Genomic DNA, 64,987 nt, shown 5'->3' on the forward strand with positions numbered 1-64,987 from the left:
CCCATCATCCCTGGTCATTGGCCATGCTGGCTGGGACTGATGGTAGTTGATGTCTAGCAACATCCGGAGGAACACAGGTCCCCCAACCCTGATGTAATGCCATGCTGTGCTCTTTGGAAGAAGGATAAAATAAGAGGAAAGAAAAAGGGCATTTTCATGCTATTGACTTAAACTGCATTAACAGTTGTGGGGCACATCCACACTGTACATTTAAAGCAGAAATAGACCATTTTACACAGGTATGATTTTCCCAAAGAATGCTAGGAACTGTCATTAGTTAAGGGTGCTGAGAGTTGTTAGGAGGCTCCTAAATCCTGCAGTTATCAGTCTGTCTTCTGAACGAGAGACTGATTGTTAAACCACCCTGTGAATTGCAGAGCTACAATTCCCAGGGTGGTTTAACAATCACTTCCTGTTCCGGGGGGAACTGTATAACTGGAGCTCTGTGAGGGCAATGGGAGTCTCCTAGCAACACTCAGAACCCTTAAAAACAACAGCTCCCAGAATTCTTTTGGGGGAAGCCATGACTGTTTAAAGTGATATCATAGTACTCCAGATTAAACTTCCCCAATATAATCTTCAGAATCATAGAAACATAGAATTGTAGAGTTGGAAGGGACCACAAGAGTAATTTAGTGTAACCCCCTGCAATGTCCCCAACCTGGGGCTTGACCTTAAGAGTCTCAGGCTCTGCAGACTGATCTGTCCCAGCCATAAAAGGATAGGGGTGGGAATATGAGTTGGCATTTCCATGTTGTGTGGAATAGATGCTGCAAAAAGCTTGCATGCATGGGAAGCACCAGTTCCACAGTAAGCACCCATCAAGTACCCTTCACCCCCTATATCATGTATGGGAAACCTGTGGCCCTGAAGATGTTGCTGCACTATAGCACCCATCCATCCTAAGAAGCATGGCCAATGACTAGGAATGGTGGGAATTGTAGCTCAGCAACCTCTGAAGTTTCAAAACACTTGCCCTGAAGAAACCTATGCCTCATCATCAGATCTCAAGCTATGGGGTATGAGAGAAGGTGTCCCTCTCTGGATCCAGGTCGATTGGTAAACATCCCTGATGAACTGGAGGCTGCCAAGCTCAGTCTGCTCTCAACCAGCCCCAACCTGATTGCCTTCTTACTAGCAACCAGCCTAGGACATGGCCACAGCTGGCTTCCTCATCCTTTGTCTCAGCCTTCCCCTTTTAGTTCTTGGCAGGGAGGAGGATGGGGACAAAACAAGCAATTGTTGGGTCTGCTTGTCATTGGTTCTGGCTCCACCTGCCTTTGATTTATTCTGTCTTCTGCCACACCAGTTCCAAAGGGCACCAGTCACCATCGCCTTGATGAGTCAAGGAAGGAACATTTCTCAGTATCTAGGACCTGTCAGAAATATAAGCTGGTGTTGCTGGTAAATTCTAATTACCCTTTTGGCTCTATTCTTTATTTCTAAACTCATTCCTGGCTTGGTATGATCCCTCATCAAATGTTATAAAAGATGGAAGGTTGAAAATTGCACAGAAATAGTTGATTGCCATGGGGGGAGGGGGGAAGTAACGTGCAATCTCTATTACTTCCCATCTTCACTCCCCCGTAATTGCTGGATGTTGAATCTCAATAATTACCCCCATTGCTTTAGGGTTCTTTAAAGGTATAAGAAATAAATACTTGTTCTCCAAAATAATCATTAGTCGCGTAGGACACAAAGTCAGTGCATTAGTCTGTCTTCAGCTTGTTTTCTTAATGATGTAGGAGTTGAACTCCTGCACTCAGGAGTACAAATAATATTTATCTACTTTGCAAGTTCTGCTATTTTAGATCTAGCAGGTTTATTTATTTATTGCCCCTCCCTTCTCTCCTATATATAAAGTGGGGGAATAGTGATTTCGCTTCTTAGTTCAGTTTATAATGTATAAATAAATAAATAAAATGGCATGATGATGAATTAAATGCCTCCTAATTGCTTCTCTTGCGGCTTCTTCCCACCTACCTGTCTATCAAGAATGTCATTAGGACTTGTTTGTAGTTTAGGTTACTCTGGAGCAGGGGTGAGGAATCTTTCTCAGAAGAAGTCCATATTACTTCATAGACAACCATCCAGGGGCCACATTCTAATGAAGGGCAGGGAAAGAACACTGGATGTGATTCTTAGCCTTTGCAGAGTAAGCTATATTCCAGTCAGTGGATTCGACACACACAGTCACCTCTCCATTCTCTATCCAGTTAAGCAAGAGGCATTATACTAATTCGAGGACACATCCTAGCTAGACATACTTGTGGAGGGTGCAAAGCAGTGGTGTGACCTGGGGGCAGTGGATAGGCTTGTTTCTAAGCTAAATCTAGAGGGCTGGAATACCACATTCAGCCTCCAGCACTGAGGTCCCCACCAATGCCATTGTGATTCTGAGGAGTTTTAGGCAGTATGTTTTTGACATGCCTGGAGATTTGGATTCTGGGGCCTTTAAGTGGTTAATTCTGTTTCTATCCTCCCCTGCCCCTTAAAATATGATTCTCCCACAGTTAGTTATACGCCAGGGTGGTACTATGTGGGAATTTATATCTCTAGAAATGCTTTAGCAGTGTCCTATGGTGGCACCTGTTATAGGAAGTATCTGCTGTGTTGTCTACCTGCCATTTAAACACCCTTGTTTGTCAGCTCCTCGAAGCAGGCTAGGTCTGGAAAGGGCTGGATCACAGCCAAGTTCCAGAGGTCATGTCGTTTGCTGAAAGGGTTCCCATCATCTAAAGTGAGGGATGTAAGATTATTGTAATGCTTTGTAGTTTTTATAAATAAAATTGATAGCCTTCAGCTCAGCTGCACGTTACATTCCAAATCCAAAAATAACCTCTGCCCCCTGACAGAGCCAGTTTGCCAGGAAACAGGGCCTTGTGGTCATGAGGGCTCCACTGAATGACCTGAACTGCCCTTTGGTTGGGTTTTGGATACAGTTCAAAATGCTAGTTTTGCTCAAGGCCTAAATAGACTCCTGGGTTAAACCACAGAGCCTAGGACTTGCTGATCAGAGGGTCGGCAGTTCGAATCCCCGCGACGGGGTGAGGTCCCGTTGCTCGGTCCCTGCTCCTGCCCACCTAGCAGTTCGAAAGCATGTCAAAGTGCAAGTAGATAAATAGGTACCACTCTGGCGGGAAGATAAACGGCATTTCCATGCGCTGCTCTGGTTCGCCAGAAGCGGCTTAGTCATGCTGGCCACATGACCCGGAAGCTGTACGCCGGCTCCCTCGGCCAGTAAAGCGAGATGAGCGCCGCAACCCCAGAGTTGGCCACGATTGGACCTAATGGTCAGGTTACCTTTTACCAGGGTGCCTTTCTCCCCATGAACCTGCCTGTCCATGCAAGCTCTAGGTTTAAGAGGACACAAGAGCAAGATGATTGTGTCTACTTCCTGCTCGTCACTGTCGCCACATTGCCCACTCACCTGACCTGTCCTTTCCCCTGGGTTCAATGTGTATTTCTGCCAAGGAAGAGTTCGGCAGACAAACCAAGGCTGCTGCCACTTCTCCTTGCTTCTTCTTCTGCTGATGCTTGTTTGCTTGCATACTTAGATCATGCAAAGAGGCAATGGCTGTGAGGAAGAGGAGCTCCAAATAGGTCTCAACAGGTGCGCAAGGATGCTGGCACTGCTGTCTGTTCAAGATCAAAGCCAGCTAGCCTGCCCCCCACCCTGCCCAATGTTGCACCACTAGTCTATCAACCTTGACAACTGAGCATGCTGGCTGGGGCTGATGGGAGTTGGAGTCCAGCAACATCTGGAGAGTCCACAGGATCCCCACCCCTGACTTAGGTCTTCATCAGACCAGTGGCGTAGCATGGGTTGTCAGCACCCGGGGCAAGGCAAGTAATTTGCGCCCCCTAACCCGTGGATTTGCGCCCCCTAACCCGTGGATTTGCGCCCCCTAACCCATGGATTTGCGCCCCCTAACCCTAACCCCCAGATGTTGCGCCCGTTGCGGCTGGCCCCCCCCTGCACCCCCCACGCTATGCCACTGCATCAGACGTTCTCTTGGAAGGATTCTCACCCTCAGGGGGTAGGCAAGCAGCTATAGGTGGATAGGGCCATTTTTGTGGTGCCCCCCTGCATCCTTGGAACACCCACTACAGAAATATATTCTTGGCTATTAATGCCATCATCAGTTAGGTACTAGGCAAAGACCATTTTATTTTCCTGGGACCTTTGCTTAAATGATTTTTGGCATCTTGCTTCTTGGAATGTTCTTTCTGAAATGGTGATTATCTGTTTTTAAATTTTGCTTCATAAATTGCCTTTATCACAAACTGCAGAAAGGTGGGCTATAGAGAAATAAAATAATAAATCATTGCCATCATCCTTACAGCAGCTTCTTGAAAAATGGATCGCACTAAGGCCGGGTCTTTTTTCTGCCATTATTACAAGCTGAGGAGTAAGGGCCTCAAAATCGCAATGCTTCATATAATTCTGAGGAAGATTATAGTGAACTGTACTACTTTGACCTTTTCAGGATTTTTTAAATATATATATCCTCTCTCTCTCTTTCTTTTGGCCTTTTGATTTGTTCAGCACTTTCAACTTTCCTGTTTATTAGTCTTGATAACCTGTAGGGAAGAAGACAGCCACATAGCCAATCAAAATGTAGAATACTTAAAAGGTTAAAATCTATGTTTATGGGTCCATTAAATGTTTATAGTCCTTTATGGTCTATGCTGGGCATTAAAATTACAGTCCCTTCTTCTCACAGAAAACACAGTAACCAAAGCAGAAGATGGCAAGATATTAATCCCACCCCCCACCCCCACCCGAAAGCTGCATTTGAAATTAAGAGTGCCCCAATTAGACAATATTAATTCATGTCTTTGATGCTATTAAAAAAGGAGATGATGGTGTAGAACTGAACCACTCACAGATGTACAAATTGCCAAGGAACTGCTGTGTTAAACATGGCAGTACAGTAGACTGTCTCTCGCACTATCAGTTTTGTGACAGTAAGAAACTGGAGATGTCTCAAAAGATACAGAACATATCCTCATTTATCAATGGCTGCTGTAGCTGGACTTGTAGTGGAGTTGGCTCTTTTATTAAGTTCTGAGTGACTGATTTTTATTTTATTTTGCAAAATGTATCTACTACTTTTTTTATAAAGCTGCTTATATAAAACAGAACAATATATTAATTCAAAAGATCAATAAAAGCAGATTTTTTAAAAATGGTAGACATGGGGGAATTATCAAAAGATAGATATTGAAATCCACACTTCTAAAAACAAAAGTACACAGCAGGGTTATGTGTCCGGGAAGGCTTAGCTAAACAGAAACACATTTAGCAGGCATCTAAAACAGTACAGTGAAGGCACCTGCCTAATATAAATAGGCTGTTTGGTTCTGGGAGTAGCTGCTGCCATTCTAAAAAGACTGATTTCTCAGAAGAGAGAAAGAATCATCACGTGGCACTTTTGAAAGTGAGAGGTGTCAGGCAAGGGGCATTCCCAGCCCCACTTGGAGATCTCAGGAACTGAACCTGGGATATTCCACATGGCAAGTGGATGTTGCACCACTGAACTGCAGCCCTTCCTCTGCTAGTGGTTCTCCAACATCTCAGAGAGCGGCATTTACCATTCTGCCTGGAAATGCCAGGGACTGAGCCTGGAACTATTTGCATGTGGTCTATCACTGACCTATGGTCCTTGTGATCTGAAACTCTTGGCTTACTATGAGTTGAACAGGCAAGTGAAAGAAAAGAATCACAAGAAGCCTGCAGTTTGGCCTTAGCAATCCCAGTCTAGCTGATTTCCACTTTGCATATTTCTGTATCTCCATCTTACATTACCATCCAGCAAATCTGCATCTCTCTACTTGTGCTGGCTGCTGATCTATTGATTTGGAGAAGCTCTGATTCCCTCAGCTCATTGACTGCAGATAGAGAAGATATGAAGCAACTGGGAAATCAGGGAAGCAGCAAGCCGAGCAAGACAAATTGGCAAAAATTATTTAACACTGGGAAACCGATCTCCCTACCCTTGATAATACCAGCTATTAAATGGATGGAATTAATATTAATTACCAATAACGAATTGTTTGTGGGTTCAGTAATGAATGTAGAAATATCAGGAAAGACATAGCCTGCATTTTATAGTACATGTAGCTCATTTTCCTAGAGCACCGAAAAGAAAAATGGTGTGCAGTTTCCAATAGCTATTTCTGATTTCTTCTTACAGGTCACAGGCATCTGTGCACTACATGCTCAGACATCCAAGACTGTTACAGCAGGCTTTTGCACTTTCCAAAAATGGGGAAACAAACATTCTTGTTTGTCTGTCCCAGTAGCCCTAAATTAATTTTGCATAGCATTTAAGATAAATTATATTCACACAATACTGTTGTACTCAGGTCCTGCTTGTGGGCTTCCCATAGGCCACTGGGTTGACCACTGTGAGAACAGGATGCTGGACTAGATGGGTCATTGGCCTGACGCAACAGGCTCTTCTTATATTCTTATGTTCTCAAGAACAAAGGAAGAGCCCTAGTCTAGCATCCTGTTCTCACAGTGAAAATAAAAAAATTCCTTCCAGTAGCACCTTAAAGACCAACTAAGTTAGTTCTTGGTATGAGCTTTTGTGTGCATGCACACTTCTTCAGATACACTTCAGATACACAGATACTGTTCTCACAGTGGTTAGCCAGATGCCTTTGGGAAGCCTCAAAACAGGACATGAGCACAACAGCACTTTTCCCACTTGTGATTCACAGCAACTGGTATTCAAAGGTATACTGTCTCCAGTACTTTGCTCCTCTGCAGTCTTTTTAAAAATTTCTGCAACATGCTGCTTTGCAGGTCATCTAGACCTGGGCTCAGGTTAAGCTAACTATGAGCTGTAGCCAACGTTTGTTCTGTAAGAGAGTGGATAAGATACTAGCCAGGAAGTATAAGGTTCAGATATCATCTCTGCCACGAGCACAGCATGTGGCAAACAGCAAAGCCTGGGCAAAGCTGTAAGTTTCAGTTTCTCTCAGCTTCTCATTTTTCCAATCTTAAATTCAGTTTTCTACATTTCCAAATCTCTCTCTCTCTCTCTCTCTCTCTCTCTCTCTCTCTCTCACACACACACACACACACACACACACACACACACACACACAGTGGTACCTTGGTTTTTGAACAGCTTAGTTCTCAAACAACTTGGAACCCAAATTCTGCAAACCCAGAAGTAAGTGTTCCGGTTTGCAAACATTTTTTTCCGAAGCCGAACATGCTCTTTTTGAATGTTTCAAATGCGCCAGATTGATGGGATAATGAGGACTGACAAAACCCGGGACCAGGAGGAAGGGACGCTGGATGAAGATTGGATTTGTTTTTATTTCCTTTTTGCACTACTAGGACTGTTTTACAAAATTGATGAATGTTAGAGAAATGTTGGAATGAAATTACTTGGCTTTAGTAAAAATGTTTAAAGAATTATGCAAGAATATTATGGTTATGAGAAGTTGGTAAAAATAAGATTTAAGTTTTAAGTTTCAAGGTTTTTATAGTAAGATAAGATTAAAATAGTTTAAGGTAATGTAATGACAGAATATTATGAAATATGGAAAGGATTTGCTGTGATAATTAACAACCAGGATACAAGGAAGGGGAGGAGGAGGAGGTCAAGGAAAGAGGGTAATGATAGTTGAGGAGTTGAGAATAATGGATTTGTTTTTAAATGTTTGTGCTTTATTTTGTGTGTTTTTTGTTTTTTGGGTTTTTTTTGAATTTGTATATGTATGGTTGGAAGTGGCTTGTTTTTTTTCTTTTTCTACTTTGTTTTTCTTTTGTAACTTAAAAAAAAAATTCTCAATAAATATCATTTAAAAAAAAAAGAATGTTTCACTTCAGATTAGAGTGTTTCACTTTGGATTTGAGTGTTGCACTTCCATTCTGAGTGCCACGCTTCTGTTTTGAGTGTTTTGCTTCGGATTTGAGTGTTACGCTTCTGTCGTGAGTGCCACACTTCGAATTTGAGTGTTCCGCTTCGGATTTGAGTGCCACGCTTCCGTTCTGAGTGCTACACTGAGGTCTGTCGGCTGTTGAGTCCTGAGCACACATGCAACACAGAGGTAATATTTGGAACTTATATTTGGTGCTTTTGTTTTTGCAATTTTTTGCATTTTTCTTTTTGCAGCTTTTTGGTTTATTTCTTTTGTGACTGTGTGGAACCCAGTTCAGCTACTGATTGATTGATTGATTGTGTGACTGCGGAAATGGATAAAAGCTGCAAAGCCAAGAGAACCATTAATAGAACTGCAATAGAGGTAAAGAAGCAAATTATTTCCAAGCATGAAAGTGGGGTCTGTGTAAGTGATCTGGCAATGCAGTTTGGTACGGCCAAATCCACAATTTGTACCATCTTAAGAAATAAGGATGCCATTAAAGGAGTCAGTGTTGCAAAAGGTGTTAAAACACTCACAAAGTAGCGAACACAGACAATTGAAGAAGTGGAAAAATAGCTTTTAATATGGATAACTGAAAAACAGTTGGCAGGTAACAGCATTTCTGAGAGCATAATTTGTGAAAAAGCTTTGCATTTGCATGCCGACCTCATCAGAAATACCCCTGGAGCAAGTGCTAAGGGTGAGAGTTTCAGGGCAAGTAGAGGGTGGTTTGATAATTTTAAGAGGAAAAGTGGCATACACAGTGTGGTGAGAAATGGTGAAGCTGCCAGTGCCAACAGATTAGACGCTGACCGATTCGTTTTGGAATTTAAAGATTATGTTGAGTCGCAGGGCTTCGTTCCCCAACAAGTTTTCAACTGTGGTAAGACAGGCCTCTATTGGAAGAAAAATGCCATGGAGGATCTACATAACAAAGGAGGAGAAAGCATTGCCATGAAAGAAAGGCTGACACTTTTATTTTGTGCGAATGCAAGTGGAGATTTTAAGTTGAAGCTTTTGCTAGTCTACCATTCTGAGAACCCCAGGGTATTTAAGAAAAACAATGTCATAAAAAGCAAATTGCATGTGATGTGGAGAGCAAACAGCAGAGCTTGGGTAACAAGGCAATTTTTTATTCAGTGGGTTCATGAAGTGTTCGGGCCAAGTATGATAAAATACCCCCAAGACAAAAATCTCCCAATGAAGTACCTGCTTCTTATGGATAATGCTCCAGGTCACCCTCCAGGATTGGAGGATGAGTTGTTGGAAGAGTCTGGCTTCATCAGTGTAAAGTTCTTTCCCCCAACACGACTTCTCTCATCCAGCCCATGGACCAGCAGGCCATATCTAATTTTAAGAAGCTTTACACTAAAGCATTGTTCCAAAGGTGCTTTGAGGTGACCTCAGACATAGAGCTAACCCTCAGAGAGTTCTGGAAGAATCATTTCAATATCCTACATTGCTTACATATCATAGACAAAGCATGGAGGGATGTGACTCAGAGAACACTGAAGTCAGCATGGAAGACACTGTGGCCAGAAGCTGTCCCAGAACGTGTATGTGAGGTTGTTGAAGAAGAGTCACCTATTGTTGGTGATATTATGCCTATGGGAAAGTCCATGGGCTTGGAAGTGAGTAGTGATGATGCGGAGTTAGTGGAGGACCACAAAACTGAGCTCACCACAGAAGAACTTCGAAACAATCTGAAGGAGCAGCAACAGGTGGCAACTGAGGAAATATCTTTGGAGGAGCAGAGCAGAGAAAGTGTATCTACTGCAATGATCAAAGAAATGTTTGCAAAATGGACTGAAGTGCAAACTTTTGTTGAAAAATATCACCCTGATAAAGCTGCTGTAAGTCATGCCACTAACACTTTCAATGATAATGATATGTCTCACTTTAGGCAAATTTTAAAACATTGGCAAAAGCAAGTCTCAATTGAAAGTTTTTGGGTGAGGAAAAGAATCAGCGGGTCTGAACCAGGTGTCAGTGGTGTAAAAAAAGCAAGGGAAGGAATGGCAGGAGAGGACTCACCAGTTGTGATTCTGGGAGGGAACCCTGACCCCCCCACCCCCCATCTAAACAATGACTATCATCAGTGCAGGTAAGAAAAAATTACATTTTCATTTTTATCATCTACAATACTGTTTTATTGATTTTACAGTACAGTATATTGTTTATTGCTTTCATTTTATGGATCAATGGCCTCATTAGATAGTAAAATTCATCTTAAATGTCTGTTTTAGGGGTTGTTTTTAAAAGTCTGTAATGGATTAATTCATTTTGCATTGCTTTCTATGAGAAAGTGTGCCTTGGTTTTGGAACGCTTTGGTTTTGGAACGTACTTCCGGAACGGATTAAGTTTGAGAACCAAAGTACCACGGTATGATGTCTCCTATTCAGCAAGGATTTCGTAGAATCTTAGAGTTGGAAGGGACCATGAGGGCCATCTAGCCCAACCGCCTGCTATCTTTTGCCCAACGTGGGGTTTGAACCCCAGACCCTGAGTAAGAGTCTCATGTCTCATGTTCTACTGACTGAGCTATTCCCCTTCTGTACAATATTGGGGGGCATCTTAGTGCAAATTTCTCCTAATATATATTTGTTTGTATGTAATTCCCCCTAACATAATCATGTCTGCAGTGGCATTAACCCTAAAATAATGGTATATTGTTTTCACCAATATGTTCATTCTGAAAGACGCTTTAACCAATGTATACTGATCACTTGACTGGAGAAGTGCATTGCACAATTCATGAATGTGTAAATTTTGAAGGATGGCTGTGTTTTGATTCACAAATTGTTTTGGAAACATAAAACCAGTTAGGTTTGCCATGAAATATGAAGTGAAATGAAATTCTCCCCCATCCCTATGTTTATTCAAAGACAGACTGAAAGTACTCAGTGGAGCTTATTACCTTGAAAGTGTGTTTAGGGTGCAGCCTCAGATTAGCTCCTTATTTCACCTGGAGTATTGTGTCCAGTTCTGGGCACCACAATTTAAGACAGATATTGTCAAGTTGGAAAATGTTCAGAGGATGACCAGGATGATCATGGGTATGGAAACCAAGCCTTATGAGGAATAGTTGAGGGATTTGGGTATGTTTAGCCTGGTACAGAGGAGACTGAGAGGAGGTGTGATTGCCAGCTTCATATATCTGAAGGGTTGTCACATGGAAAATTGAGCAAGCTTGTTTTCACCTACTCCAGAGGGTAGGACCTAGACAAATGACTTCAAAAATGGAGATTCCAACTAAACATCAGGAAGAACTTCATAAAAGTAAGAGCTGTTAGACAGTAGAATGGACTCCCTCAGGAGGCTATGGACTCTCCTTCACTGGAGGTTTTAAAGCAGAGGATGGATGACCATTTTTTAATTACATGCCATTGAAGTGAATGGGAAAAGCCTGAAAACATAGGAGCTCCACAAATGCACTGAAATAGACATGAAGATTTGAATCAGAATTGAGGCTTGATTGTGCCTGATTGTTTTTTACCAACAGTCAGGTTATTTCCCCCTCCCTCCTCCAGGAATTTTAAAAGTACACAAGCTGTGGCCCATTCTAAATTGCACTCATTCCATGTATAGTGAGCGAGCGTTATAGCTTCTTGCCTCTCCATAATCCTCCTTCGTTGACTGGCCATACAAGTATCAGCGCATCAAAAAGCTGGACATTTCAGGCCTCTGCATAGTTTGGAAAGCAATCAAGTTTAAGGGGAGAAATTCTAACTGGCATTAAATTAGCCGCCACCATCGCCATAGCAGCGCTGGTGTTTTATTAAAAAGTTGCATAAGCACCTTGCTGTGCCATGCACACAGGAAAACAATTTAATTTCCTCTGCCTTATCACAAGCTGCAGAGACAGCACTTCTACATGTAAGGAAGGATTAACGCAAAACTCGGCACTCCAGTGTTGTGATTTATGGGAGGCACGTCTCAAGTGCATTGCATGCCATGACCCCTCCCCAAGACCCAACTGGTCTCATACTCAAAAAGGGCAACTCCATTTCCCAACACATTCAGTTCCAGTTGCTCAATTTTCAAAAGCAACATGCTACATAATTAATTGGTTCCTTCACACTGAAGTGCAAGAATACCATTCTGCATATATATATATATATATATATATATATATATATATGTTTTGGTGTCTTCGGGTGTCTTCCCGTGTAAGAGTTGGGGTGTCTAGGCGACGTTTCGACGAGGTCTCACTCGTCATCTTCAGGCTGGTGCTTTCGGCTTCTTGTTACTAGAACAGAGCAGGATCTCAGTGTTTGAGTTCCTATAAATACTGTTGAGGGGGTGTGGTGTATAGCCTCCAACGTTCTGGGCAGATAGGAAGTTCCTAGGTTAATGTGCCTTTTCTTCTTTTGTTCATTAATTACTTGAGGGATATCTTGAGAGAAGAAAAGGCACATTAAAGAAGAAAAGGCACATTAACCTAGGAACTTCCTATCTGCCCAGAACGTTGGAGGCTATACACCACACCCCCTCAACAGTATTTATAGGAACTCAAACACTGAGATCCTGCTCTGTTCTAGTAACAAGAAGCCGAAAGCACCAGCCTGAAGATGACGAGTGAGACCTCGTCGAAACGTCGCCTAGACACCCCAACTCTTACACGGGAAGACACCCGAAGACACCAAAACCTACATTCCTGTACCCGTGAAAATCTACGAAAGCATATATATATATATATATATATATATATATATATATAGGCCACAGTTGTTCTTGCATATATAGATCTTTGTGTCTGAGACCATAGAGAAGTAATGCCAAGCACAGTAGAGAATGCTGGGCTGGGTGGGCATTCCTTCATGAGGAAGGGCAGAACACCTTCTTTGCATGCAAAGGGTTCTAGATTCCTGGGCATCTTCAAGTAGGACCTGCCTGAAACCCCAGAGAGGCGGTGCCAGTCAATGTAGACAATACTGATGATGGGCCATTGGTCTGCCTAAAAACAAGGCTTCTTTCTATGTTCAGAGGAATGAGCATAGCTCTGTCGTAGAGCACATAGGATCTCCAAGTACGGCTTGAAAAAACTGCTGTTTCTAAGCCTGGAGAACCAATGCCAGTCAGCATAGACATTGCTGAGCTGCAGGGGCCCTTAGTCTGACTCAGAATAAGGCAACTTCATGTGTTCATCACAATTCCATTAGAAAGGGGATATAGCTCTTTGGTAGAGCATCTGCTTTGCATGCAGAAGATCTGAGGTTCAATCTCTGGCATATCCAGGTAGGGCTGGAAAAGACTCCTTTCTAAAGCCCTACAGAACCACTGTCCACCAGTGCAGACCAGACATAAGGACCTTATTGCCTTCTGGATATGGTTGGGTTATAACTCCCCTCATACCTGACCAGTGGCCATGCTGGCTGAGGCTGCTGGAAGTTGGAGTCCAGCAACATCTGTTGGACAATGGTGAGCTTGATGGACCACAGTTGAAATTGGGGCAATGCTATAGCTCATGCTTTGCATTCAGGAAGTCCCAGGATCAGATCCTGACATCTTCAGTTGAGTTTCCCAGGTGGCAGGTAATTGAAAACACCTCTCTCTCGCTGAAACCCTGTGGAGTCACAACCACTCATAGAGAATTTGGGGCTAAAATCTATCTACCCACTTAGGTGAACAAATAGGCTGAGTCAATGTAAGGTAGATCCCTACACCCACACACAGAGAAGTGGCTTTATTTTAGAGCCTGACCACTCTGGAAGAGATGTGGTTCTGCAGCAAAATACACAACCAGTTCCTGCAGCATTAGCTACTAGATCACTGGCCTCCAAGAATACAATAGCTGACCACCTCTTAAGAGTAAGATGGGGAATCAAAGAACTTAAGAGAGAAACAAAATATCCTTCCTGTACCTACTGGCCTACAAGCATGTTCCAGAATAAAATTAATAACACTAGAAGCTGTCAACATGTGACAGTGGCCACGTACCCTGGGAGCGGTTTTGAGTAGCTAGCTAAACCAGGTGTGGGTAGTCAATGGGTCTCAAATCCTCAGTGAGTTAGCAACTTCCCCTGCATGCGACGACAGGCTCTGGTGGATTGAGGAGATGAGACCAATAGTGGGTCCAATGGTCAAGAAGGTGGTTTCTGTACTGTAAAATCTTAGCATGACTAAGCCACTTCTGGCAAACCAGAGCAGTGCACATAAACGCCGTTTACCTTCCCGCCGGAGTGGTACCTATTTATCTACTTGCACTCTTGACGTGCTTTCAAACTGCTAGGTTGGCAGGAGCAGGGACTGAGCAACGGGAACTCACTCCATCACAGGGATTTGAACTGCTGACCTTCTGATCGGCAAGTCCTAGGCTCTGTCCAGACAGCGCCACCCGCGTCTGGAGTGGAGTCCCTAAGACTGTTGGGTGGCACCTTGTACGTCTCCTTCTGGCAACTCGTGCAGCCAAGCTGGTGCCAAACATATAGCTCTGCTTTTCTTTGGACCATATTAGTGAGGCCAGGCCAGGGTGTGTTTGTCTTGTCTGGGCAGCCCAGGACTTCCATACATACTCCCTAGGCTTGCAAGCCAGAGAGGTCACTTTGGTGCTGCTAATGGAGCACAAGCAACATGGGAGGCAGCAATTATGAGTGTGCTGGTCCCGGGGGTAAGGTACCGTGAGTGTAGCAGAGTCCACACGAAGCGGGGCGAGGTCCGATGCAGAGAGACGGGCGGGGAACAGGAGCGCTGGAACAGAAGGCTGAGCAGGTAACAGGAACACCGGATGGTCGGGAACAGGAGGCCGAGCAGGGAACAGGAGTACTGGATAGTCAGGAACAGGAAGCCGAGCAGGGAACAGGATCACAGGAAGGTCCGAAGCCAACAACGACGTTGCTCCCGCAACCTGGGGCCGGGATGAGTGGGCTTTTATCCTCTTCTAAGGTCAGGGGCGGTCCCGACCCCCAGGAGCCCCGCCTACTCTGGCCTTAAGGCGAGCACTCCTCCTAGGGGCAACCAGTTCCCTTCGCCTCTCTGCCCTAAGCCTCTGCAGATCAGGAGAGGCCGAAGGGTTACTGGGCCCTGGAGGAGGCTCACCTGTGGCCACTGAGTCTTCCAGCACCTCTGGGGCCAGAATGGCTTCACCTGGTGCCTGCTCTTGAGTTTCCTCAGCATCTAGGCCTTGCCCCAGTTCAGCCGGCCCTGGAGGCGGGGACTCCTGTGCCGGCTGGGATTCCTCCGGATCGCTCTCAGACTCGGAATCCCAGGCCATCACACCATCCCCCCTCCCAGGCCCCCCCCTCACTTGAGGGTCCGGACCCGGCTTGCTGGGGTACGCCGCATGAAACTCTCGGATGCAGGCAGGCGCGTGGACATTGGCCGCTGGTTCCCAGGAACGGTCCTCTGGCCCATATCCCTTCCAGTCAATGAGATACTGCAGCCTTCCCCTGCGGTATCGGGAGTCCAGAATGCGTTCCACCTCGTACTCAGGCTCTCCCTGCACCAAAACTGGCTGCGGTCGGGGACGGTTCGGGTGGAACTCGTCGGGTGGGGCCACCGGACTCAGAAGGGACCTGTGGAATACCGGGTGAACCTTCAGGTGTGCTGGCAACCGGAGACGGAATGCCACAGGCGAGACCTGGTTCACGATAGGGAACGGGCCGGTGAACCGGGCGTCCAGCTTCCGCGAAGGTCGAGAAGGGTGGAGATGGCGAGTGGAGAGCCAAACCAGGTCACCGACGCGAAGTTCCGGCCCCACCTGGCGGTGGCGGTCGGCCTGGGCTTTGTACGCTTCCTTGGCCTGGTGCAGTTGCTCCACCAAAAGCTGTTGCTGGGACTGGAGCTCTTGAAGCCACTCCGTCACTGCCGGGACCGCGGATGCCGGCAGCACCTCTGGAAACAGCCGTGGATGATAACCATAGCTGGCCTGGAACGGGGTCTGCTGGGTGGATGCATTCACCGCGTTGTTATAGGTGAACTCCGCCAATGCCAGGTGGTCGACCCAGTCATCCTGCTGGTAGCTGCAGTAACACCGGAGGTACTGCTCTAGCACCGCGTTCGCCCGTTCCGTCTGGCCATCGGTCTGTGGGTGGTAGGCTGACGAGAGGCAGACCTCTGTCCCGAGGGTCTGGTGTAATGCTCGCCAGAACCGGGATGTGAACTGAACGCCCCGGTCGGACACCACGCGCTCAGGTAGTCCATGCAGGCGGAAGACATGCTGAAGGTACAGCTGCGCAGTTTCCTTGGCTGTGGGTACAGATGGACAGGGAGCGCAGTGTACCATCTTGGTGAAATGGTCGGAGAAAACCAGAAGGCAGGTACAGCCACGAGACGAGGGTAAGTCCACTACAAAGTCCAACGAAACCGTGTGCCAAGGGCGCGGTGGAACTGGCAATGGCTGAAGTAGGCCGGGGGGTCGCCCGGTAGGACCCTTGGCGCGACGGCAGACATCACAACCAGCAACGTAGCGAGCCACGTCAGCCTTCAGGCGGGGCCACCAAAACTCCCGACTGACCAAATGGGTGGTCCGATACCGTCCAAAGTGCCCCGCTGCTGGGGCATCATGGGCCATCCGGAGAACCTCCAGCCGTAGAGGCCCTGGCGGGACGTACAGACGACCGTGGTGCAGCAGCAGGCCCTGATGCAGGACCAACCCCGGATATTGTGGACTGGACCCTTCAGCCAGCTCCCGGAGACGATCCTGGGCCCAAGCGTCGACCCGCTGCTGTTCCCGCACCCGAACCTGCAGTGGCTGCGCCTCCTGGGTGGCCAGGAATGCAGCCGGAGGTAGGATCGTGGTGGGTTCTGCTTGCTGTACCATGTCTGCGTTGTCTTCAGGTTTCCGGGACAGGGCATCCGCCTTCTGATTCTGAGAGCTAGGGATGTAGCGGATCCGAAACTGGAACCGGGAAAAGAACAACGCCCACCGGATCTGTCTTTGGTTCAGCTTGCGGGTGGTCTGGAGGTATTCCAGGTTCCGGTGGTCGGTTCTCACCTCCACCGGGTGTCGTGCTCCTTCAAGATGATGGCGCCAAACCTCAAAGGCCACCTTAATGGCCAGTAGTTCCCGCTCCCACACGGTATAGTTACGCTCCGCTGGGAGGAGCTGGCGGGAATAGAAGGCGCAGGGTAAAAGTGGCGCTTCCGGTCCGTGCTGGATCTCAGTGTTTGAGTTCCTATAAATACTGTTGAGGGGGTGTGGTGTATAGCCTCCAACGTTCTGGGCAGATAGGAAGTTCCTAGGTTAATGTGCCTTTTCTTCTTTTGTTCATTAATTACTTGAGGGATATCTTGAGAGAAGAAAAGGCACATTAAAGAAGAAAAGGCACATTAACCTAGGAACTTCCTATCTGCCCAGAACGTTGGAGGCTATACACCACACCCCCTCAACAGTATTTATAGGAACTCAAACACTGAGATCCTGCTCTGTTCTAGTAACAAGAAGCCGAAAGCACCAGCCTGAAGATGACGAGTGAGACCTCGTCGAAACGTCGCCTAGACACCCCAACTCTTACACGGGAAGACACCCGAAGACACCAAAACCTACATTCCTGTACCCGTGAAAATCTACGAAAGCATATATATATATATATATATATATATATATATATATATATATAGGCCACAGTTGTTCTTGCATATATAGATCTTTGTGTCTGAGACCATAGAGAAGTAATGCCAAGCACAGTAGAGAATGCTGGGCTGGGTGGGCATTCCTTCATGAGGAAGGGCAGAACACCTTCTTTGCATGCAAAGGGTTCTAGATTCCTGGGCATCTTCAAGTAGGACCTGCCTGAAACCCCAGAGAGGCGGTGCCAGTCAATGTAGACAATACTGATGATGGGCCATTGGTCTGCCTAAAAACAAGGCTTCTTTCTATGTTCAGAGGAATGAGCATAGCTCTGTCGTAGAGCACATAGGATCTCCAAGTACGGCTTGAAAAAACTGCTGTTTCTAAGCCTGGAGAACCAATGCCAGTCAGCATAGACATTGCTGAGCTGCAGGGGCCCTTAGTCTGACTCAGAATAAGGCAACTTCATGTGTTCATCACAATTCCATTAGAAAGGGGATATAGCTCTTTGGTAGAGCATCTGCTTTGCATGCAGAAGATCTGAGGTTCAATCTCTGGCATATCCAGGTAGGGCTGGAAAAGACTCCTTTCTAAAGCCCTACAGAACCACTGTCCACCAGTGCAGACCAGACATAAGGACCTTATTGCCTTCTGGATATGGTTGGGTTATAACTCCCCTCATACCTGACCAGTGGCCATGCTGGCTGAGGCTGCTGGAAGTTGGAGTCCAGCAACATCTGTTGGACAATGGTGAGCTTGATGGACCACAGTTGAAATTGGGGCAATGCTATAGCTCATGCTTTGCATTCAGGAAGTCCCAGGATCAGATCCTGACATCTTCAGTTGAGTTTCCCAGGTGGCAGGTAATTGAAAACACCTCTCTCTCGCTGAAACCCTGTGGAGTCACAACCACTCATAGAGAATTTGGGGCTAAAATCTATCTACCCACTTAGGTGAACAAATAGGCTGAGTCAATGTAAGGTAGATCCCTACACCCACACACAGAGAAGTGGCTTTATTTTAGAGCCTGACCACTCTGGAAGAGATGTGGTTCTGCAGCAAAATACACAACCAGTTCCTGCAGCATTAGCTACTAGATCACTGGCCTCCAAGAATACAATAGCTGACCACCTCTTAAGAGTAAGATGGGGAATCAAAGAACTTAAGAGAGAAACAAAATATCCTTCCTGTACCTACTGGCCTACAAGCATGTTCCAGAATAAAATTAATAACACTAGAAGCTGTCAACATGTGACAGTGGCCACGTACCCTGGGAGCGGTTTTGAGTAGCTAGCTAAACCAGGTGTGGGTAGTCAATGGGTCTCAAATCCTCAGTGAGTTAGCAACTTCCCCTGCATGCGACGACAGGCTCTGGTGGATTGAGGAGATGAGACCAATAGTGGGTCCAATGGTCAAGAAGGTGGTTTCTGTACTGTAAAATCTTAGCATGACTAAGCCACTTCTGGCAAACCAGAGCAGTGCACATAAACGCCGTTTACCTTCCCGCCGGAGTGGTACCTATTTATCTACTTGCACTCTTGACGTGCTTTCAAACTGCTAGGTTGGCAGGAGCAGGGACTGAGCAACGGGAACTCACTCCATCACAGGGATTTGAACTGCTGACCTTCTGATCGGCAAGTCCTAGGCTCTGTCCAGACAGCGCCACCCGCGTCTGGAGTGGAGTCCCTAAGACTGTTGGGTGGCACCTTGTACGTCTCCTTCTGGCAACTCGTGCAGCCAAGCTGGTGCCAAACATATAGCTCTGCTTTTCTTTGGACCATATTAGTGAGGCCAGGCCAGGGTGTGTTTGTCTTGTCTGGGCAGCCCAGGACTTCCATACATACTCCCTAGGCTTGCAAGCCAGAGAGGTCACTTTGGTGCTGCTAATGGAGCACAAGCAACATGGGAGGCAGCAATTATGAGTGTGCTGGTCCCGGGGGTAAGGTACCGTGAGTGTAGCAGAGTCCACACGAAGCGGGGCGAGGTCCGATGCAGAGAGACGGGCGGGGAACAGGAGCGCTGGAACAGAAGGCTGAGCAGGTAACAGGAACACCGGATGGTCGGGAACAGGAGGCCGAGCAGGGAACAGGAGTACTGGATAGTCAGGAACAGGAAGCCGAGCAGGGAACAGGATCACAGGAAGGTCCGAAGCCAACAACGACGTTGCTCCCGCAACCTGGGGCCGGGATGAGTGGGCTTTTATCCTCTTCTAAGGTCAGGGGCGGTCCCGACCCCCAGGAGCCCCGCCTACTCTGGCCTTAAGGCGAGCACTCCTCCTAGGGGCAACCAGTTCCCTTCGCCTCTCTGCCCTAAGCCTCTGCAGATCAGGAGAGGCCGAAGGGTTACTGGGCCCTGGAGGAGGCTCACCTGTGGCCACTGAGTCTTCCAGCACCTCTGGGGCCAGAATGGCTTCACCTGGTGCCTGCTCTTGAGTTTCCTCAGCATCTAGGCCTTGCCCCAGTTCAGCCGGCCCTGGAGGCGGGGACTCCTGTGCCGGCTGGGATTCCTCCGGATCGCTCTCAGACTCGGAATCCCAGGCCATCACACCATCCCCCCTCCCAGGCCCCCCCCTCACTTGAGGGTCCGGACCCGGCTTGCTGGGGTACGCCGCATGAAACTCTCGGATGCAGGCAGGCGCGTGGACATTGGCCGCTGGTTCCCAGGAACGGTCCTCTGGCCCATATCCCTTCCAGTCAATGAGATACTGCAGCCTTCCCCTGCGGTATCGGGAGTCCAGAATGCGTTCCACCTCGTACTCAGGCTCTCCCTGCACCAAAACTGGCTGCGGTCGGGGACGGTTCGGGTGGAACTCGTCGGGTGGGGCCACCGGACTCAGAAGGGACCTGTGGAATACCGGGTGAACCTTCAGGTGTGCTGGCAACCGGAGACGGAATGCCACAGGCGAGACCTGGTTCACGATAGGGAACGGGCCGGTGAACCGGGCGTCCAGCTTCCGCGAAGGTCGAGAAGGGTGGAGATGGCGAGTGGAGAGCCAAACCAGGTCACCGACGCGAAGTTCCGGCCCCACCTGGCGGTGGCGGTCGGCCTGGGCTTTGTACGCTTCCTTGGCCTGGTGCAGTTGCTCCACCAAAAGCTGTTGCTGGGACTGGAGCTCTTGAAGCCACTCCGTCACTGCCGGGACCGCGGATGCCGGCAGCACCTCTGGAAACAGCCGTGGATGATAACCATAGCTGGCCTGGAACGGGGTCTGCTGGGTGGATGCATTCACCGCGTTGTTATAGGTGAACTCCGCCAATGCCAGGTGGTCGACCCAGTCATCCTGCTGGTAGCTGCAGTAACACCGGAGGTACTGCTCTAGCACCGCGTTCGCCCGTTCCGTCTGGCCATCGGTCTGTGGGTGGTAGGCTGACGAGAGGCAGACCTCTGTCCCGAGGGTCTGGTGTAATGCTCGCCAGAACCGGGATGTGAACTGAACGCCCCGGTCGGACACCACGCGCTCAGGTAGTCCATGCAGGCGGAAGACATGCTGAAGGTACAGCTGCGCAGTTTCCTTGGCTGTGGGTACAGATGGACAGGGAGCGCAGTGTACCATCTTGGTGAAATGGTCGGAGAAAACCAGAAGGCAGGTACAGCCACGAGACGAGGGTAAGTCCACTACAAAGTCCAACGAAACCGTGTGCCAAGGGCGCGGTGGAACTGGCAATGGCTGAAGTAGGCCGGGGGGTCGCCCGGTAGGACCCTTGGCGCGACGGCAGACATCACAACCAGCAACGTAGCGAGCCACGTCAGCCTTCAGGCGGGGCCACCAAAACTCCCGACTGACCAAATGGGTGGTCCGATACCGTCCAAAGTGCCCCGCTGCTGGGGCATCATGGGCCATCCGGAGAACCTCCAGCCGTAGAGGCCCTGGCGGGACGTACAGACGACCGTGGTGCAGCAGCAGGCCCTGATGCAGGACCAACCCCGGATATTGTGGACTGGACCCTTCAGCCAGCTCCCGGAGACGATCCTGGGCCCAAGCGTCGACCCGCTGCTGTTCCCGCACCCGAACCTGCAGTGGCTGCGCCTCCTGGGTGGCCAGGAATGCAGCCGGAGGTAGGATCGTGGTGGGTTCTGCTTGCTGTACCATGTCTGCGTTGTCTTCAGGTTTCCGGGACAGGGCATCCGCCTTCTGATTCTGAGAGCTAGGGATGTAGCGGATCCGAAACTGGAACCGGGAAAAGAACAACGCCCACCGGATCTGTCTTTGGTTCAGCTTGCGGGTGGTCTGGAGGTATTCCAGGTTCCGGTGGTCGGTTCTCACCTCCACCGGGTGTCGTGCTCCTTCAAGATGATGGCGCCAAACCTCAAAGGCCACCTTAATGGCCAGTAGTTCCCGCTCCCACACGGTATAGTTACGCTCCGCTGGGAGGAGCTGGCGGGAATAGAAGGCGCAGGGTAAAAGTGGCGCTTCCGGTCCGTGCTGCTGAGACAAGACGGCACCGAGAGCCGTACTGGAGGCGTCAGTCTCTACCACAAAGGGTCGAGAAGGATCCGGATGTTGCAAGATTGGCGCTCTCTGGAAACAGGCCTTCAACCCTTGAAACGCCTCCTCTGCCTCCTTGTCCCAGGAAAACGCCGTCTTGGGGCGCAGTAGTCGGGTCAATGGGGTGGTGCGGTGAGCATAGTCCGCAATGAAGGTCCGGTAATAGTTGGCGAACCCCAGGAAACGCTGTAGGTCCTTGCGGTTCCGAGGTGCCGCCCATTCTCGAACCGCTGCCACCTTCCCAGGATCCATCTGCACCCCACCTGGTGAGAGTCGGTGACCCAGGAAGTCCACTGACCGCTGATGAAACTCGCACTTGCTGAGCTTTGCGTACAGACGATGCTCGCGCAAGCGCTGCAGCACGGTCCGGACATGGCCTTCGTGGCACGCCGGGTCACGGGAGTAAACCAGAATGTCATCCAAGTACACCACCACGTACTTGTCTAGCAAGTCCTGGAACACGTGGTTGATGTACCGTTGGAACACAGCAGGCGCGTTGCACAAACCAAAGGGCATAACCAGGTATTCGAACTGTCCGTACCGGGTCCCAAATGCGGTCTTCCACTCGTCCCCGGCGCGGATCCGAATCAAATTGTAGGCACCCTGGAGGTCTAGCTTGGTGAACACCTGCGCCCCTTGCACCCGCTCCAGTAACTCCGAAATAAGGGGCAAAGGGTACCGGTCCGGGATGGTAATTTTGTTCAGGGCCCGGTAATCATGGCAAAGGCGGAGCTCCCCACATTTCTTTTTAACAAAGAGCACTGGCGCAGCAGTGGGCGAGGTAGAAGGCCTAATGAACCCACGCTCCAGGTTCTTGCGCAAGAAGTCCTGTAAAGCCTCGCGCTCTGGCTCTGTTAACGAGTATAAGCGACTCACCGGTAGAGGCGCTCCGGGCTGGAGGTCTATGCCACAGTCAAAGGACCGATGCGGCGGCAGCTGGTCTACCCCCCGTTCCTCAAACACGTCGTGATAGTCCCGGTATTCAGCGGGGAGCGTTGCCGCAACCTCCTCAGTGGGCGCAGCTGCTAGCATCTCAGTCTCAGCAGGAGAACTGGGGTCTGGGAAGTGTACAGTCCGTTTGACCCAGTCAATCCGCACATTGTGAGCCTCCAGCCAGTCCATCCCAAGCACCGGGGGAACCGGGGCATGGAGGCAATATCCAGAGTTCGCATCTCACGGTGCTGCTGGAGGCACAGGACCAGGGGCTGGGTCTCCTGAGTGACGGCACCCGAACGCAGGGGCCGTCCGTCGATTGCCTCCACCTGCACCGGTTCTGGCTTGTTCCGAAGTGGCACCCGATGCTGGGCAGCAAAAGCAGCGTCCATATAAGAGCGGGTTGCGCCCGAATCCACCAGCGCATGGGTAAGAATCCATGGCCCTCCTGGAGGGTATAGATGTACCGGAACCATAAGGTGTTGTAATTCAATTGGTGCGGCCCCATTCTGTGCGGTTTGGGACCCCCGGTAGCTAGGGCCATCAGCTACTGGGGTTGGCGGTTTCCCTGCGGCTGGCGTTTCTCAGGGCAAGACCGAGCGAAGTGTCCACTGGGGTTGGCGGTTTCCCTGCGGCTGGCGTTTCTCAGGGCAAGACCGAGCGAAGTGTCCGAGCGAAGTGGCCACAGTAAAGACAGAGATTTCCCTCCCGACGCCACGCCTTCTCTGCGGGGGAAAGGCGTGGCCGCACTGCCCCGAGCTGCATAGGTTCCTCTGTTAAATCAGTTGTGACCGTGGGGCTGCCAGAAAAAGCTGGTGCCGTGAACTGGAAGTGTCGGCGACCCCGGGCCTGACGACGATCCTCCAACCGGTCGTCTATTTGTAGACTCCGTTGAATGAGAGTGTCTAGCGTGGTGGGGCGTTCCATTGTGGCCAACTGGTCCAGTACCTCGTCCGAAAGCCCTTCGAGATACTGGTCCCGCAGTGCCGAATCATTCCAGGTCAAGTCCTGTGCCAACAGCCGAAACTCCGTGGTATATGCGGCCACCGTGGACTTGCCCTGTTTCAAACGCCGAATCGCCCGGTTGGCTTGACTCCCTTTCTGGGGGTTGCCGAACGCGGCCTCCAAACGATTGCAAAATCCCGTATAGTCTGCTAGCAAGGGGGAGTCTTGCCTGAGTAGCAGCAACGCCCACTTGGCCGCCTGGTCCTTTAACAAACTAATCAAAAAGTGCACCTTGGTGCGGTCGTCAGGAAAGTTCCGGGCTCGCCCCTGGATATACAACTTGGCCTGGGCCAGGAACATAGGAAAGCTGGCCGGGGCTCCATCAAATTTCTCAGGCAAAGCCACTGGGTACTTGCCAGGAGCCGGGGCGTCGGCCCCAGGAGCCGGTAGGGCTTCTAAGCGTTGCTGAAGTGCCACGACCGCGTCACTGAGCTGCTGCACGGTGTGGGTCAAGGCCTGGTTCTCCTGGGCCAAAGTCACCAGTGCAGCCGCCTGGTCCTCCATGGCCTCTGGCTCTTCCCGAACGCACCCCTACGAAGGGGGAGTGCGGGTGGGGCGGGAGCAAACTGTGCTGGTCCCGGGGGTAAGGTACCGTGAGTGTAGCAGAGTCCACACGAAGCGGGGCGAGGTCCGATGCAGAGAGACGGGCGGGGAACAGGAGCGCTGGAACAGAAGGCTGAGCAGGTAACAGGAACACCGGATGGTCGGGAACAGGAGGCCGAGCAGGGAACAGGAGTACTGGATAGTCAGGAACAGGAAGCCGAGCAGGGAACAGGAGTACCGGTTAGTCAGGAACAGGAGGCCCAGCAGGGATCAGGATCACAGGAAGGTCCGAAGCCAACAACGACGTTGCTCCCGCAACCTGGGGCCGGGATGAGTGGGCTTTTATCCTCTTCTAAGGTCAGGGGCGGTCCCGACCCCCAGGAGCCCCGCCTACTCTGGCCTTAAGGCGAGCACTCCTCCTAGGGGCAACCAGTTCCCTTCGCCTCTCTGCCCTAAGCCTCTGCAGATCAGGAGAGGCCGAAGGGTTACTGGGCCCTGGAGGAGGCTCACCTGTGGCCACTGAGTCTTCCAGCACCTCTGGGGCCAGAATGGCTTCACCTGGTGCCTGCTCTTGAGTTTCCTCAGCATCTAGGCCTTGCCCCAGTTCAGCTGGCCCTGGAGGCGGGGACTCCTGTGCCGGCTGGGATTCCTCCGGATCGCTCTCAGACTCGGAATCCCAGGCCATCACAATGAGTTACTGGTCTCTGCAGCCACAGCAGGTGCTGTGATTCTCCAGTAGTTTGACTTCTCCCCCCAAGACACATTCCATTGTCTCTCAAGACATGCCAACAACTAATACTAATAGAACATAAATTATCTTTCATAAACTCAAAACTTTGAATCATTTATTACTGCTTATTAAAAAAAAATAGCAGGCAAACACCATAAATTCACATTTGCAATGCAGCTGTCGCCATCCCCTTCTCAAGTCACAAAATTTAATTGTGAGTATAAAAATTACAAGGTAACTTAAAAAGAAAAGGAACTGACTTAGCAGAAAATCCAGGCACATGGCATTCCAATAGCACCCCCTCCTGGCCTCTGAAGTGAAGCTGGAGATAACTGGAAAACAACAAAAAAGAAAGCTGCAAAATATGTGTTACATGAAAATGCATGTAATTGTAACCCAATGGCCCTTTTGAAAGAGGAAGAAAACACATTTTGAGGGGGGTTATGAGGAGCAAAAGTGGTGGGCAAGGAAGAGATGCTTAAGCCATTCTGCCATCGTCTTCCTGTTTTGTCCTCTGTCTTCCTGTTTTGAATCATCCCAGTAGCCTTTTCTCTTTCTTTCGCATTTGCCCTCAGAAACACATATTTTGAGCCTTATAGGGAAGGTGTGATTTGGAGCAAGAAAATGGCAGGTGAGGAACGGTTGAGTATTTTCGTCCTTTGTGCATCTGCGCTCCAAATCACCCAGATTCAGAAGCCAGTTTTTCCTTCCCTTAAGAAACAAAAATGAACCAGTAGCAGCAAGCAATGGCTGAACCTCAGTTTCAGCAGTACATTGTGGATAGTGGACTAGGCCTAGTCCCTTAGTTAGTGGCTAGTTCCCTAAATGTTCCCCTGTCACCTCCTTTCCATAGCCCAGGAAGCTTAGGGAGAGAGGTGCAAAGCTCATGCATGACCCCAATCGCCCTCACAAACCTATGAAAATTTTCACTGCACGCCACTGAGTTTCAGTTTTGTTCAGCTTTTCATTTTCCCAATCTTGACTTCAACTGATACGTAGAAATGACTTTATGATCTGAAAATAGAGAGGTTGTATGTACTTTTGTCTGGGACGCGGGTGGCACTGTGGTCTAAACCACACAGCCTAAGGCTTGCCGATCAGAAGGTCAGCAGTTTAAATCCCTGCGATGGGGTGAGCTCCCGTTGCTCGGTCCCTGCTCCTGCCAACCTAGCAGTTCGAAAGCACATCAAAGTGCAAGTAGATAAATAGGTACTGCTCCAGCGGGAAGGTAAACGGGCGCTGCTCTGGTTCTCCAGAAGCGGCTTAGTCATGCTGGCCACATGACCCAGAAGCTGTATGCCGGCTCCCTCGGCCAATAAAGCGAGATGAGCCCAGAGTCATCTGCGACTTGACCTAATAGTCAGGAGTCCCTTTACCTACTGTATGTATTTTTGTAACCCAAGAAAATCTATAATAAACATTTTTTTAAAAAAAGCTTACCACAATTGTCATTTAAAATGGCAGGGACTTACAAGAAAATCAATAGTTATCTCAGTGCACATTTTTCACTTATAGAAATTTTTGCACGCTTAATTTTGTTGGAAAACTACAGTGCAGAATTTGAAGTGTAAATTTCAAGTATTACCTGTACTTCCATCCATGTATTGTTTTGGGAACTGCAAATTTAGGTCACTATGCATAAAAAAAGTGAACTGGACTAAATTTCGCTCATATCACTAGAGGAAACCAGAGACACCTCTGCCCGCTCCATCCCTCTGTAAGAGTAGAGAAACTCATCCAATTGCTTCTAATGTCTTCACCACTGAAATCCTTTGCACATTCTCAGTATAGATAATTATTTATCTCATAGCCAACTTTTGACTTACAGCTGGCAATCCAATGAATGGAAAAGGAAGTGAGGGATAACAAAGAAGCAGAGTTCTTTATTATTTGTGGGGAAATTCTGAATCTTGAGAAGAGTTGTTGAGGGAGAAGAGGGGATCATTACTGTTCCATAGGTGAGAATAGGAATTTCTTTTTTAGATTTGAATTCAGTAGAAAGCGCGTTTTCTCAAAGATGAGGATGAAATAATAATAAATAATAATAAATTTTTATTTGTACTCTGCCTTCCCCAGCCAGAGCCGGGCTCAGGGCGGCTAACATCATAAAACCAACACAGTATACAAGAACATAAGAACATAAAAACAGGCAATCAATTAATTAAAATACATCTTAAAATTAGTTCAGAGCAAATTAAAATCTGGACAGATGGCAGTCCACAGGTAAAATAAAAGAGATCCCAGCACCGAAAATCTCCTCCCTGGAATGGCGACTCTTACACTTTTTTGCTCTCTAATTCAACACCAGATTGGTGTGATGATGACTGCATTGTTTTAATTCTTTAATTTATGAGATGTAATGACACTCGTTGATTTTGGAAAATGTGAAAACAGGATTTCTTTTTTATTTTGTCTTTTAAAAATCCTTTAAAAAAATATTCCTCTTGTGAATCTACGACTTTGGAAGGAGACAAAGCTTCATTATGTTGGAATGCCCATTATTTTCATAGCAGAGAGCCCCAGAAACCTAAGTGAAAGCAGGATATCTTCAGGAGAAAAAGGCTACAGACTAAACCCTACACAAATCTGGAGTGGAGTCCTTAGGATGCTTGGATGGCATCTTGTATGCCTCCTTCCAGCAACTCCTACAGCCAAGCTGATGCCAGACATATTGTTCTGCTTTCCTTTGGATCACAATAGTGAGGCTGAGAAGGAGGTATTGTCTTCTGGGCAGCCCAGGATCTCCATACACGCTGCCCAGGCTTGTGCCCCAGAGAGGTCACTTTGGTGCTGTTATTGCAGCAAAAACAACACAGAAGGCATCAGCTGCGAGTTACTAGTCTCTGTAGCCACAGTGGGTGCTGTGATTCTCCAGCAGCTTGACTTCACCCCCAGAGGTATACTCCATTGTCTCTCAAGACAAACGGATGCCAACAATTCCCTTCACATCAGCTCTCAGGAGGTCCAGCTCATGACCAGCACCATGTACACCATGTCTTGGGCTGATTGCATACACTCATAGGTGCCTGCAGCCAATGGCACTGAGAGTCAAATCTACACCAGGGAGATCAGGGAAGGAAATGTGGCTCAGTGGTAGAGCATCTGTTTTGCATGCAGAAGGCTGCAGGTTCAAACCCCAGCATCTCCAGGCAGGTCTGGGAAAAACTCCCTGCAATCATGATATAAGGGTCAAAAGGAGGAAATATACTTACTATGCTTTGTACCATTGCAAAGACAATAATATCCTCTTGAATGTGTGTGAGTAGTATTGTTCAATTCCCACACACTCCCTTGGTTTTTGGTGTTGTTGAGTTTTGCTTTTGTTTTTTTAAGAATACTGTAGCTACTTCTCTGACATCTTTATTTTGAGAATCCCATTGATCAGTCCCCTCGTCTATACTGTATGTTCCACATTAAGTCATTATCTCTGCTGTTCACTCCATTAATTCTGCTAGTTTTATTAGCAAAGTTCTGCCGCCTAGTCCTGTAACGGTGACAAGCATTTCGGAAAGCTAATCTGACAGATAATGACTCCATTAAGGGTTGAATACTAATTGGTTTACATCAGGGGCCTGGAATTAATTGATGCAAATAAATTAGCACCTGAGCATGCATCACCCCAGCTTTGGATTTTCCTAAATACCAAGGTGTTTGGGGGGTTTTTTAAAAAGAAAACTTTACATCTTCAGAAAAATGTAACTGAATATAAACAAACAGGACAGGTAATTAAAATGTGGCAAGAAAATCTTCCAGGAAAGGTTTAATATTGCCTCCCAACCGATCTGAGGAGGAAAGGGTGCTTTGCTTGCACATTTTTCTTAGGTATTTATGGCTTATATAAAAAATGCTTTTTTTCTTCACTTCCAAGACCCACAATTATCATTATTTTTGGTATTAAGGCAAATTATTGCTGCTAATAACAGCTGTTAATCTAATCTATCAAAATGGCACTTTATTGCAATTTTAAATGGAGAGTGCAATTTGTGAGGTTTGGGGGCTGTGCACATGCGCACACGTTGATGCGACCTCAGTTCACCCAGTAGCAAACCATATGCAAAAACTCTATCCTCCAATTTGGGAAAGCCTGTTTGTAACCATCACACCAAATTGGGCAAAGTCTTACCAAAGTCATATTTTGATTCAACATCTTAATTCAAAATGGCGTCTGGTGTCCAAAATATAGATGAAGACCATCTTTGGAACGCTAGTGCTGAGCTGGGAAGCAATACCTTAAGACTCACCCAAATCAGTGGGTGCAGTTTGGATCTGTGACACCAAATAAAGCAAAATCACACAAAACTGGAAGATGGTGTCTATGCAGATGTATTCACATCAGACCCTCCAGGTGTCCCTATTTTCCAGGGACGTCCCTGATTTAGAGAAGCCATCCCTGTTTCTGATTTGATCCCAGAATGTCCCGCTTTTCCTTAGGATGTCCGTATTTTCATTGGAGAAATGTTGGAGGGGATGGAGTTATCCCACTCCCGAGCTGTCTCAAGGCAATAATAATAATAATAATAATAATAATAATAATAATAATAATAATAATAATAATAAATTATTTATACCCCGCCCATCTGGCTGAGTTTCCCCAGCCACTCTGGGCAGCTCCCAATCAAGTGATTAAAAACAGTACAGCGTTAAATATTAAAAACTTCCCTGAACAGGGCTGCCTGTATAATGCAAGGCAATCCTGTATAATGAAGGTTTTTTATGTTTAATGTTTAATTGTGTTTTTATGTATGATGGAAGTTGTTTAGAGTGCTGGCGCAACCCAATAAGATGTGTGAGGTATAAATAGTAAAATCATTATGGAATGGGACATCCCTTTTTTCATTGTTGGAGGGGTGTGTCACACCAGTGCAATTTGCAATATTTTCAAATGTTGGAGGGTGTGTCACACCAGTGCAATTTGTTTGTTTGTTTGTTTGTTTGTTTATACACATCTTTATTTATTGCATTAGCCGTGTGGCCATAGCATAATATACATTGAGATAACAACATAAAATAGGAGTGGGGAGGTAGAGGTAGATATCGTCCTGGGCGATTACTTAAACAAACAAACAAAAAAACTGTTGAGGCTGGAGGAGGACCGTTAAAGGGTCCTTCAGCTCCTCAGATATGTCCTAGTTCGATTGTCCTTGTACAATAAGGCTACTTGGGACTTCGTTCGGTTGTGCGGCGTATCGACTGCAGCTGTGGTGTTAAAGAAGACGTTGGTGCCGCTTTCCTCTTCATCACACTAAGCAGGAAGTTTGCTGTCATCTCGGTAATCCAACAATCGGAATCCTGCAGAAAGAGGGACACTATCCAAGGCTGGATTGGGAGATGAAGCTTATTCACTAGGGGGGTTAAAAACCGAGATCTTTCATCTGTCCAGTTGGGACAGAAGAGCATTACATGGTCCATAGTCTCCAGGGCCGTGTCATTACAAGAGCATGTTCTATTTGCAATGGGAACTCTGGAATAACGACCCGACAGAACTGCTGTAGGAAAACAGTTGAGACGGGCACAGGTAAAGGCCCTACGCTTAGCCTCCGAAGAAATTGTGAAGCAGTATAGAGGGATCCCTTCAGGGGGTGGAATAGCTAAGGCTAGGCCTGAACACGGTCCTCTTGCATAGGAAGCTGTGTTAGAAAAATCAAGTTGCTGTAGTTTCTTTTTAATTAGAGGTAGGGCCGCCGGGCTGATACACTCTAAGTTAAGGACAGTTTTACAGTTCAAATTGAGAAGAGAGCGGAATTTGAGGTTAATTGTAGTTTTCCAAGGAGAATTATGAATATCTCTTAGGATCAGATTGGAAAAACCACCTCTAATTCGAGCATCCGATGTTAGTAGGTGGAAGCTGTAGGAAATGGCTCGGCTCCATGCTCGTTTAACAACTGAGGACTGGGCGAACTCGAGTCATAAGGCTGCACCTGAGACACATCTCGGGACGCCAGAAAGAGATCTCAGAAACATATGAAGTGGGCGATCCAAGTTACCTGATATTGCTGTAGTCCATACTTCGCATCCATATAATAATTTTGGGACAACTTTGGCATTAAATATTTGAATTGCTGCTGGAAGATGTTTGCCGCCCTTCTGGTGGTAAAATCGGACAATGGCGTTAGAGGTCGTGGTTGCAGCAAGAAAAGCAGATTGTAGATGGGTGGTCCAGGAGAGATTATAAGTGAATATTACGCCTAGATATTTAAAGGCTTTTACCTTTTCTAAGTAGCCACCTGTGATCTTAAGCGGCTCCAATTTGAGTTTGCGGGAACGAGTGAAGTGGAGGACTTTTGATTTTTTATAATTAATATTAAGAGCTTCCGCCTTACAATAGGCGATAAATGCGTTAACTGCGTTTGCTAGATCCGCAGCTGTTCTGGATAAGATGACAGCATCATCAGCATAGAAAAGGGAAGCAACGGGGTGGCCTGCTAAGTGAGGAGGGTACTTCGATGCTAGCTTCAAAGTGGAAATTGCATCGTGAAGATAGAGATTAAACAATAAAGGGGCCAAGAGACAACCTTGTCGGACGCCCTTGGCCGTTGGAAATGGAGTAGTGAGGGAGCCGTTTGGACCACTTCGGACGCGAGCTGTGGTGTTTGAATAAAGGGAAATAATTAGGGAGAGGAGGTGCGAATCAATTCCCAGATGGGCAAGTTTGGACCATAATCTCTGCCTAGGAATGGAATCAAAGGCGGCCTCCAGGTCCATGAAAGCGGCAAATAGGTGGCCTTGCCTTGGAGCAGTGTATTTACTGGCAAGGTGATAGAGAGTTAGACAGTGGTCCATGGTTGACGCTGACTTTCGGAAACCAATCTGTTCCAGCGGTAAAATGTTCCTCTCCTGGACCCATGAGAGAAGTTCCTCCAATAAAACAGCGGCAAATATTTTCCCCGGGATGGATAATAAACTCATGGGGCGATAGTTCCTAGGGATGTTTGGCTGGCCGCCTTTGAAGATCGGATGTTTGTTTGTTTGTTGTGTGCGTGTGTCTGTATCCAAACAATAAAATCATAAAAAGTAATAAAAAATGTTAAAAGCAAAAAAGAAACTAAAAACAAACCTCCATAGGCCTGGCAAAATAGAAAAGGTTTCCACATGCTTTTAAAAGTTGGCACAAAAAATGGCCACTGAATCTCCATTGGTAGGGTGTTCCACAGGACTGGGCCAATGGCACTGCAGCCTCGAGTTCTTATTGTCAAACAAGCCCCAGCTACTCAGGGAATGACCAAAAACATTCCTGCAAATGATCTCAGTGAATGAGCTGGGAAATAAGGCTTCAGGCAATCCTTGGGGTACCCTGGGCCCACGTTCTCCAGGGCTTGAAAATAAACACAAGGAGAAAGCTTGATGGGGGATATCAGGCACAAGCATCTATCACCACCCGATTTTCAATCTGTTGCACCAAAAAATAGGCAAAGTCACACCAATGTCATATTTTAGTCTGCCACCTTGATTCAAAATGGTGCCCAGCATCCAAACATAGGTGTAGACTGCCGCCTGCATCTGATCTGACATGAGGCAGATTCCCATGTACATATCCTGCACTCCTGCAACACTCCAGGTGAGATTGGCCACACACACCAGGCCAAAGCTCTGCCAAACCTCCTTCTTTTGAGGAGATGTGTGTGGTGCTTGGAGGAGTTTAATAACAATGGCTGGCAGGCCATAGAGCTCTTTGGTCCTCATGCATACTGTTGCTACTGTACGGAAAGAGCTCTCCTAGCTTTGGGGGAAGCTGTTGTTCCTTGCAGTGACAATGACACTGCCTCTTCAATGAGGCTGTTTCTTTTCCAAGGTGCTAATCAAGTGAGATCAAGGCATTCTTTGCCACAGCTCTGTTGCTAAGTGATGATCACACTTTTGGGGCTCACCTTGCAAGACTTTGGAATTCAAACTATCATATTCTAACAACTGTGCCCAGGAAGAGGTACTCTGCACACAGTGTAAATTCCTTTGCAAATTTATCACATATGTTAACATTTCTCTTAATTTTTGCATCCTTGCTTCCTCTTCTTTTTCCTTTCCTTTCTAATGTTTCCACTCTGTGGATTTTGGGGGAGGTGGGGTGGGGGTGATTAAGCCATAATGCATTTAAAGAATGGTATAAATTAACTGAGGAGCTCTATTCAGGGTTGGCTCCAGGTTTGAATGGATCCACACTCAGCAAAGTGCCTACTGATAAGGCCCTTACTTCACGGTTTCCTCCTCCCCGCACCAGTATATTTGGCACAGTGTTCCATAATGAGGGATGCGGGCAGCGCTGTGGTCTAAACAACTGAGCCTTTTGGGCTTGCCAATTGCAAAGTCAGCAAATCCTCATGCGCTCCTGTTGCTCTTTCCCAGCTCCTGCCAACCTAGCAGTTCAAAAGCACACCAACGCAAGTACATAAATAGGTACCGCTGTGACGGGAAGCTAAATGGCATTTCTGTGCTCTCTGGTTTCCATCACAGTCCTCCATGTGCCAGAAACGGTTTAGTCATGTTGGCCACATGACCTGGAAAGCTGTCTGTGGACAAACACTGGCTCCCTTGGCTTGAAAGTAGAGATGAGCGCCACACCTCATAGTCCTTTACCTTTACCCACAATGAGGGTTTCTACATCTAGTGAATTGTGGAGAATTCATATAGATTATCCTGACTAATATCATACATATAATTAACTAGTGCATAATCTGACTGTCACAAGTTTATGAGTCTTCAAGGGCAGCCCCACACAGACCACACTGCAACAATCCAGCCGGGAAATTACCAGAGCATGGAGTACCATGGCCAAGTCATCTTTGTCCCAGAGGGGTCTCCAAACACTTGTCTAGCCAGTTTGAGAGAGATTCAAGTGATAGGCTGAAAAGAAACACTGAAATCATTGCATCATAATGTCCTATCAGCTGATGTGACAATATAATGTACCAGATAAACTGATGACTTGTACTTTGCAACTTCCTGACCAAAACATCCAGCTGAAGGGGGAAAATATCAATGGAGCATCTAGATTGGCAAGTACTCACCAAGAACTCTTCATACCCAAGTAGCTCCCATAAACATTCCGAACAAGACTATTAGATTTATTTATTTGATTTATTTACCGCCCTTCACCATAAGATCTCGCAGCAGTTTGCAAGATAAAAATGCATGGTAAAAGCAAAAATAAATAGTTAAAACAAAACAATAACATACCCCTCCCACAAACAAATTTAAAAGACAGTAGAATATTATTCAGACAATGGCCTGGATGAAAATGAATGTTTTTGCCTGATGCCTAAAGATATATATCGAAGGTGCCAGATGACCCTCCCTGGGGAGAACACTCCACAAATTGGGAGCCACTGCAGAAAAGGCCCATTCCTGTGTTGGCACCCTCCAGACCGCTTGTGGAGGAGGCACACGAAGAAGGACCTCAGATTATGAATGCAGAGTCTGAGTCGGTTCATATCCTCTCTCTTGACTTTCACTTATTGCTAAGTATCGATTCTCAGAACAATTTAGCTAATCATTCACCACCTCACAACTTATGGCCAGTGTAGGATTAAACCTTCTGGAGGCCCCCAGGCAGTCAAAATCTCAGGGACCCCCTCATAGTGATGTAGGTTTCTGAGTCAAATTCTTTCAAGATCAAGTCATTATTATTTGGATCCATTGTCACAGGAACCCTAAAAGGCGTGGGGGCCCATAGGTCAGCGCCTACTCTGCCTATTTGTTAATCTGGCACTGGCTATGGCTTGCCACATGCTTCCATAGTTTCACATGAAATTTTGGCTTCAACGCATGCTAGGAAGCAAGTTTCCCCAAAGCATTTTTAAAGACTACTGAACATGAACTGGGTTCGCTTCCCTGCTCCTCCACATGCAGCTGCTGGGTGACCTTGGGCCAGTCACACTTCTGTGAAGTCTCTCAGCCCCACTCACCTCACAGAGTGTTTGTTGTGGGGGAGGAAGGGAAAGGAGAATGTTAGCCGCTTTGAGACTCCTGAAGGGGAGTGATAAAGCGGGATATCAAATCCAAACTCTTCTTCTTCTTCTGTGCATATGGGACCCAATCCAGCACTTTTCAGTCTCATTGATTCTAATGAAAATATTAGAATACGCTTCCATTCAAACCCTTGCTTTGTTCAAAGTGCTTAACTTTAAAGGCAGCATTACCTCAGAGAAATAATTTTGCTTCCCCATCCATTACAAACTTCCTCCTGGAGATGCAAGATTGTAGCTCAGTCTCTTTTGCATGTCAAACGTCCCAGTTTCAATGCATCTCCAGGCCAAATGATCTGGTAGCAGGTGATGGGGAAGATCATCTGCCTGAGATGCTGAGCAACCGCTGCCAGTCAGAGTAGACAACACTGAACCAGAAAAGACAATAGTCTAGCTTGGTTAAAGGTACATTCTAAGAGTATGTCTGTCCTTTTGAGGACAGAATTGTTTGTCTGAAGTAAACAAGCAACTACTTCACATGTGCCTACTCAACTGCCTCAGTGAACAGAATTGGCACTACAATGGTACCTTGGTACTCAAACTTAATCCATTCTGGGAGTCCGTTCCAAAACCAAAGCGTTCCAAAACCAAGGTACACTTTGCCATAGAAAGTAATTGAAAATGGATCAATCCATTCCAGACTTTTAAAAACAACCCCTAAAACATCAATTTAACATGACTTTTACTATATAATGAGGCCATTGATCCATAAAATGAAAGCAATAATCAATGTACTGTATTATAAAATAAATAAGACAGTATTGTAGATGATAAAAATTAAGATTAATTTTTTTTCTCACCTGCACTGATGTTAGTCATTGTCCGGATAGGCAGCTTTTATCCATTTCCACAGTCACACAATCAATCAATCAGTAGCTGAACTGGGTTCCACACAGTCACAAAAACAAATTAACCGAAAAAGCCTCAAAAACAAAAATGCAAAATAAATAGCAAAAATAAAAGCGCCAAATTTAATCCATTCCGGAAGTCCGTTTGACTTCCAAAATGTTTGAAAACCAAGGTGCAGCTTCTGATTGGTGCAGGAGCCCCAAAAACATTAGCCAAAAGCTGAATCAGATGTTCAGCTTCTGAAAAACCTTTGAAAACCGGAACACTTACTTCCAGGTTTTTGGCGTTTGGAAACCAAGGTGTTTGAGTACCAAGGTACCACTGTACTACTTTGGAACTCCTTGTCTATTGAAATCAAGCAAGCTCCTTCACTGTCCTCTTTTTGGCACCTCCTAAAAACATTCTTGTTTAGACAAGGCTACCCAGATGCTTAGTAAGTTGAGGCAATTTTAATCTACTTTAAGTATTTTATTACTTTATTATGTTTTATAGTTGTAATTTTTTTATTCAATTTATTGTTTTATATTTTTGTAAATTGCTTTGGTTTTTGTTTTTGTTTTTTACAATCAAGTGCGGAAAGATGTCAAGTCCCACAGGGCCCTAGTCTCTTGCGAGAGAGTGTTCCACCAGGCTGGGGCCAGTGCCTTTTGCCAGGGCCGAAAAGGCCCTGGCCCTGGCCCTGGTCAAGGCCAGTCTAACCTCCTTGGGGCCCGGGACCTCCAAGGTGTTATTATTTGCAGACCGTAAGGTCCTCCACGGGGGCATACCAGGAGAGGCAGTCCCGTATGTATGTCCTTAGGCTGTATAGGGCTTTAAAGGTTAAAACCAGCACCTTAAACCTAACCCTGTACTCCACCAGGAGCCAGTGCAGCTGGTGTAGCACTGGATGAATGTGATCCTGTGGCAAGGACCCCATAAGGAGCCTTGCCACGGCATTCTGCACCCATTGGAGTTTCTGGGTCAGCTTCATGGGCAGCCCCATGTTGAGTGAAATACAATAATAGAGCTTGGAGGTGACTGTCGCATGGATCACAGTGGCAAGATCAGGGTGGGAGAGGTAAGGGACCAGCTGCTTAGCATGACAAAGGTGGAAAAATGCCACCTTTGCTATGGCTGCAACCTGCACCTCCATAGAAAGAAAGGCGTCAAAGGTTACTCCCAGACTCTTGACAGAAGACGCTGGCACTAATTGCACCCCTGCAAGAGTTGGCCCCCAACTCCATGTTGCCCCTTCGCAGCCAGAGGACCTCTGTCTTCGAAGGATTTAACTTCAACCGACTCCCACACACCCATCTAGCCACAGCTTCCAAACAGCTGGTCAATGTGTCTGGGGCTGTCAGGATGGCCATCCATCAACAGATAAAGTTGAGTACTGATGACAGCATAAGAGGGTGCATAAAGATGTTAAATTTAATTTACCATCCTCCAGTCCTTATGCTTTAAGGGAAGTGCTTACAACTCTGGAGATAAGCAAGCAAGGAAAAGAGAAGTTCCATATTACTGTGGTGCTTCTGTTTCCTTTTATATATATATCCATAAAGCTAGGTGTGTGTTTGGAAATTCAGGTAATATATTCATTGCCAGTCTTGCTTCATTCAGATATTACAGATAAACTGTGCATTAAACTGATTTGTGAAAGTAGAATAAACGTTATCGTGGAGATGAGCTCATGTGGCCTTTGTTCTAATTTCATGATGGTTCAAGGAGGGGAAATGGGGAGAGAGGGCAAAAGAAAAAAGGGTGGCACCCACGCCTGTCATGTGCCATCTAATAGGTTACCCCCAAGAAAGGACAGGAGAGAAATTTGATTAAGACCACATTTTCCCTAATTCATCCTTTTTGAAATAATAACCAACCAAAACTCATCCATCCTTCAAAATCAGCACTACTCCAAATTTTACAATACGGTTCTCCAACTGATTACAGTGGTACCTCGGGATGTGAACGGGATCTGTCCTGGAGCCTCCTTCGCATCCTGAACAGAACGTAAGACGCGACTGTGCTTGTGGCGTTTCACCACTTCCGCGTATGCGTGTGATGTCATTTTGACCATCTGCGCATGCGTGAGCGGCAAAACCCAGAAGTAACACACTTCGTTACTTCCAGGTCGCTGCGGAGCACAACCCCAAAATACTTATCCTGAAGCATATTTATCCTGAGGTATAACTGTAATGTGTAAAAGAAAGAAAAGCATATACTAAGGTGAAGGGTCACAGAGATGTATATATCGATGATAATGGCACAGTGTTTGTTGAGGAACATTGTTTTGTAAAAGTGTATATGTTAGGCAAAATGGGATAGAAAAGAATGTATATAGTAGGAGAAATTCACACTAAAATGATCAGTTTTCATGAGGACTTTTAAAAAATAACATTGCAAACTTATGAAGAACTGACCTTAAGACTGGGGAAATAAGAAACTGAGAGAAACCAAAACTGACAGATTTGGTCAAACCTCCTCCCAAGGCAAAAGCAGAGAAAATGAAACACAGCATTAGTGCTGGCCACATGCAAGAATTTCTAAATTGTGCATATGTCGCATTTCTAGATCCTGGTGTCCTTTTTCTGGATCCTAGCCTCCCACACTTGCCTCCCGTTATTCTACCAATAATTATCACATTTACATTGAAAAAATATATTCAGCAATATTTTATTGACTAGAAAAGATGTTGGCTATTCATAGGCAGAAGAAAAGTGTTGTCATGTTTCCACATTTTGGGATCCCCCCACCCTTTCTTCTGTCCCCAGCAATGATGATGAATTCTATGAAACCAAACCAGAAGAGTTTGTGGGTGATGTAGTGGAGACACAAATGAATGAAGACCCAGAAGGTGGTGAAAAAGAGGAGTATGTTGATGATGAAATGGACTCTGGCTCAGAACATCCCAATGGAAATGATGAGGAACAGCCTGCCACCGAAGAATACACATCCAAGGAAGCTATTAGTCCACAACAAATGACCCAGAAAGCATGTATGTTCCATAATCCCACCTGTTTATCAATAGACAGACTTGGGGGTCTACAAGAAGCACTTTGCATAGTTCCCTTCTCACTTGGTGGTGAAGCTGGGTAGCACAACACCTCCCTTCTCACCAAGTTAGTGAGAGGGGAAGCATTCCACAGAGCTGTGCCACCAGTTCCTCACAGCTCGTAAAGACAGGGGAAACTTGTAGCAAAGCTGGGCAGCAGAATGCTGTGCCACTCTGCCACCACAGAAGCCTCCCTTACCTGGGTTGCTTCTGTGGCAGTGGTGGGGCAGGATGCTGGCAGGAGTGCTGCTGCTTTCATTTCTGCCACCTGAGGCAGCTGCCTCACCTCGTCTCATGGGTTGGCTGGCTTGGGCCCACTCTGTGCCAAAAGATTATCAGTCTGCTACATTCATAGCAGGGCACATTTCTGCCGTCTCAGAGTCAGAGGTTTCTACACTACCACCCACAGATCTCCCTCTATTCTCCATCCATGGCAAGCAAGAGGCATTATGACAGTTCAGCCAGGCAAAGGCACTCAATGTGGATCAACGAGGGTGGATCAATGAATTGTTTCACCTAGGGGATCTCAAGGGCCTGATAGAGAGGATTGGAGGGGCCTGAGTTTCTCCACCTTTGTTTTAGATGCTCAAGCAAGCCATTTTCATTCAACCTCATTTTCCTCCCACCCCCAATCTTCAACATGTTCTAAACCAGTGATACCCAATTACCTAAATACTGTGGACCCCCTGTTTTTCAAAAGCCAAGCCATGGACCTCTACTTTTGAAAATGTTGATATCTATGTGTTGGTCTTCCAGGCCACGCTGCCATGCAAATCACACGATCTGTGTGACAGCACAGCACCCAAAATTGTGTGTGGGTTGCATGGACCCCCAGGGTCTACGGACCACCAATTGGGAACCACTGCTTTCAACATTCCATACATCATGTAGGGAAATTTATGTTCAATCCTGGTTGCATCATTTCAAATAAATATGTTTCTGCAGGCTTGGAGACTCCTCTACAGGTATTCATTAATCACTACGTTGACTGACTACATCTCTTTGCTCTGCTGATAGGAGGGACCACCAAGATGGCTATTATACAAAACAGGCGTAAGCTGCAACTAAATGTTGTAGTGTTTTCCAAAAGAAGTGTGTTCCTGTTCAGAGCTTCTGCAAGCCTGAACCAACAGCCTTCTGATGACATTCAGGCTTCTTTGAAGTGGGAGGGGAGTTTCTCCAGCAAGACACAGCCTCACAGAGCTCACCTATCTGTAAAGGCTTATTTCCCTAGTCATGTTCCTATGATTTCTTAGTCCTAGATTCCATTTTTGGTGAGCTGCCTCCAAAGTCCTTGATCAAGATCAAACTTCTGTTTCCAAAGCCTCCACATCCTCTACAAAGACCACAAACAAAGCCGTTGTTTTTCACTGAAGTAAGTTAACAATGATATATGTTCAAGATTTGTGTGGTGAATTTGTGGGATCAGAGATTTGCAAAGGATCAAGGTAAAGGGACCCCTGACCGTTAAGTCCAGTTGGGGACGACTCTGAGGTTGCAGTGCTCATCTTGCTTTACTGGCCAAAGGAGCCGGCGTACAGTTTCCAGGTCATGTGGCCAGCATGACTAAGCTGCTTCTGGCAAAACCAGAGCAGCACATGGAAACGCCGTTTACCTTCCCGCCGGAGCGGTACCTATTTATGTACTTGCACTTTGACGTGCTTTCGAACTGCTAGGTTGGCAGGAGCAGGGACTGAGCAACAGGAGCTCACCCCATTGCAGGGATTCAAACCACCAACCTTCTTTTCGGCAAGCCCTAGGCTCTGTGGATTAACCCACAGTGCCACCCGCGAAGGATACGTAAGTACAATTTTCAAACCCTTGGAGTTGCCCCTGTTTTAGAGTTTTAGCCTCCTTGTATGAGATCTGCAGGGGACACAGATAAATGAGAAACCAGAAGCAAGGAAGAAAGCTGTTTTATTTTCAGATGTGAGAAGAAATTTTGCATTGGATTACGTACTTGTTTTAAACAAGTTTAAAGAATTATGTTATGTATGTGTTATAATTTATTGCAACAGTGCGGCACCCAGGGCCAATTTTGGCTTGCCAGGGGTTCCAGTTTTTGCAAACATCATCTTGTCAATCAACTGACACCTGATCGGTAATGGCAGCTAATGAGCAGGAAGGTGTGGTTCAATTCTTTGTTGGCTGGCAACAATAGTTCCATGTGCTGTATGCAGCCAACACAGCAGGATTTAACCCTAATACTCATGAGCTAATGATTGGGCCCAGAGTGGCTTACAAATCAATAAAAATAACATACAGTGCTACCTCGGGTTACAGACGCTTCAGGTTACAGGCTCTGCTAAGCCAGAAATAGTACCTCGGGTTAAGAACTTTGCTTCAGGAGAACAGAAATCGCACGGTGGCGGCACAGTGCGATTAGCTAAAGTGGTGCCTCAGGTTAAGAACAGTTTCAGGTTAAGAACAGACCTCCAGAACGAATTAAGTTCTTAACCTGAGGTACCACTGTAGTCACAACAGGAAAAGGAGATGGGGAGGGTGGGAGTAGGAAGGTCAGCTGGCTTTTGTTTTCTGTAAGTAAATCTTGGTGTAAGAATGTATCGCAGCCTCTTTTCTTCTGTTGTTAATTTTAAGGTTTCAGTCGCTGTTGAAGAAAGAAGACAGGATACCACCATAGATGCTCTTATAAAGGATGAGAAACAAGAAATTCTGAAAAGTCACTATGTTCGTATTGGGGGCATGCTGGTTATGCCTGTACCTGTAGATGGTCCACTCTTCACTGATGAGGAAAAGTGATTGGGAGTCAAGAGACCACCTAGAAAAGCAAGAGCTGCACAACTACATCTTAGATAATAAAGTCAAGAAATACCCAAAATGTTGTCCTCCCGCAAGCAGTATGTCAACACTCATAATTATTTGCTCAAAAATGTGACCACAAATCAGAGATAGCCCAGCCAACTTCACACGTATTGGGACATCATGGTTTCCTTGTATAGGAACAAGCCATCGTGAACTGTCGGCTCATACACTACATGCCCCCCTTTTCTTTCACATGCCAGAAAAGGGTTTGAAAGCTTCCACTTCTGGGTTTAAGCTAAACATGATATCTAACCTTAAGGAACTGTGATTTGTTCAAGCAGTGATTTAAGGACAAGACAGGATCTATAGTCACAGTGTAAACCTGGCTTATTGCCATTAGCCATAGTGCTATACTCTCCCACCTTCCTTGAGCAGTTAGAACTTCCAGCAGCAGTGCTTGCCCATGTTTGGCTTCCTTAGAGAGAAAAGGTCAATGGAGACTTAAGGTGTTTTGTAACATTTGGGTTTGTGTACAAATACACATGTAGAGTATAGATGGAGGCAGACAGCATAGGTGTCATGACCCTGGAGTCATGACCCTGGAGTCCAGAAGTGGCAGTACACTTAGTCAGAGGCCACAGTGTCACCCAGTAAGGAGTCAAGCTGGTGGTCAGGGAACCTGAGGTTAGCAAGGAGAAGCCCACTGAACCAGATGATACACCGCCAATAACTAAAGCCAAGACATTCATTGGTACCTTCCCCTGATCTCAGGGAACTGAGTACCACCCACAACCTTTCCAGGAGGTCATCAAATACTGCTATTTTTAGGCCAATGAGATGGCCTTTTAAGAGGCTCTAGGGGTCCAAAGAGGGATGGAGGTGATGAGAGGCGACCTGAAGTTAGAAGCTCAAAAGCCAGGTTCAGGTTCAGTGGTCCTCTAATCACCAACATCAGAACCAGAAACCTGGTCTAGCTCTGTAGCCAGTAACACTATAGCCAGTGTTTGCTGGTGCCTGGTAGAGCAGAAGGCAGAGAGGCCAATGGAAGGTGGAGGCAATGGCGGACTGAGCCAGCTAATTCTCATTTTGCCCTCATTCTCCTTCCTACAAAGGTATACGAGGACAACACTAAGACTAAGGAGGCGAAAATGAAAGTCAGGCCCACTCTTTTGACTAGAAGTAAGTCAGGGGGGACGCAGGTGGCACTGTGGGTTAAACCAAAGAGCCTAGGACTTGCCAATCAGAAGGTCGGCGGTTCGAATCCCCACAATGGCAGGGTGAGCTCCTGTTGCTTGGTCCCTGCTCCTGCCCACCTAGCAGTTCGAAAGCACGCTGTGATGGCCTGGGAATCTGATTCAGAATCTGAACCTGAGGAGTCCCAGCCTGCACAGGAGTCCCTGCCTCCAGGACCGGCTGAGCTGGGGCAGGGGCTTGAATCTGAAGGGCCTGCACCTGTGCCGGATCCTCAGGAGCAACCAGATGTATCCACTCTGACTCCGGAGGTGATTGAGGACCCATTGCCTGCAGGTGCGCCTCTCCCAGCCCTGTCAGGGGAAGGTGAAGCTGCCCCTGGGTCCAGTAACCCTCCAGCCTCTCCTGAGTTGCAGAGGCTCAGGGCAGAGAGGCGGAGGGAACTGGGTTCTCTCAGGAGGAGTGCTCGCTTTAAGGCCAGGAGAGGCGGGTCACCTGTGGGCCGGGACCGCCCCTGGCCTCAGAGGAGATAAAGGCCAGTCAGCCCAGTCCCAGGTTGCGGGAGCAACGACGGCGTTGGAAACCTGTTTCTGCCAGCACCCAGACCTGTTTTTCCAGAGTTCCCGACCACGCCCGGCTTCTTGCTTTGGACCCCGCTTCGCCCTTGGTGGACAGTCTCCAGACCCTTGGCCCAGGACCGGACTCTGACCATGCCTCACGGTAACACCCCCCCCCCCCAGAACCAGCATACACGCAGTGCAAGTACATAAATAGGTACCACTCCAGCGGGAAGGTAAATGGTGTTTCTGTGCCCTGCTCTGGTTAGCCAGAAGCGGCTTAGTCATGCTGGCCACATGACCCAGAAGCTGTATGCCGGCTCCCTCAGCCAGTAAAGTGAGATGAGGCCACAACCCCAGAGTCGTCCACAACTGGACCTAATGGTAAGGAGTCGCTTTACCTTTAAGTCGGGGGGGGGGGGCAGGAACTGGCTGAAGAAGAATCAAAGTTGGTAAGCCAGCCTCCACAGACTGTAATCTCTGACTCAGGTCCTAACCAATTCAATTACAGTGGTACCTCGCAAGACGAATGCCTCGCAAGACGAAAAACTCGCAAGACGAAAGAGTTTTTCGTTTTTTGAGTTGCTTCGCAAGACGAATTTCCCTATGGGCTTGCTTCGCAAGACGAAAACGTCTTGCAAGTTTGTTTCCTTTTTCTTAAAACCGCATTCCTATGGGAAACCGTGCTTCGCAAGACGAAAAATTCACAAGACGAAAAAACTCGCAGAATGAATTAATTTCGTCTTGCGAGGCACCACTGTATCTTCTAACCCCCTTCAGAACAAATAGCTCACTGGGAGCTCTCCATGGTGCTGTGACCACCAATCTATCTTTTGGCTTGGTTCTGTGGGCTCCTCTGCAGTAAAAAAAAAAGCAGGACAATAGTGCTCCCACAAATGAAGCTACTACCTTAAATCAAATCCCCAGAAATGCACTCCAGCACCAGAGCTAGGCATAATCCCTCACTTCTCTTCAAGGGACATTTAATAGGGATGAGAGCATGCTGGCAACTTGAGGGAATGCACGTGAAAGTCATAGGTGGGACCGGGTGTCCTGCTCTACAGCACAGCACAAGGAAAGGATCAAACTGAGTGTGAAGCTGGGTGGAGTTAGGCTGGAAACAAGTCAAAGTAAAGTTCAGGCAGGATTCTAGGAACACAGAACTGTTGAGCTGCTCCAGCAAGGAACAAGCTGAAACTGAGCCCTTTTATAACAGTAGGAGCAAACACAACCTGCACCTGTGATTCAAGCTGCTGTTTGACTGAAAGGGATAATCTGGGTATTCTGCAGTAGAGTGAGCAGACTTTGAGAGGCAGCAGTTGCCTTCATTAAGGCATCTTTATGGCCACCATGGGAAACAGGATATTGAACCTGAAGGAACTTTGTCTGATCCATCAGGCCAATTACTTTCCTACAACAGCCAGAGACCATCCACCTATGTAGCACAGCATAACCTTTTGGCAGTAACCCAACCACTTCCTATTCCTGTCATTCAACAGTTAAGACTTGCAGCAAGTCACCCAGGTCCAAAACCCATCTGCAGGATCCCATGACTTGAGGCAATGTGCTGTTAACCTTTGGAGAGCTGCAACAGATGTTCTACTAAACCACCACAGAATATCAAGACCAAGAGTCACAAGGAAAAAAGAGTGTAAGTAAAATTTAACTTGAACTACCTCTTAGCATGGTATCTGGGTTGTACCAAATGGAATCTCAACCTTCCCCTTCATTCATTTTCTCTATCTCTTTATGACATCAGCAGCAGCATCTCCTGCTCAGGCTTCTTCAGGATGACTTCACAATATGAATCTTCAACAAAAAGGGAAGGAAATGCCTGAAACAGAAAAATGAATTCCCCCGGTCTGGCTAGAAGGAACAAGCACGCGAGGTGAAATAATCTTGCACTTCGGGGCATCATTCTGAAATGTGGATAATCCTCTACATGGAAACACCAATAAAATCTAGACAAGGTGTCAGTCCACATGGAGTTTATTATTCCCATGTATAGTGCCCAGTTCAGTATACAAGTAAGATTATAAGGCCTGTTTAGGTGTTCAAAGAGCACAGGTGGATGTAAGGAGCACAGAGAGGTATGCATCGGCCTGGTTACTATGTCCTTGGAGGGTTTGAAAAAGTATTATTTGGGTGTTCAATTGAACATGCAGGGACTCCTCCCCACAACTGGAAAGCCCATGCAATTGGGATTCCCAATTGTGGGGAGGATTCTAAGCTCATTCAGATGAATACATAAACCAAAACCTGAAGCTGTAGCCAATGAGAATGTTATGGGTGGGTAGCATGCACATCACTAATCTTCTCTCAATGTCTTTTCAGGCAAAGGCATGCAAGGAACTGGAAAGTCCATTCAGAGGGAGCCAGTACCCACCACCTTCCAGCCAAAACTCACCATCTTCCAGCCAATGCCCAGAACATTCCAGCCAATGCCCAGAAGGTTCCAGCCAAGAGTTTAGAGCAGACACCCAAGGCAGACCAGCAGGTCAGGTAAGCCAAGTTATGTTCCAGCCCCAGGCACAGCTGTTAACAGGGTGTTTTGCACAGTCTCGCAAAACAACTCCAAGATCATTACCATCTCCACATTTCTGCCTGCAGGAGTAAATGAAAGGAGCAAGTATGCATTTGAAGGGTTGGATTAACAACAACAATAAGAACAACTATGACAATTACAGCAACAGGTCTACAGTGCCTAGGAAGGAGGGTTAACCCTTTCACCCATGTTGCAATCTCAGTGAAAATCCTCTCCACTCCAAAGCTCTAATCACTCTTAAGAGAATGCTGCCTTCAATGCCATTGGCAGCTTCCCATCTGGATTAAGTAGCAATTACAGGAGGTAAAACTTCAGAAGCACCACAGCAGTGGGTGAAGGGTTACCCTTCCTGTCTGCAGATCTTAGAACTGAATCTGATCACATGCCTCTTCTCACGGCTGTTCTTTTGCACATGCTTTGAAAAAATAATCATGCTAAATAGATTTGGGTGAATGGGGCTCTGCCTCCACCGGCTTCCTCTTTGTTCAAGGGGTGACTTTGACTGTCATAGACTCTGGTTCCACCTACTGTTAGGCTTTGTGCCTTCTCCCTGTCAGTCTTGATGGGCAGCAATTACCACTAAGGCTGATGGGAATTGTAGTCTAACATCTGGAGGCCACCATGTTTCCAATCCTTGGGTAGGTAATTATGCAAATTTATAGACTTTCCCACTGTATAAAGCCATTGAAGCAGTATATATGATCGAACAAAACAAAACACAAAAATGCAAGCTCTAAAAGCAATAAAATCAATTCAACAAGCTCTCAAAACAACGAAAGCATACCAGCAAACTCCAGAAAAAAAATCATCAGATGTAAAATTGATATTCCATAAGTGACTGGGTGCACTGCAGATAAAGCCTTCCTAAGCAAAAATTTCTTCAGTAGTTGACTAAACATTATCACGCTATGCACCTGTCTAGACAGACAGATAGAAAGAAAGAGATATTGTTTGCCTGTCTGCTAACACATTCAGGAGCTTGATGCTTTATAATATGTCTCTTCTGTACTATATATTTAAAGCATTATCATACCACTTTCAGCAATCATGCATTCCCCCAAAGAATCCTAGGAACTGTAATTTGCTAAGGATGCTAAGAGTTGTTAGGAGGCCCCTATTCCCTTCACACGGCTAAAGTTCTCTGAGTTCTCTGGGATAAGGAATTGACTGGTGAACAACTCTGAGAACAACAGTCCCCAAGAGTCTTCAGGGGAAGCTCAGCTGTTTAAAGTGGTATGCTACTGTGTTAAGAGTGCTAATGGGGCCAGGGTGGATTATCATCTAAAGAGTCAGGATACAGATAAAATAGAATGAGGTAAGGAAGATGCAGATCAGAAAGGTCAGGTACTAGCTCTTTCATACTGTTACAAGTGTAGTTGTTGCTGCAGGCACTTATGGGAGGAGAAGAACCAGATAGTATTTGATCTCAGCCAGGCCAATGAAAGAAACTTTGCTGTCTCACTCTGAAGTACAGTGGTACCTCGCGTTAAGAACTTAATTCATTCTGGAGGTCTGTTCTTAACCTGAAGCTGTTCTTAACCTGAAGCACCACTTTAGCTAATGGGGCCTCCCGCTGCTGCCCAATTTCTGTTCTCATCCTGAAGCAAAGTTCTTAACCCAAGGCAATATTTCTGAGTTAGTGGAGTCTGTAACCTGAAGCGTCTGTAACCCGAGTTACCGCTGTAGTCAGGAAAAATGGCTCTAATGGAGATAATTTAAAAAAACAAAACCAACCATCCTTTCTTGAGCAAAGCTGGTCCTGAATTGTTGTCAAAGTATAATCTGCCCAAGAAATGAAGAGGTTTTTTTTATAGATCATGGGTAGGCAAAATAAGGCCCGGGGGCCGGATCTGGCCCAGTCGCCTTCTAAATCCGGTGTGCGGGCAGTCCAGGAATCAGCGTGTTTTTACATGAGTAGAATGTGTCCTTTTATTTAAAATGCATCTCTGGGTTATTTGTGGGGCATAGGAATTCCTTCATTTATTTATTTTTTCAAAATATAGTCCAGCCCCCCCCACAAGGTGTGAGGGGCAGTGGACCGGCCCCCCTGATGAAAAAGTTTTTTGACCCCTGTAATAGATCTAGTAAAAGGTGCTTCACACATGACATTAGGGCACCAACGTTTTTGGGTTGTTGTTGCTTTTTTGGTGCAAGGATGGAGGAGCAATGCCCCATTCCCAATGCTTTTGTGCGACGACCCCCATCATCCATGATTATCATCCATGCTTTCTGAGAGAGTTGGAATCCAACAGCATTTGGAGCCCCCCCCCCCCCGTTTGAATGTGTAGAAGTATGTAAGGAGTGCAACAAGCAAGGACTCGTCCCCAGGACTGGAAAGCCCACACAATTGCGAATTATCAATTGTGGGGTGGATTCTCTTTCAGATGCACATGAAAATCCTCCTCCTCTGGACCTTCTGCTCAATGCTTGAGGCTGCTGGGAATGTTGAGGGGGTTGGGGCGAGCATGCACATCCCTAACCCTCTCTCAATGTCTTTTCAGTCAAACACCTGCAAACAACCAGAAAGTTCATTCAGAGGCAGCTAATACTCGCCACCTTCCAGCCAAGACTCACCATCTTCCAGCCAATGTCCAGAATGTTCCAGCCAATGCCAAACACCTTCCAGCCAAGAACTTAGAGCAGACATCCGAGGTAGACCAGCATGTCAGGTAATCCAAGTTATGATCCAGCCCCAATTACAGCTGTTAACAGGGCATAAATTCACAAAGCAATTCCAGGATCATTTCCTTCTCCCCCATCACATTCAGTTTGCTGCCCACCCCCCAATCTGCACCTTTACTTACAGAAAGTCATAGGGTGATTCTGGCTGTCATTGACTCTGGCGCCACCTACTGTTGGCCTCCATGCCTTCTGTCCTGCCAGTCCCAATAGGCAGCAATGACCACTGCCCCAAAGGATATGAACTCAGCTTCCTCAGCTTGTTTGCCTTGAACTGGGAAAGCCATTATGTTGCACATTTTGAGCTATGCACTGGATATAGAAATATTTGTCCTAAGAAAGAAGTGATGCTGGATTGAGACAAGTGGAGTTTCCAGATTTATTTATTTAAAAGGCAATGCATGTGCACTCATGTGCAACCTGCTCCCACCTGCAATCCATTCAGGGTCGGGCAGAAAAACTGATTTTGCAGGAACTACCTCAGGGATTTTTATTTTTATTTTATTTTTGAGCAGACCAGAACCAGAGCCAGGTACAAAATGGTGACTCATAGGGTGGAGTGAATTACCTGCATCACCCCATGGGACAGATGTTGGAGATGAGCTTCATAAACAGGCACACATTTAAAATGAGGCCCCTATCTGCACATTGCATTCAAAGCAGCATTCATACCACTTGAACCAGTCATTGGTTTCCTCAAAAGCCCCTAGGAACTGTGGTTTGTTTATATTAATAGTAACAATATTAATATTAAAGGGAGTGGATTGGAAATATTGTTATTGCTGCTTTCATAGTTTTCATCATATCTATCTATCTATCTATCTATCTATCTATCTATCCATCTCACAACTGGATCCATAGTTGCACCTGAAATTCTCCACCCTGTTTTTATCCAGTGCTATTGAAATGCGACATTTTCAGCGGGTTAGTAAAAGTGAATCCTGCACAAACTTCTCCCCACCCTTCCAGGGCCATGTGATTTATCATAATCAATGCTAACAAGCATCTGATTGGCCACCATTGAGAACAGCATGCTGGACTAGATGTGCCACTGGCCTGATCCTGCATACTCTTATTGTGGTCTTAGTAATGCAGAATAGGATCATCTGTATGCCAGAGGAAGCTTTGCAACTCAAATAATTGCTCCTACCTCTGTTTCAAGGATCCAGCTCATTACCCTCATCTCCTTGATGCAATATTAAGTTGCCACATTTTGCAGGTCTCCCACTCAAGCTTATTCAAAAGGCTTTCAACCACAGTTGTAATAAATCCTCTAAACAGTCCAGCTTATTCTTCAATTTTGTTTCTTTTCACTGGGCTAGGTCCATAAATTAGATCTTTCTCTTCCATGCCTGTTTTGGATGAATGGTTTAATTAACAAGGGAAGAAACGAAACAAGGCCACAAAAAGAGGGGGAAAAGACAGACGCCTTTTCAAATGTTTTAAAAGCTGTTGAGAAAAATCATTTCAAAGTTGTTGTTTTTTTTTGGGGGGGGAAGAATTATGAAAGTAACAAAAATCATTCTTCAGCTCTTTCTATCAGTTCCGTTGGTCCCACCAGAGTTGTAATCCTCCATCCTAACTTTGCTCCCCCACCCAAACAAAATATGCTGATGAATGCAGTGGAAATAAGAGAAGCTGAAAATGGGAAATTTAGTATTTTATTACAGGGGTTGGAAACCTCAGGCCTGGGGGATCAAATGTGGCCCTACAAGCATTTCTATTTGGCCCTTGAGACTCTCCTCAGGCCACACCCCTCACTGCCCCTTCTTCATACCTTCCTTGAGCATTTTTGCCTGGCTAGAATGCATCCTGGAACTCTGACATTGTCTCTTCCTTGCCTGGATGGTACAGAGAGAGAGGCCGGTAAGTGTGAAGAAAGCAGCCTATTGTACAGTGGCAAGATTCACATTTGTTGCTCCCTTTGGTCATTCCCACCACCAGCATGTGTCACCTGCAGGGTTGATGATGACAAAATGTTTCCTTTGCATTGAAAGAAGTTCCCTGCAGCTGTTTTATAACTATCTAACAGTACAACCTTGCCAGCATACATTATATATTAGCAAACCCTCCAAGTGTCCCTATTTTCCAGGGATGTCCCTGATTTAGAGAAGCCATCTTGGTTTCTGATTTGATCCCGGAATGTCCTGCTTTTCCTTAGGATGTCCCATAGGATTTTCATTGGAGAAATGTTGGAGGGTTTGGAGATACAGTATCCAAGCCCTGAAGGCAATTCTGTATAGTGAAGGGTTTTTTATGTTTTCTTTGGTTTTTATATATGTTGGAAGCTGCCCAGAGTGCTGGGCAACCCAACAAGATGTGTGTAGTATAAGTAGTAAAATTATCATTATGGAATGCGACGTCTATATTTTCATCAGAGAAATGTTGGAGGGTATGTATTAGGCCCCATCACCCTGTAACCACTTGAAGTCATCATGGACTTCCCCCAATGAATCCTGGGAACTGTAGTTTGTTAGGGTCTGAGGGTTGTTAGGAGACCCCTGTTCCCCTCATAGGGCTACAGTTTGCCAAGTGGTTTAACAGCCAGTCCCTCTTCCCAGGAAACTCTGGGGATTGTATGTAGCTCTGGGAGGGGAATATGGGTTTCCTAACAGCTGTCAGCACAGCTGGGGGTCGGGGGTCAGCTTCTTAGTCTCAGTGCTGCCACTAGCAAGGGGGAAGATGTAAGCAAAGTTTCAAGCACCAGATTAATTTCCTCCTGAGGAGAGAGCAAAAGAGACTTACGCTGCCTTGTAATATCCATTTACAAATATAAGATTGAGCGGGGGGCAGGGGGAGTGGCTATCAGAATAGATGGTGCTTATCTGTATCATAGTATCAGTTCCACAAAAGCAAACCATGTTGAAACTCCTCCTTTCAGCCAGCTGCAAATAAACAAATAAATCTCAGGGTTCCAGGCCCCAACCAATTGAGGCATGCTTGATAGCTAGCAGTAACCAATCATCAATGGCCATTTTAGAAAGCATCTTCTAGCTATCAGTGCTCCTTAAAAAAACCAAAAAAAAACACCCCAGCTTTAACTATCAGCTGAACAAATGCCTGGGGGGGGGGAATCTGTCCTCATTGCATGACCATAACATTATTAAATATTTCTCCAGCTAATAGTATCGCAGTAGTAAATATGAACCAGACCTTGCAGCCTTTAATTGTATTTTCATTTCAAATGGCCAATAGGTGCTTATTTTGTTTTCACTTATCTAAATGACTCATGCCTAGACACACTGATGTTCTGGAATATGTACACCAAATAAGTAATTTCTTCTCTATTCAACTTGCCGCAGGCTCCGAGGCATCTAAAGGAATTTTGCATACAACCAGGTCTTTAGAATAAATCCCACCTGACTTCTGTTTTGGTTACCAGGATGAGTGTTGAAACAGTAGATAATTAGGATGATGGGGGTGGGGGGTCGAGGTGGCAGACAGAATTCGTAAACTTCTACTACAGAAAAGAGACAATCTCACTGAACCTTTGTAGAGATAAGCACTCATTTATTTGACTTTTCATAGACATCTGAAGGTAACCCTGTTTCAGGAAGCTTTTAATGTTTGACGTTTTCTTGTGTTCTTTTATATTTTGTTGGAAGTCACTCAGATTGGCTGAGGTAACCCAGTCAGATGAGTGGGATATAAGAAATAAATTATAACAATATTATTGTTTAAGAACATAACTCAATCATTCTATATCTATTCAGTTCCCAAATGAAGGTCATTCTAAGGCAGGCTTCCTCAACCTTGGCCCTCCAGATGTTTTTGGCCTACAACTCCCATGATCCCTAGCTAGCAGGACCAGTGGTCAGGGATGCTGGGAATTGTAGTCTCAGAACATCTGGAGGGCCAAGGATGAGGAAGCCTGTTCTAAGGCATACACTTATCGCAGTTCAAAAGCATGCCAGTGCAAGTAGATAAATAGGTACCGCTGCAGCGGAAAGGTAAATGGCGTTTCCATGCCCTCTGGCTTCTGTCATGGTGTACCAGAAGCGGTTTAGTCATGCTGGCCACATGACCCAGAAAGCCGTCTGTAGACAAACTGCGGCTCCCTCAGCCTGAAAGCGAGGTGAGCACCACATCCCAAAGTTGAATTCCGCTGGACTTAACTGTCCAGGCCAGGGCTCCTTTACCTTAACCTTTTTACCTTGTACCTGTTAATAATAATAATATTTTAAAACTGAAAAAGGATAATGTATTTAGAATTGGTAAAACAGTCTATATGACAATGCCTCTCTCTGTTGTTGTTTTTCTCTTGTAGTAAATATAGAGGATCTCCACTTTATGAAAAATACATTCCAGGTATGAAGGTGAACATCAGAGAGTTTGCTTTGCAGGGCAGGGCACACACTTAAGAAATGTTCTTATTGTGTTATCTTGTAGGATAGAGAGGGAGTGGTAGAGAAATTCTGACTACAGTGGTACCTCGGGTTAAGTACTTAATTCGTTCCGGAGGTCCGTTCTTAACCTGAAACTGTTCTTAACCTGAAGCACTACTTTAGCTAATGGGGCCTCCTGCTGCAGCTGCGCCGCTGGAGCACGATTTCTGTTCTTATCCTGAAGCAAAGTTCTTAACCTGAAGCACTATTTCTGGGTTAGCGGAGTCTGTAACCTGAAGCGTATGTAACCTGAAGCGTATGTAACCCAAGGTACCACTGTATTTAGACGAGTACAGTGGTACCTCAGGTTAAGAACTTAATTCGTTCTGGAGGTCTGTTCTTAACCTGAAACTGTTCTTAACCTGAAGCACCACTTTATCTAATTGGGCCTCCTGCTGCCACTGCGCCGCTGGAGCATGATTTCTATTCTCATCCTGAAGCAAAGTTCTTAAGCCGAGGTAATATTTCTGGGTTAGCGGAGTCTGTAACCTGAAACGTATGTAACCTCAACCGTATGTAACCCGAGGTACCACTGTATTCCCCAATCCAGTGCCCTCCAGATCTTTTGGACTACATCTCCCATCTTCCCTGGAAATTAGCCCACTGATTTGGGCTGCTGCAAGTTGTAGTCCAACAGCATTGAGACCAGACTCATTAAGACACACAGCCCACCCTACCAATATCTCCAGCTGACTGTCAGCACTTGTATTTATTCTCAGGAGCCCAGTGAAGATTTATGGAAATAAGCTGTTTATTATTTCCCACTTGCAGTTTAGGGAAATGAATCTGGCATTTCCTCACAGCATTCAGTGAATATGGGATTTAAAGCAAAGGTGGGAAACTGTTTCAACCCAGCAGTAGGTGGAGCCAGACTCTCAGATCAATGCATCCAAACATACATATAACCTGAAAGATCATATCTTGCTAGACAGACCTGAACAGGTATATAACCTTCCCCATGAGAGCGTGGTGGCCAGAGGGGGTTGTTTTGTTGTTTTCATTACTAATGATTTATTTTTGCCTTACCTTGAATTCTTATCTTGTGAACCGCCCTGAGATTTTGCGATGAAGGGCGGAATATGTAAGTCTGATAAATAAATAAGAACAGGAACCATTCCCAAAATATTATGTTAGCTGCATTGTTTTATGCTTTCTGGGTGTCCCATGATCATATTATAAAGTAGCTGTATTCTGCATTATAAATCAAAACACTGCTAGGAATTGTTGCCTTCTGTTCTCCAATGCATTTCGTAGCAATAAAAAAATTCAGTGCGGCATGAGCAAACTCTTATTCAGAAAGTGTGGCCCAGAGAAGAAAGTTTGAGAAACACTGCAATAGAGGATTAGACAATTCAGGGTGAGAAAGCTACCAATGGCACTACTAGCCATTATGACTATGTTGCGCCTGCACGGTTGGAGGCAATATGCCTCTGAATGCCAGTTGCTCACAGTGCTAGTTCCTCACAAGTGGGGAGAGGGCTGCGGTGCTCAGGTCCTGCCTTTGGGCTCCACATAAGTTGGCCACTGTGAGAACAAGATGGTGGTCTAAATCACCATTGACCTGATTCAGTAGGGCTACTCTTATGCTGTCCTTTTAAGCATCTGTTAAGAACTGAACTCATAGGTGAATTCATAGAAACCACTCTTTACCATTGTGTTGTTGGGTTCCCCCCTTCCTCAAAGGCCTTTCTTATTTCTATCTATATTTCAGATATCGAGTGCTATAATGCCATACTAAAGCCACGAGTCAGCCTAAGGTTTCCTCTGGACTTTCCAAAGCCAGTACGACCTGGTACCAAAGCAAGATCAAGGCCTTCTGCTTTAAAGGTAAGCAGCATTCCTCCAGGCAATTAATAAGACAAGAATTTTTAATAAAGTACAATATCAGGAGGGGGAAATGCATTGAAATCAATAAAGACAAAACTCTATTTTAGTTTAGTATTCAAGTATTTTAGATGTTGTCAAAGCCATGTGGGTATGTGTCATATCTGCTACAACATAGTTGAGGAACCTTTGCTCTTATGGATGTTGTTGGACTACAACTCCTGTCATCCATGACCACTGACCATGCTGGCTAAGTCTGATAGGAGCAGGACCTGAAGGGCCAAGGGCCCCCAGCCATTAAGGCAGTGATCTACAAAAAACCCTGAAAGGTACAAAACAGACAACAGAATAGCATGGTGAAATTTGCTTACAGAGCCAGGAAGTTCAATATAAAATCCACCTGGCCTGTGACATTTCAATGTATATATTTCATATTCTGCAGACTGGATGTTTTGACATGTGCTTTTTTGTGAGAATGCACTGCATTGTGGGCATTGTAGTCCACAGTAGCTGTATAAAAATGGTTACAATTAAAACTACACTCACATTATATAAGCCCAGATGGGTTGTGTGCATCCTTTCAACCCTTAGCAATGGCCTTTCATGTTGGAGAAACTCAACAAAGATCCAAGCTGGTGAAGAGGACACCAGAAGGGTAACTTGCCACATTTTGAACTAAGTGAAGCAACACATACAGTATGTATTACAATCAAAAAGTCCAGAGCCAAAAATTCTCCCTTGGGCCTCCAATATATGAAAGTCTTCCTCCTTCCCTATAGTTCTTCTTGTGTGGGTCCAAGTCACATGAGATCACCAACCTTGCTGCCAGATTTATACATCACACACATGTCAACTGTGCCAATTCTCTAAGGACAGCTCTCGTTCTCCCCTTCCACTGATATAACACTGGCTTTTGGGGATGCTTTGTTAAAATATTGTTTGTGTGATTTGCTAGATAAAAACAGTGGTTAAATCCCTGTACCCCTGATCTATGGAAGTTAAATCTCTAAGTTGTGGAGATGGGTGCATCTTGCCCCTGATGTACATCTGTACTGATGCACACCCATAGGCAGTAAGGTGCCTTGTTCTGCAGTGTCTGCCACTTCTCATGCTGATGAAGCTCATTTTTATAACAGATTGTACAGCAGTTACGAGAGGTTTTTTGAAGCATATCTTTAGCCAAAAGAATAAAAGAATGAACATCTTGGTTTTCTTGAAGCCCCAGATGTGCCACTGCAAATTAATGAATGCAGTATAGCTTTGTGCAGCTAGAGTAGAGTTTTCTACCATGAGAAATGAAGGAGGTATGAGAGAGTTGGAGGGTCTGCAGCTGTCCATGGATTCTCTCCTTATCTCAATCCCACTCTCTCTATGTCACAATTACTAACGTGCAATTTGATTGTTGCCTTTCAGCGAGTTAACGTACCACTAGCACCTGCACATGTACAAGTAGACTTTAAGATCCCCACCACTGAACCACCCAAGCCAATTGCTCCAGGTGAATCTGATGAACCATCTCTAGAACCATCTCTAGAACCAAGCCAGAACCAAGCCTTAGAGAACTCCGAGAAAGCAGATCCAAGCAAGTCAGAGGAGAAAAAGAAATTCTGGCACAAGTTGCCCTGTTGGAAGAAAAAGAAGGCAGCTGTATCAGATACTAAGGAACATGCAGGTGATCATACCAAGGTAGATGCAGCTGATAATATAACAGTTACACCTGAAAATGAAGAAATATCACACCACAGCAGTGTATCAGCCCAGACCACTGTGGAATCACCATCACCACCACCACCACCACCAAAATCACCACCACCCATTTCCCCTTCAGCAACTAAACGTAGGAAAAGAATCAAAGATAAGAAAGATACCACACTGATGGTATCTCCATCAGACATAACCCCTCAAACATCTGCTGCGCCATCACCAAGTGATGATGGGGAACAGTCAAAATCACCCAAAGGGATTTTGAAATCATCAGTGGAAAAAATGCAGCCTGGAAAATCTGTTTCCATCCATACACCACAAGAGATAAACAGCACCAAGCCTCCTCCAAAGCATTCAATGACTCATTTTAGAAGTAAGGAAATTTCACCTGTGACTAATGACAGTTCAACCTCTGAGAGAACATCAGCCACTGATGAAACAGAGCTGAGTTCTGCAACTACCACATCGCTCAGATCTCAGAGGCGCACACCTTTGTTTGCCAGAGCTTTTAAGCCAACACTAAATGATGCCAGGAAACGTTTTGGAAAGGGAAAAGAAGAAGGCAAAGTTTCCACCGTTGCAGCTTCAGAAACACCTTTTCCTGAGTCTCACACTACTAATTCTGGAGATCAAGAAATTCCACCTCTGACATCTCAGCCCACAGTGCCCACATCACCACCTGGCATGGTGCCTCCTGATTCAGCGCCCAGATCACCACCCAGAAATTTGCCACCACCACCAGATCAATTGAACACAGAGGCAGCTTCTGCTCTCACTACCTCTCTCAGATCTCAGAAGCGGGCACGTATGTTTGCCAGAGCAAGTACACCATCCCAAAATGTTGCCACTACTCATTTCAGAAGTGAGGAAATGTCACCTACAGCTGACAGCAGCTTGCCTCGTCCAACACCTGAGAAAACACCACTCAAATCACCCACCACTTCTCCCAAAGATACTGAGAAATACACAGCGGTGCACAAATCTTTCTTCACCAGAATTCCAACAGGATCTCTGGCGGAGGTGAAAGCTGCACGCCTAGTAAGTTGTTTCTATTTTTCTTCGTATCTCATGAAAACATAAGTCAGAAATGTTGGTGTAATGAGGTCAAATAGTTGGTGTAAGGCAGTCAAATATTATACCATAGGGAAGAGGGAATATTGGGTGCACCACAATCAGAACTTCAATACAGGTAGTCTAAAGTTAAAAAAGCTGCAACATTGCTTGTAAATTACAAGTGTTCATTGGCCGAAGCATTAGAAAACAGGAGTGAATGTAATCATACTGAGCAAACTAGTAGAATCCTACCTATCTTGCTCATTCTTACATCTGACATTCTTGTGAAATAGCTTAGTTATATAGAGGTTTCCTCAGAGAGACACTCCAGCATGAAATGGCTGAAACAGGAGTTTGTTTCTATGGATGCAATGAAGGGATTGAGAACCTCAAGCCTGAAATGGCAATGTGCGCACACCCCTTCAGCCTCTCTATCTGGCCCTCAGGATTTTCCCTAAGCCACACTCTGCAACTGTGCTGCTGTGTACCCTCCTTAAGTCATTTTGCCTGGCTAGACTACATCCTTGAACTCTGATGATGCCTTGATACACAACCCACAATGAGGACATGTGATTGGACGTTTGGTTCTTTAGTGTCAAAGCACTCAACTACATCAGCTTCTAAGGTGCAAAAAATATATGCACTGCTCCTGCTAAATAGCTAGCGAGGCATCTCCTTCTTCAGGCTTGTGCTCTGACCCAGATATCTGGAGCAACTATGCAAACATGCCCCTTTCAGCACACATACTACCCACTGTTGTGATGCCAGCAGCTGGTGACCTCCTGTACTGCAGCTCCAGCTGCTCCTGTCCCTTTAAACCCCACCTTGTCCTTGGAGACAGCAAGGGAAGAAGCAGAGGAGATTCTAATGGCCTAGCTCTCTCTGCATCTGTCTCTGTGCCTTCCTGTAACTCTTCCCTGCCTCTTTTTCTCCCATTTCTGACTCTTCTTTTTCCCTCTGCTGCATGGGTGGTACAGAACCCCACAAATCACTGGCCTGTTCCCCTTGATCATCCTCCTGGTCCCCTGGCTCCTCTGCCCACCCTTTGGACTCCTGCCTGTACCTGGCATGCTTCTTGCTTGTCTGGGTGGAGAACAGAGATGGGTGCATGAGTACGTTTAGACTAGTAGACAAAGGTAACATTCACTTTTTTCTCTCCTCTGCCCACTTTTGTTTCTGGCCCCATCTACTACCTGAAAGTGGCCCTCCGAAGGCACTACTCGCAGATAACTGTGTGCAGAAATGCATTCTTGTATGTGTATAAGGTGGCAAAACTTGCATTTTTCTTTCTGCAGAATAATTTATAAATCTTCTTGTTGTTATTAATTCCATTCTCATGCCTTCTATCTTCCTCATTCCAGCCTGGAGCAAAATGGGTTCAAAAATTCCTTTAATAAAAAGAAAGGAGGAATGATTTTTTCAGTTCTACCACAACACTTCTCTGGGGATTCTTTATGCAGCAGCTGGTATCAAGGAATAGCTCTTCCTTTTATTAAAAGCTAACAAATAAAACATATCCACCAACAACCTGTGAGTAGTGAGTTTATTGGCATAACTTGGTAATTGCCTTGTTCATGCTCAGTCTGTAGAGCATGAGACTCTTAATTTCAGGGTCGTGGATTCACGCCCCACATTGGGCAAAAGATTGCAATATGCATTGCAAAGCGTTGGCCTAGATGACCCTTGGGGTCACTTCCTACTCTAAGATTCTGCATCTGATACCAGAATCCTCAGAAGAAGACAGCCCAGAAGTTGCAGGACCATGGACAGCTCCAAGTATGCAGCTTGCTCTCACAAAGGTTAAGAGCAGACTGAGTCTTTAGAAAAACAACACGTTTGGTTCCTTGCCTTTTCCCAGCAGACATACCATATGAGGTTGGAGGTTACTGCTTTGTCATTTTGCCAGTTGCCACTGCAGCTTGCCAGGGCAGGGCAGGGTGGTGGTAAAGGCAGCCAGCTGCAACTTCAGATATTGGAATGTAGCTTTTGAGGTTTCCCCCCAAACCAGCCACTTCTGCACCATTCCCTGTGTACAGCATGTCTTTGTAGGAACTATGGTACAAATCACTTCATGCTCCCAAAGTGGATCCTTTGAATCAATGTGTCAGATGGAGAAATGCTAGTGTGAACTACCTTTCCCCTGGAATGCGGGTATCACATCATGGGCACTTCCTCATATTTTTCTCACTCTGATACAGTCTGCCAACTTAACAACACATTTCTCTGCGAGTTCTGGCTTTCTAGCAAAGACCACTCATTACAACGTGTACTAGAGCAGTACTCCAATTTGGCCAAGTACACCATCAGAACAGACTGACAGAAATGTGGTGTCAAGATAGGCATATAAGAAATAAATGCAGTGTGTCCATCCTGGCTTTGGGACAAATGTGACAATATAGCTTCAGCAGTTAATGTGATTGAACACATTTTTAGTCTTGGGAGAAGGTGGCGGTTGATTTAAATAACTCTAGCAATGCAGAAACCTGTTTATAAATCAAACTCAGGATTTCCCTCCATGATGTTTGGAAAGGATACCATCATCTTAAGAAACAGAGGCTAGATCCAGACACATCAAAAAAGCGATTCAGTTAAACACGTTGTAGACTTCATGAAGGGAAATCCCGTTGGTGAAAGACGGTAATCCACAGTGCCATCTGGTGTCACAGGGTTATAACACATATAAAGTGTTTTTGTTTTGTTTTATCTTTATCAATATGGCTATGGCATAGAATCAGTTTGTAATGAGGCCTGAAAGAGCAAAATGCAGTGGACTAGGAGACAATGCAAACATTCTTGAAATGCACACTATTTGGAACAGAGGTGGATGATGCCCCTTGGGACTAGTAGGGCAGGGGGACTAACAGTGATAGTCAGAGTCACCCCCCTGGTTGGTTTAAGGAAGGAGGCTGGCTGAGGGCAGACTGAGTTTGCTGGGCCAGTGCCTCATTCACACTAACGGACCAGTCCACACTGGCTGGGGGGGGGGGGGGACACACACGCAAAGTACATGTGTAAGATTATGCATGTTGTGAAATAAGTGGATAGGACAAAGTTTTTTCTACTCACCTTCCACACTGTGAAACAATGGAATTTGCTCCCATAATAGTCAGCAGCCAGGGCAGCTTTAGTGGGGAGAGGTAGACATTTTCATGGAGGGAAAGGCTGTGGGTTGCTGCTAGCCATGATGGCAAGGCCCTCTACCATTATTGTACTGAAAAGATTTTTTAAAGGGAGGCAGCAAGGGGTTGGAGCAACTCCCTTATGCACAACAGTTATAACATCTGGAGCTCTTTCATTTAGAAAATGTGTAAGTAGTTGTGTGGTGGGAGGAAAGACATGATAGAGGAGTAAAAAAAGTAACCATGATGGGAGAAAGTGTATAGAGGGGTGTTCCCCCCCCCTCATAACACTAGATCTCTGTGGCATCCAATGAAGCAGAGTTTCAGAAGGTTCAGCAGGCTGCCTCATAATACGATCGAAAGTCTGGCAGTGCAAAGCCACCTCTGTCTTTAGTATCTATCAAAATTTTATACTTTATTCTTTACTTCCCCCCCTGCCAGACAAATCTTGAAATATCTCTTTGACATTCCCTAAAACAGCTAGTGCTATTTGTTACTGGTATTGTTTGGAACAAGAACAAATGTAAGATATTCATCTTTAAGGCTGAAATCCTTCCTAAAAATGATAGTTTCACCTTCCCCCATATTTCCAAATCTTTTTTAATGAGTTTCAGAAGATTCAGGGCAGACCAAAGGAAATACTTCACACAGTACATAGTTAAAGTATTAAATTCCCTCCTGCAAGATGCAGCTAGACACATTCATGGAGAATTAGGCTACAAATGACTAAAGGAAAAAAAGTTAAGGACCCCTGGATGGTTAAGTCCAGTCAAAGGCGACTCTGGGGTTGCGGCGCTCATCTCACTTTCAGGCCGAGGGAGCTGGCGCTTGTCCACAGACAGCTTTCTAGGTCATGTGACCAGCATGACTAAACCACTTCTGGAGCAACAGAATACCATGACGGAAACCAAAGTGCATGGAAACGCCGTTTACCAGTACCTATTTATCTACTTGCACTGGTATGCTTTTGAACTGCTAGGTTGGCAGGAGCTGGGACAGAGCAACAGGAGCTCACCCTGTCCCAGGCATTCAAACCGCTGACCTTCTGATCAGCAAGCCCAAGAGGCTTAGTGGTTTAGACCACAGCACCACCCACATCCCCTAAATGGCTACTAGCCATAGTGGGTATGCTCACCTTCCAGTGTTGGGGCAAGCATGTCTCTGAATACTGGTTTCTGGGGATCACAAGCAGGAAGAGTGCTCTTGCACTCATGTCCTCTTTGCAGGCTTCCCAGAGGCATCCATTTGTTTAGGAGGCTGGACTAGTTGAACAGGATGATGGACCAGAAGGGCCATTAGAATGATACAGCAGGGCTTGTATAAATAATGCTTGAATTGACTCATTGTTAATTTAAATTAAAATCCATGAGTATTTTTAAAAAAAAAAATGTGTATTTTTGAAGTAAGTGAAACAAAGGCCATTTACACATCCATGATGATGATGAAGATTTACTGTTATTTAAGCCTCATGGTGCAGTGGGTCTATGTATCTGGTTGTTAACCCGAAGGCTTGGGTTTCGAGCCACCCAGGGACAGCTGTGGTCAAGATTCCTACGTTGCAGGAGGTTGGACAAGATGACCCTCAGTGTCCCTTCCAATTCCACAATACTATGAAATCTATGAAAAGTCCTTTTTTATTATACCCCCCCTCCCCGTTGAAACCCTGCTCCGTACTTCATTGAGCTACCTTAAAAGAATTAAATACCCAACTGCCCAAGGCTCAGAATGTGTTTGTGGAAGTGATGCAAAGTAATAAATGCCAACAAATTCTTAAATATTAATTTGGCCTCCAGCACTTAACAGAGTGATTTGCATGAAAAAAATCTGAGACAAAGCTTGCATCAGTTTCGGTAAGGAATTTGCTAGGAACTTCCAGCCACTACAAATCTTTCAAAAGATGCTAGTTTGAAGTTCTATAACAGTATACTTCAATTCAGTCATGACCTCCCGCTTGACACATTAAAAAAAAAAAAACTTCCAAAGAGAAATTTGGTAATTTCCTGGGAAATCATGAAAGTTTAACAAATTACTACAGAGCTTATTCCTGATTTTTGTATATGATAATTTAGAGAATAAATGATGGATATAAGGCTGCAGTTGAACCTCTGTTTTTTCCACACAGAAGCACTTTTAAAAGTTAGGTCACATCTGTACTATGCATTTAAACCATCAGTTTTGGCTCCTCCAAAGAATCCTTGGAACTTTAAGGGCACTGAGAGTTGTTGTTAGGAGACTCCTAATCCCTCTTCCAAGGGACCTCTTGAGGTTGTAGCTCTGGAGAGCAACAGGGGTCTCCTAAAGCTATGGTTTTCCCAGTAGTGATGTATGGAAGTGAGAGCTGGACCATAAAGAAGGCTGATCACTGAAGAATTGATGCTTTTGAATTATGGTGCTGGAGGAGACTCTGGAGAGTCCCATGGACTGCAAGAAGATCAAACCTATCCATTCTGAAGGAAATGAGCCCTGAGTGCTCACTGGAAGGACAGATCCTGAAGCTGAGGCTCCAATACTTTGGCCACCTCATGAGAAGAGAAGACTCCCTGGAAAAGACCCTGATGTTGGGGAAGATGGAGGGCACAAGGAGAAGGGGACGACAGAGGACAAGATGGTTGGATAGTGTTCTTGAAGCTACAAACATGAGTCTGACCAAACTGCGGGAGGCAGTGGAAGACAGGGGTGCCTGGCGTGCTCTGGTCCATGGGGTCATGAAGAGTTGGACACGACTAAACAACAACAACAACTCTCCGCACCTTTATAATTCCCAGGATTATTTCGGGGAAGTCATCACTGTCAAAGTGGTATAATAGTACTTTAAAGAAATGATAGGGATATGGCCTTAGACTGTATTGTAGTAAGGAACAGCAAATTTTCTTTTTATGCGGTGGTTGCCTCTTTCTGCCTTATAGTACGATCCACCACTGGCAAAGCATGAATCACCTTTACTTGTGTAACACATGAAAGGTAATAATCTCCCTCCTCAAATAGCTAGCCATACAAGGAGGCAGGAGCAGGGATGTGGCCGAATCGTCCATGTTCACTGCCTCTTTGCAGCTTCGGCAGTTAGCAGCAAAGCAGCTTCAGCAGCTGCAATGCTAAGCCTCATTTTCTAACAGGAAAAAGTATCTGAATCTTTCCTCATCCTTCATTTTGGAGGGGTGGGGTTGGGATAAGTGTCTTTCACCCCTCCCTCAGTGGTGTTTTCCCATTGTTTGAGAACTACTGATTAAAAGGGTATAGAAACTCAGGAGTGCGACTTAAAATAAGGTTACCAGAGTGGCTTGCAGCAATCAGTAATAGAAAAGTTCCTGCCCTCAAGCATACAGTCCAAAAAGGCAAGGCACAAAAGAAAAAGGGTTTCGAAGGCAGGAAGAACAGTGCAAACCCGGACACTGCTTCTCACTAGCTAACTTATTGTAAGTCTTCTTTCCAATAGGATTTGGTGGAAACAAGGCCATTGCTGGGGCTCCTTCATGGGCCAATGGATTATTTACCCCCATGCCATGATGACCTTTCTGGGAGACAGGGGAACAGCTTTCCAGTGGCCCTTGGTCCCCTGGCTGAGACCAGAGCATGCTGTCCTTCAGCTCTGCAGTCCTAGGACAACTGTACCATTGGACTCTGCTAGTTTGCTAGGGGAGGGGAGGGGAAACCAAACTCCCTGTATAGGAACACAGGAATCTGCTTTATCAGTTCATCTAACTCTGTATTATCTACATTGGCAAGCAGTGTTTCACCAGATTTTCAATCAGGGGATATTCCAAGCACTGTCTGCCTGAGAATGAACCTTTTGTGTGCAAAGCAGATGTTATTCCATTGAGCTATGACACACCTTTAAGAGAAGCTGCTGGTCCTCTGGCCAATGGATGGGGGCAGGAGAGTCTCCCCTTTGCAATAAAGCTGCTTTTTCCCCCCTTGGAGGAAGTGGTTGCAGCCTCCCAACCACCTTTAGGTACTAGGTTATGACACAGTCCATAGTGGGATGACCAGAAAATGTAGCTCACATGGCTAAAGTGCGATCCTAAGCATACTTACCTGGGTGTAAACACACTGAACACAGTGGGACTTACTTTTTAGCAAACATTCCTAGGATTGCATTGTGTGTCAACTCTTTAAAACTGATGGAAAGAGGTTACATTTTTAATTGAAAAAGATGGAATTTTATTACATTTTTGAAAACAAAGAAAAAGAAAGATGGTTAGTACCCAGTAACAGCAGTGTTTTCTCTTATGTAAACT

At 46.0% G+C, this 64,987-nt stretch overlaps 2 protein-coding genes across 3 annotated transcripts; both read left to right on the forward strand.

Moving 5' to 3' along the window:
- Nucleotides 1–33,984: 33,984 nt before the first annotated feature.
- LOC308579292 (uncharacterized protein) lies at nucleotides 33,985–41,771 on the forward strand. Its single transcript, XM_081180227.1, has 4 exons — nucleotides 33,985–34,086; nucleotides 38,652–38,875; nucleotides 40,189–40,307; nucleotides 41,531–41,771. Exons 1-4 carry the CDS (start codon nucleotides 34,070–34,072, stop codon nucleotides 41,690–41,692), a joined length of 522 nt encoding a protein of 173 aa, XP_081036353.1. The 5' UTR covers nucleotides 33,985–34,069; the 3' UTR covers nucleotides 41,693–41,771.
- A 3,442-nt stretch (nucleotides 41,772–45,213) lies between these two features.
- On the forward strand, nucleotides 45,214–59,160 carry LOC308579267 (uncharacterized protein). 2 transcript variants are annotated; one of them, XM_081180180.1, is made up of 7 exons: nucleotides 45,214–45,331; nucleotides 45,778–45,945; nucleotides 48,490–48,657; nucleotides 52,935–52,975; nucleotides 54,764–54,879; nucleotides 56,290–57,618; nucleotides 58,611–58,787. In XM_081180180.1, exons 1-7 carry the CDS (start codon nucleotides 45,291–45,293, stop codon nucleotides 58,743–58,745), a joined length of 1,998 nt encoding a protein of 665 aa, XP_081036306.1. In that variant the 5' UTR covers nucleotides 45,214–45,290; the 3' UTR covers nucleotides 58,746–58,787. The 2 variants fall into 2 exon arrangements, with proteins under 2 accessions (XP_081036306.1, XP_081036307.1); XM_081180181.1 differs by lacking the exon at nucleotides 58,611–58,787 and adding an exon at nucleotides 58,995–59,160 and having other exon boundaries at nucleotides 45,215–45,331.
- The last annotated feature ends 5,827 nt before the right edge of the window (nucleotides 59,161–64,987 follow it).

This window comes from Podarcis bocagei (assembly GCF_964188305.1).
Source record: "Podarcis bocagei genome assembly, chromosome: Z".
In the NCBI taxonomy this organism is placed as follows: Eukaryota; Metazoa; Chordata; class Lepidosauria; order Squamata; family Lacertidae; genus Podarcis; species Podarcis bocagei.

Coding starts and splice junctions, on each gene's coding strand:
- LOC308579267 (XM_081180180.1), top strand. CDS start 45,291: ATGAATTCCCCCGGTCTGGCTAGAAGGAACAAGCACGCGAG. Junction 45,946..48,489: donor AAGGCAGACCAGCAGGTCAG/GTAAGCCAAGTT, acceptor ATGTCTTTTCAG/TCAAACACCTGCAAACAACC. Junction 57,619..58,610: donor AGGTGAAAGCTGCACGCCTA/GTAAGTTGTTTC, acceptor TGGGTGGTACAG/AACCCCACAAATCACTGGCC.
- LOC308579292 (XM_081180227.1), top strand. Junction 38,876..40,188: donor ACAAATGACCCAGAAAGCAT/GTATGTTCCATA, acceptor ATGATTTCTTAG/TCCTAGATTCCATTTTTGGT. Junction 40,308..41,530: donor AGCCGTTGTTTTTCACTGAA/GTAAGTTAACAA, acceptor GTTAATTTTAAG/GTTTCAGTCGCTGTTGAAGA.